Here is a 72089-nt window from a genome sequence, read left to right on the forward strand (position 1 = left end):
GGAGCTCTAGAACAAAATTGAATTAGCTACCAAAGGTTTGCTGCAAACAATTCTCGTTTTCTTGAGAACATTCTGTCACAAAGCGCAACACTTTCAAACCAGTTAAAATTACTACTACTTCCAGTTTCAATAATGATTTCCATATACGAAAACCGATAGGAGATACCGAGGCGCGTTGTTTTGCAATTAAATAGGTACCCAAGAAAGTTCTGTCGTTTTCTGTAGAAGTATGTGTTCCATTGGTACTCACAGCGTGAGTTGAATGCTAATGAAGATGAGGCGAAGGGCAGTTGTTGGTGTGGGTTACATACTATCTGATTGTAGCAGTTCAGTTACACCGTGAACTTGCGTAAGGACAGAGTGAACATTGGACCTCAACAGAGCGTCATAAGGGCGTCTATGCTGTACGAGTTCAAACTGGGGTCAAGCGCCGCTGCGGTGGGCGGGCCTTTGGTGAGGATATCGTGACTAGCGGACAGTGCATTCGTGGTTTAACAAGTTTACAGAAACACTCGAAGACGCACCACGTGCCAGATCAACACATGCACAAAATGAAAATCTTCATGCAGTAATTGAGGCGAACAGTGGCCAGACATGTGAGAAACTGGGACTACAATTCAGTGTGAGTTGTGAAATCATTCGGCAGCTTCTCCATCAACTTGGGAAGCACTACAAATTGGGCCGATGAGTCTTACATGATTGGACTTTTGACCAGAAGACAATACGAGCAGATACTTGTGTTTTTTGTTGTCTCATCTGAGGAAGAAGCCATTTCTGTCCAGGGTGTTGACATGTGATGAGAAGTGGGTCCTGTACGAAGCTCCACTGTGCCATCACCATTGGTTGGCATCCCATGAACCGGTTCCAAAACAGTCGAAACCAGCGTTGCACCAGGAGAAGGTCCTCCTATGTGTTTGGTACATCGTCAATCGGGAATTGCTACCTGCTGGTCAGAGCATCAATGCAACTGTGTACTGTCGACACCATTCTACGAATTGGGTGGGAAACACTTTTGCATCCGCCATACTCCGCGGACATTACACCGTCCTATTATCACTTGTTCCATTCCTTACCCAATCACCTTAGAAGACGCCAGTTCAAATCCTTAGTAGAGGTGCAAAATGCACTTGATACCTTCTTCACTTCACGGCCAACCAAGTTCAACCATGATTGAGTCCATGGCCTTCCAGAACGTTGGCAGAAGGTCGTCGATGTTAATGGGGACTACTTTTGATCTTCCAGGTACATCTTAGGTGACATATTGTTGTTCGAAGGTGGTGGGTGAAAACGCGACAGAACCTTCTTGATTACCTTTATAATTAAGCTTACCAAGAATAAGTTTCACCTTCTCCTTTATTCAAACTGTAGATGGTTGAAAGTAAGGATTTCCAGTTTCAACCTTTATCGCGATAGAACAAAAGCTGCAAGGCTTAGCGAGTTATGGTTGCATGATATGGATTCAGTGTGCGAGGAACATGTTATATCTTTGGTCTTATTAATCTATTGCATATAGTACTTATATATGTACTACTTCAAATTTTAAATGAATTCCCAAAGTTTGGAGGTCTAATGTAGTTTCAGATTTTGAAACGAAAATCACTTGTTTCATACTTGCAAACTATTCTACGTATAAGTGTTATAGTCCATAAGTCTTATAGAACAGCTCTGTAAGTTCGTCCACCTGTTGACAGGTATCAGAACAAAATTTGTAAGAGATATCGAGAAACGGTTTCTTGCAAACGATTGAGAGTCCCGAGAATAGATTTCATCTCCTCCGTTAATCCTATATTCAATCTGCAATTGGTTCACGTTAGAAATTTCCGGTTTCAACATTTACCACTATGGAACCAAACGATAACAGATAGAGAGAAGCGTTTTCTTCTCAAACGATTCAGCGTCTTCACTAAACATAACATTACTATCTACAACATTCTACCAAAACTGAAAGAGGTTCAAATTTACTATTCTGCGAATCAGCGTCCCAAAAATAGGGTCCATCTTCTCTGTTGAAGTTTCTTTTAGACCGGAATCGGTTTAAATTGCCAATTTCTGGTTTCAACATTTATCGTTCTAGAACAAAAAATGGTAACGGAAGGCTAAAAGTAGGTTTCTGCAAACGATTCAGCATCTGGAGACAACGTAACATGACCACCTGCAACACTATACTTGAATTGAAGATGTTTCAATTAACTATTACTGTTAGTTTCAATACAGAATACCAATGAGCACAAACGGTAAGAAATATCGAGATGCGGCTTTTACAATCGATTCAAAGTGCCTAAAATAGGTTCTATCTTCTCCATTAACACTATATTCAAACTGGGAGTGGTTCAAATTTATCGTTTCTGATTTCATCCTTTATTCCCATAGTACATACACAAATGGTAAAAGTTAGCGAATTTTCTGCACTCTATTCAGGGTGTCAAGAGAACATATCGTCAACCAGTAACACTCTACTGAAACCGGAAGTACTGTTTCCGGTTTCAATACTGATTTCCGTTAAACAAAACTGTTAGGGACACGATTGTTTGCAGTCGATTCAGCGTCCTAAGAATAGATTCTACCTTCCCCGTTAACCAGGCCTGTAGCCAGCTCCAAAATGTAGGGGGGACCGGCTGAAGTTAGGGTGGGCCCGATATAACCATATTATAGTTCATCACCATATTATAGTTCATTTGCAAGCCTATCGTAAAAATTTTAGGGGGGGCAGCAAAAATTTAGGGGGACTGCCCCCTAGACCCCCCTGGATACGGGCCCGCCGTTAATCCTGTATTCGAACCGAAAGTAGTTCAAATTAACCATTTTTTGGTTTCAACATATTTTGCAATAGAAGAGAAATAGTAATAGATAGTGACAAACGATTATCTGAAATCGATTCATCGTCTCAATAGAACACTGTTAAAAATACTTACTTAAAAATGAGTAAAATTGACTCAAATTTGAGAACATTGTGTTCTCAGAATAGCTCCGAATACATTGTTCTCAAAAGTGAAAAAGTGTGGGTGTTCAAAATATAAGAACAATATGTACTCAAATTTGAGTAAATTTTACTCACTTTTGAGTAAAAATTCTCTTAAAAGCGAGATAAAATATTCTTAAATAAAATGAGAAACTGCTATTTCTCAAAAATAACGAGAACACATTTGCTCAAAAATGAGAAAGTTAACCGTAAAATGAGATGAATGTAATCAACATTGAGAAATTCTTTGTTCAAAAACTAGTAATGCTCTCCTCACAATTGAGAACATGTATACTCAAAATTGAGTAGAAAAGTATTCGAAATGCTCAGATAGCCGCAAAATTGAGAAACACACTTTCTCAAAAATTGAGAATATTTCCTCTCAAATTTGAGAAAAACCCTTCTCAAAAATGAGAAGGGTTTTTTTTTTAAAATGAGTAAAAAAGTACTCAAAAATGAGATTTTATTAGTATTCAAAAATGAGAAAAAAGTACTTATTCTGCTGCCTTGCTGACACAGGGAAGGTTTCCTGGAACTAGAAAGGTAGATTACTCTCACACTGCACTGGACAATTTATAGTAAGTACGCCTTCTACACATTAATATTGAAGTTAAAACATTTTCCTCTTAAAAGTTGAAAAATAGAAATCAGTTTTTGAAAAAATACGAGTACTTCAAAAATTACTTCTATTTCCCAGCTTTGAAGATGAAAATGTCTAACATCAATATTAATGTGTAGAAGGCGTACTTACTATAAATTTGTTAGTGCAGTGTGAAATTCATCTACCTTTGTAATTTTGGGGAATTTTCCCTGTGCCTGCAACGCAGCAGAATAAATACTCCCATTCCTATTTTTGAATACTAATATAATCTAATTGTTAAAGTACGTTTTTACTCAATTTTGAATCTGCAAATTACATTTTTATGCTGAGACCTGTTGTTTCCATAAATAGCATAGATGAGAATTTTAATTTAATCAACACAGAAGCTCCTTGTAACTTATTATGTTGGTTTGCGTAGTTTGAAACAAGTAAACCTGATATGGTGGACAAATTTTATGTGCACTGGTTTTCTCGATGTATTCTCGTTTCCTCCTACTTTCTTCATTGCATCACTTCATTATCATTTTCTTCTCCTTTAGCCTTGAAACATAATCATGCGACGTTATATATATATATATATATATATATATATATATATATATATACACACACAAACAAACAAACAAACTTAAATGTATATACATTTGTTTCATTTTGATTAAAGGAAAATACGTTTGTACATTGTATTTTTTATTTGTCAAATAATAAACTAAGTCTATACATGAACACAATTTTTATAACAACTTACACAAGACAATGAGGATACATGAACCCACTGAATAGGCCTACAAAGTACTATGACAGATGTATGCATTCGTTGGAAAACAGTCTGTGTCAACTGCCAATGGACATGAGATCCTCCCAGAAGTTTTTCATTTGCTATAAATGTGTCTATGCCTTCATCTCCCTGGAAACAAAGAGATTGTGTAATTAGTGACAATAGAAATAAAAATAAAATGAAATACTTATAAATCTTATTCGTGTATGGCGATATCTCGAATAATATTAGTGTTGCTACGTTCTAATTTGAATTAGTATCAATTGAAATACGATAATATAGACTCTGGTAAAGACAGTAAAGAGAATTACGCAATATTTCTTCAATTAATATTGAAACCAGAAGTTGTAGTAGATTTACCATTTAGTGTTTTAGCAGAGTGATTAGAGTGGAAATGGAATATATTCTAGGGACGCTTAATCGATTAAAAAATATACAATGTGAGATTACTGTCTATGCTCTATAGTGATCAACGTTAACCGGAAATGGTTTATTTCTATCACTACAAGTAGGTGGATCACATCCATTAACGAACTCCTCCGAGATAATTATCTAGCTGTTGATTGCAGAAAACAATTTTAAAATTATCTTTTGTTGAAGAGTTATTGAGCGGTGTAACGGACGTACTAAGCCAGAGGTGTTTACCCTTGCGAGGATGGCCCTCTCGAGGGCATCCTCACCCTCAAATTCTCTCTCAACCATAATGACGCGAGGGCGATGACAAGCTTGGACAGCGAGGGCGAGGGCCAACTGTCACTGTCAGGGCTAGAGCGAGGACAAATTCCCAACACGAAGGCGAGAGCAATGGTCAACTCTCTTCGAAGGTGAGGGCGAGGGCCAATTCACTGTGAGAATGAAGGTGAGTGAGGTCGGAGTAAAATGAACACCTTTTATGGTACTAACATTACAATATTATATATATCCCACTTGCGTGATCCTAATAAACATCAAATGAAAGACTTAAGACCTGACTCGTCTATGGCGATCTTTATAACTAGGAATGCAATGGATGTACCCGATTGCAATGAAATGAGCTGAGCGAGCTTAAACTACGTAATCATTCCTGGCCATTATGCAATAGTAATTGTCATTTTTAATTGTTGACAAAAAAATCGCGTGAAAACTTTTTCCCCATGTTAAGTCTATGCAAGCGTTTTTCGGTCATTATTCCTCGATGGTACATCGGATTTTTGATTTCGACCTATGTTGTCACTCAGCACGACATACTTTATCAGCGTGCTAAGTTTGGTTGAGATCGGCCAAACGGTCTAGGAGGAAGCGTTTTTCGGTCATTATTCCTCGATGGTACATCGGATTTTTTATTTCGACCTATGTTCTCACTCAGCACGACATACCCTATCAGCGTGCTAAGTTTGGTTGAGATCGGCCAAACGGTCTAGGAGGAAGCGTTTTTCGGTCATTATTCCTCGATGGTACATCGGATTTTTTATTTCGACCTATGTTCTCACTCAGCAAGACATACTCTATCAGCATGCTAAGTTTGGTTGAGATCGGCCAAACGGTCTAGGAGGAAGCGTTTTTCGGTCATTATTCCTCGATGGTACATCGGATTTTTTATTTCGACCTATGTTGTCACTCAGCACGACATACTCTATCAGCGTGCTCAGTTTGGTTGAGATCGGCCAAACGGTCTAGGAGGAGTTCGCGGACAACCAAACGGCTAACCCGAGTATAAGAGCTTCGCTTCGCTCAGCTCAATGATAGTAGGGTTGTCACATTCTGGAAGGATTAATATCAATTGAAATAAGATTATAAAAATAAGGAAATTGAAAGGTAACCAAAAACATTTCGATCTGTTTCATCTATGCAAGACAAGGAAACAATAAACCTGAAAATTGGTCATTTCTGCTTATGTGTGAGGAAAAAAAAAAAAAAGAAAGAAAGAAACAATGAATCACACCACAAATTCTGTTATATAAAATTTCACCGTTATTCGATTTCTACTTTTTTTAGCAATTGTTAAACAAATTACTAGAATGTTTTGAGAATAGTAGCGTAACTAAGAATGCATGCCCCCCTCCATCCGCGAAAATGTCAAAAGGGCTCTTCCTGTTTCTACGTTCATGGCACACGTACAATTTATACAGTAGTAGAGTTATTTTTCCATCTAGTCAGACACTACTTGCTAATATACAAAAATTGCACATTATTATTATTATTATTATTATTATTATTATTATTATTATTATTATTAAGCAATTACATGGGACTAAAAAGTTTCTTAAAAGAAATAATTTCTAGGAATTAGGAATTAGATTTCTGGGCTGTTGGCATCTAAGGCCACGTTAGCCCATCCCGTATAAAGGATGACGTCCCTCAGCGAGCCCACTGTACGATGAAAGGGAAGGAAGAAAGGATTGGGAAAGGAAGGAAGCAGCCTGGGACCATTATATTAGGTACCTCCATCCCGGCATTTGAATGGTATGAATGAACGAAACCCAAGAAAGACTTCACTCAAGATGGCAGGTCTGAAAAAGCTGTTACACTCTTTCGGCCATGTGTCCCCACCAGGAGTCGAACCTGGGACCGCTCACCTCAAAGGCAAGAGCAGAAATAATTTGTTTTCTAACGTTCACATTACAACTAACATATGAAAACTCGTCACAACTTGTGGAACTTGCTCACATATTTCTAAACCGGCGTATTTTTTTTTTTTTTTTTTTTTTCGGAGAGTAATTCGCTGACTACTTTCTCAATATCAACGTGGTGCCATTCTTCGCTTTCAGTGCTCAGGATTGGCAAAGGGCTCAACCAATGCCGTAACTTTTGCGGGGGAATGGGGAAACTGCCCCCCCCCCAATTAAGCTTCCAGTTGTTTGATAGGATTCATTTGAGTTAAAACTTTGTTGCTTTGTATGATGTGATATGAACAGGAACTTCTAAATAAAGCTTAGAAAAGGTTTACCACATAACAGAAAAAAAAAAAAATGAAACGAAAATGTGTTAAGAGCCTCATTCAGTAAAATGTGTCCTATTAGAGCCCCAGACAAAATATATATTTAGTAATACTTTCAACATATTGTCTCATTTAGTTAACTTGTGAAGCACCGTACTAGTTTCAAAAGCATTGCAAATAATTTAAGATGTTTCTGCTGCCCCACTATCTGAACGAAATACATTCCTTTAAGATGTAGCATATATCGTCGCTTTCAATACATAAGGGCGTAACTTACATTTTTGGGGATTTTGAGATTTTCGATTCTTCCGATAGATGTCGATCGTGCCTAGCTGCTGGGAAATTTTTCTGGCTGTACGGCGAACCGTTCAACTGTGGGGGGTCATTTTCATAAGGGCGTTAAGAGATATAAAAGCAAGTTGTTCAAAGCATAAGGGCTTAAATGACACATACGCCCTTCTGTATTAAATGATCTGAGTACGCAGTAATATTGCCTGGCGCTCATATACCACAATGCGTACCGCATTTGTTTGGTCTCTGTATGCAAATGATGTAAATGCCGCCATGGGTTGTTTACGATTGTTGATTTGGATTTGTTTAGAGGTTTGATTGTTAAAAGAGCCTTGGTTAGTGACGTACGTTGGATGTCAGTGACAAAGCTTGCAGCGTCGCGATGCAAAAAGGTCTTATACGTGGAACTACTGGTTCAGAGTTGCAAGGTAAGCATGTTCCGAAAAATGCATTGGGACAGGAAACAATCAAAGTTGCGAAACCACACATAACATCAATATCTCGGGTCGAATTCCATTACTGCCGAGCTTCTACATCCCAAGTTTATTACATAGACCCATGGCTCTCTCTCTTGAAATTGTACGATCTCTACAAACTTTACTGTGAAGAAAAAAGTCTGAATAAAACACGTATAATTGGTCGCACGTCTTACTGGAATCTATTGAAAGAGATGAATGTAAAAATTCTCAAACCGAAAAAATATCAGTGTAAAGTACTGTGTGTGTCAAGTTTAGTAAGTTGTCCGAAGATGAAAAAAGAGCAGAACTGCAAAATTACGAGGAGCACAAACAAAGGAAGGATGAAGCAAGGGAAGAAAGGAGACTAGACAAGGAGAATGCATTGAAAGATAGAACTCATAAGGTGATTTGTTTTGATCTTCAGCAAGTGTTACCAACGCCGTTCAGCAAAACCAGAGTTGTGCATTACGCGAGGAAACTAAACGTTTACAATCTTACTATTTACGATGTTGCTACTCACGAGGACTACTGTTATTTTGGGGACGAAACAAAGGCGAAGAGGGGCCCAGATGAAATCGCATCATGTGTTCTTAAATATTTACGCGAATTATCAACAGAAGTTGAACACGTGACCATGTATTCCGACTGCTACGGAGGACAAAATTTAAGCAAGAAATTCGCATTAATGTGTATATTTGCGGTTAGTAGTACTCATATAAAAACGATTGGTCATAAGTTTCTTGAGCCGGGGCATACAGAAATGGAAGTTGATTCCATGGATATTACCATTGAGTATTCGAAAAAAATGTAGATATGTTCGTTCCAATAGAGTGGTTAACTGTCGCTCGAATGTCGCACAAAAAGCCGTTTCCATACGAGGTATAGTCGATGAAAATAGATGATTTCTTTGACTTCGAGGAAGCACGAAAAACTTTTCTACCATGCAGCAAAGATGAAAAAGGCAATGAGATTGGATGGCAAAAATTGCGATGGATAAGATTCAGTCAAGTCGTCTTCGGGACAATTTTGTTCAAAACCCGAATGAGAGATGATTTTTGCAGATTTTCGGTACACAAAGGTTTCCCGAGAAGCTGTACACTAAACCAGCCTACACTCTTACCCAGGTATTCTTCTGTTCGACCTATTTCTAAGCAAAAGAAGAAAGACTTGGAAAATGTGTGCGATATAGGAGTAATACCGCGAGACTACCACGCATACTTCCGAAATCTACAAAGTGATGAAAATGTCGAAGATTTTGTTCAAGTCCATCGTTAAAAAGACTTTCCTTTGAGTCAATACAGCCATAATGCTTACCTAAACACATATTTTTTATATTCTATAATGTGTTGCCAAAGTTACATTTTTCATACAAAAATATTATATACAACATAATAAACATTCTTATAATTATAACAAAAGAAAAAAACATTAACTGAAGTATCAATGGTCATTGTGTACAAAACTTTAAAATATGTGAAATATAAAGTTACTAAAACATACGCCATTACTGTTATTTTAGAACTAGAATTTAAGATATATCTGTTCACAGCATAAGGGCGTAAGTTAAAATCTTTGCAATTTTATCAAGACATACGAACAACTGGAAAGTCAAATCTGCACTGAAAGGAACATTTGTCCCTCGCCGATAAGCGTCCAAAAAATTAAAGCTTTCCTGAAAATAGTCAAAAAGTTATGTTAATTTGAACATACTACAAAATCTTCTTTCGCTTCTCCTGTAAAATTTTGAAAATGTTAGTTACGCCCTTATGTATTGAAAGCGACGATATGTAATCTGGATCTTACTTTAGTAAACCATCAACTGGCGCCCCAAGAATTATCGAACACGTTTAGTAAGGATTTCACTTCAAATGCCATCATTATTCTAGGGGGCCTCAACTTGACATATTTTAGGAGGTCTAATTAATGTTTGGTCTTCCAAGAAAAAGCCCAAGTTACGGGGCTGAGCTCAATTTCATCTTCGACCTTGTTCTACGAATATAAAGTTTGATGGCTTTTAGTGTACTGAATGATCGCTCAGGATTGGCTTCGTCAGAGGCACAGTGAGATACAGTTGCAAAGAATTACACAAATCCAGAACACTACTAACATAGGAAGTTATCTACGACTAAATAATTGGCTAATTAATTCCAAGTTAAAATTTCACTAAATTGTTTCTTCACTACTCATCGGAAACTTGTTAGTTGTTGCAACAAAAGGCAATACATTTTCCGAGTAGAATTCACTAAATCTATTATAGCTGGTTCCGTGATTTCTTTTTCCTCTAAGTAGAGTACTCTTGCAGTAATATGAAACCTGCAAAGTGCTTTTGAATGGAGTTGAATTTCAGTTTAGCGTCCCTTTCAGCAGCGAGGCTATGTGAGACGTGGACCTACTGATTAACGTGGAATCCGAACCACATGAGCTCCCGTCGGGAATCGAACCCGGGTCTCCCGCGCCAAGAGCGCGTACGCTAACCGCTTAGCCACGGAGGAACTCTGCAAAGGGCTTTTAACATCCAAACATTATAAAGTTATACTCCGAAACTTAAATACCGGGAGCCTGTTAGTTACGCCACTGCTTGAGAATACAGATTCTTTATTCATAGAAAGGAAACTTAATGACTACATATCAGGGTTGGCTGGTTTAAACCATGGTTTAAACCAATGTTTAAATCAGCTGTTTTTTTAAAAAAAACCAACTGGTTTAAACCAAATAACGAAAGTGTTCGTAAAAGTGTAAGTGTTTGTAAAATCTTGATGAACACACATTTGTGGGTTATCACGTTTCACTCCCGTATATTATTTGTATTATATTCAGACCTAAATTCCCCATTCATTACTCAAAAAGATTATACTACAAAAGCAACTTTTTTATGTAAGTTTATAAATGTTTGTTTTGTGATTTTTTTTTTTTGTAGTGCGCAATTGATCTATAGAGAGAAAATATGACTAAGTCAGTATATAATAATGTTTGGAATTAGTAGATATTGCTATTGTCTGCCAAAATATTTTTTTAAGTACAATGTAAATCACACTAAATTATTCAAAAACTACTTCCATGAGTTGAAATAAGGTTTTACTTAAAGTGTACTGCTTTCTAAAGCCCTAGACAATTGTTATATTCCTTAGCACAATGATGGGGAAACATTTTGGGCCGCAGGCTAAAGAAAAACGGAAAAAAATATAGGTGGGCCAATATAATTAAAAAAAAAAAAACAGTGATTGTATCACTTGTAAAACCAAGCTCTATTAATACCTGAAAGTTCATGAAGGGGAATGTGATAAATGGTATTGTGAATGCATTTTTAAACATTTCTCATAATTTGGGTGGAAGTATAATCCACTGATTCTCAGAAGTGAAGTTATATTCGTCAGGTAATGAATCACATCGTGGGCTGGGTGGAAACGTTTAAGGAGCTACATCTAATCCGCGGGCCATGGTTTGCCCATCACTGTCTTAAGACGTGAAGATAATAAGCCAAAGATGTGCAATTTTGAGTTCATGTACGTTTATTTAAAAGGTATTACGTGTTTCAAAATACTGACTTATTTTTACTTTTCAAAGTAAAGCATATAAAAGCTACCATTTGCTGCGATTGAATTATAACAATAAAACAATGTTTGTGAATAGACACTATAAAAAGATAATGTAAAGAAAAAAAAACAAATGGGTGCTTTGCCAGAAGTAGGGTTGTGTTGATGACAAATAGACTCTTGTGTACATATTTATACATGCAACCTGAAATATGATAAATATACACGAAAACTTGATCTTACTCACCAAGAACCTTCTCTAGCGAAACCTTAAAGAAAATTATCACTGCCAAACAGATGACATTGAAAACAGACTCTGTCGCGCAGAACAAATTTTTAAATTCAGCATCCATCTGAAACATAAAGATTTAATTGTTATACAAATATATTCTATTAAATAATATATTTTACCTTTTTCTAGTCATGAAGTTCAAAAGTAGTTCATTGTCATAATGTTTTACTGCAATGTTAGAAATGCGCATACATGAATAATGTGAAGTAGCAATTAGACTCTTGTTAACGAACATCACTACTTAAATTGTTCTTTGTTATTCAGAAATAAACCAATACAATTGCAATAGTTTGTGTGTGCTGCAAGTAGCATAATTTGCACCCATTGTTAGCTAGTGGGGTGCACGGTGGCTCAGTGGGGAGCGCTTACCTCAGCTGCATGGTTTCCTTGGTACGATTTTCACCCAAGCAAGCTTGTGATAAACAACATTGTGTTCGTGGATTTTGTCGAGGTACTCCCGTTTCCTCCCACTTTCTCATTCTTCCATCATCATTCACTTGCTTTAATCATCGTCTCCCTTAACCTAAAGGCATAATCATGGGATGTTAAACTGAAAGATTTCACTATATTTCATTTTGTTGGCTGTGTGTATACTTTTGCAAAAAAAAAAAAAAAAAAAAAAAAAAGTAAAAATAGAAGGAAAAAGTAAATGAATAAACAAATGTGGTTGGTAGCAGAAGCGTCATTTCAGATTTTGCTTGTGGGAGGGCAAGACCCCTTGATATAAGAAAATTTTGCGTTTTTCACTGACTACTATTCTACTCAAAACATCTATATAAATCTCAATCTCAGGGGGTGCAATTACCCTTCCCTGCCCCCTAAATGACGCCACTGGTGGTAGTTCCCTTAATATAGCTAAATTAAAATTATTACATAACTTCTGTCATAAGTATTGGACACTCAACAAACAACGGACAATTTGATAAAGTGAAAAGTTTGTGTCAGTCGAGGGAAATTCTCTTAAAGAAACCTACGAACAGTGCCACCAGGTTCGTCCTGCACTGACTCGGTTAGATAGCATTCATGCTTTTATTGCCACCTAGCACAAGTTTGTTCGTGTTTATGCCATACGTCCACACTGTATTTACATCGAGCCCTTCTGAAGTTAATCTGTATGTAGTACTGGAGCTTGTTATTTAGTGCTGCTAAAAAAAAAAAAAAAAAAACTTTAACCCAACCTGAGAATGTAAGAAATGTGTCAAAACTTGATAAAACAGTCTGCTCAAGTAATGCCTGTTTTTTTTTTTTTTTTTTTTTTTACATTGTAGCTTTTATGCAACAGATACGGAATCCGTATTTATATAGCAATCGTAAAGGAATTGCAATTTTTCAACTAATACTTCTGGTGGTCCCTTGAAATTTTATCCGTGCAAGTAAGCAGGCCGGTAGCCAGCCCAAAAATGTAGGGGAGGGGGAAATCCAACCATATTATAGTTCATTTGCCAGTGGTGCCCACCCCCCTCATGTCCTTGACGCAATCCCCCTCAATTGTCTATCCGTAGGTGTTCTTCTATGAAAAAAACTTTTCGATTAATTTTTACACCCCCTCAAACATATTTATATAGATTTTACCCCCCCAAATATTTCAACGACGCAGTTTGCGTCATATCCCCCCCTTGTGGGCACCCCTGCATTTGCAAGCCTACCGTGAACATTTTAGGCAGGCAGTAAAAATTTAGGAGCCCGACCCCCTAGACCCCCCCGCGCGGATACGGGCCTGCAAGTGAGGGCAAGGTTCTAGATTACTGGTCCCCCTTCCCATTGAGCAATAATAAAGACAGAAAACAACGTGCCCTGCGGGGCTCTAACCCGCCTTCACTCGCTAACGCTCGCTCAGCAATGCTGTGTAGATTAAATGTATAAACTTTAGTAGAGAAAGAAACCAACCCAGCTACTAACCTACATAGGGGACCAGTAATCTAGAACCTTCCCGCAAGGGAGTTTTTTTCATGTCACCCACTACAAATCTTTTAGGGGACAATAAGAAGGAAATTATTAAAAGAATTGTATTTTTCCAACAGTTATTTAGAGTGCAGCGCCAAAAGTAAACCTGCACGCCCTAATTCACACAAAAAAAAAAAAAAAAAAAGTAATCAATTTACTGAATATATTGGAAAGTCGCATATCATTAACACAATAACTTTGTCTAAGATATAGAATGCCCAGAAGCATAGAGTGAGGCTTTCGGGCATTCAATCTGGGAACCAGTACCTAGAAGCATTACTCATGATTTTCGAAGGAAAATAATGCTTTGTCGTGATTAACCGCCAATCGATTACAATGTTCGTACACAAACAATGTTGCATTCACACTTATAAAACTAAATTCATGTTGCTAGCAGTACTTACCTGCGTAATCTCTGATTAGTAAACAATGCTTCCATGTTTTCCATCCATCCATCTTTCTCTTTATCCATCCGCTAAGTAGTTCCTCCATCAGCCAGAATGAGAACATATAGTTCAGGATTATAAAGGACTTTTGTGCTCTTATGTTAGCTTGTTCGTACTTGTTTTCCATAGTCTTGCATTTGCAAACTGTCTTTTATATCTCACGATATTCCATTATATATCTATGTCATAAAACAATATTTTTTAAGACTACATTATTACTCGTTTTTGAGAACCAGTCTCTGACTCAAATATGCAACTAAATTTCCTCATTCTCATTTTTTGAGTTATTTTCTCCTCAAAATTGAGACAAATTTACTCAATTTTTTTTGAGTAGTAAAATGTATTCATTTTTGAATAAATCATTTTTAACAGTGAAGGCATTATCGCAAACAACATTACTCTACTGAAACGGAAAGTGGTTGAAATTTGTTAGAACTTCCGGTTTTAATACTGATTTCCATTGAACTAAAATACGGCAAAATTTATTGAGATGCATTTTTTTTTGTAATTGATTCAATATTCTAAGAATAGGTTGCATCCCTTTCGTTAACTCTTTAGATATGCAAATCTGATGTTGTTCAATCAGTGGTAGAGCGTTCACCTCTGGTGCTTGGGGTTCCGGGTTCGATCCCAGCCCCCGCCAAGTGAACTTTTTGTGGTGGACAAACACCGTGTGCGTGGGTTTTCTCGGGGTTCTCCCGTTTCCTCCCACTTTCTTCATTCCACCATTTCATTCATTACTCATCATCACCGTCTCCTTTAGCCTAACCGGCATAAGCGTGGGACGTAAAACTCAAAGATTTCATTTCATTTCTGATGTTGTTCAAGAGTTCAAATGTGATTTCCATAGAGCAAAAACTATGGGAAAAAAAGAGAAACAGTCGATTCAGCTTCTCAAGAATGAGTTTTATCTCAGCACTCAAATCGGAAGTGGTTCATATTAAGGATTTACCAGTTTCAACATTTATAAACAGAGAACAAACAGCAAGTTATAGCGGGTAGGCCTAATGGCTTTCTTGATACGGACCCAGCGGCTGAAGAAGTACAGATTTTATCTTTGATCTTATTACTCTTTTGCAACCAGTACTTATAAATGTACTTTTCAAGTTTGAGTATTGAATGTGCAAAGTTGGAATGTTTATCGTAGTTACACACTATTTAACGAAATTCACTTACTTTCCAATGGCTTTTATTTTCTTACAAAATGTAAAGGCGTTAGAACGTTGCACGTTTTCATATCCTCCTTAGGTATTAGAAGTTATCTTACTAGGATCACTACATAGACAAGGTGAGAAGATAAACTCCAGTAGCAGTCAAAAGCTTTCTAAATTTGTAAAATATTTTCAATTTCTTCCTTAAATCTTTGTAAGACTTAGATAGCTTTACGCCTTCTCTATACCTAGAAATGTTTAGGCAGATATTTTATAAAGTTATTAGAAGGGTAAGGTGAACTGAACCTAATTACACGAAGATAAATTTCTATTGTAATCGTTCAAAAATTTGTTATAATTTTTGGAAAAATAAATCACAATTAATTGTTCTGTAACAATAGTAATGTACATATTATTCTATTTTTCGCACTAAACCTACACCAATTATTCGCCGTTATAACCTTTTCTATCAAGATATTTGGAAACTTTATACCTACTCTCTGCCTTTACCTTTAAAACTAACTTTGCAATCGGCTGGACGAATGAGCGTTATAAAAAATTCATGGTACCGTAACAGTGTCTCTATGCCCAGCATCAATTTGAAGGTTAGATAACGTGCCATCTTACATTCGAAAGCACATATAGGACTGGAGCTTATTGACTGATTTAAAAATGGTTTTCACAGCACGTGTCGATTCCTCTTGGTCCATCACTTGTGTTCTGGAAAAGGTAAGAGTTTAGTTATTCGTCACGTATAGTTAAATACAGGGTACTCCAAATATAACCTATTCCTTGGAACGGTTAAGTAATTGAGTTTAATCTTGAGAAACATCTTCAGCGTGTTCATGTACACAATTCTCATATTCCCTTGGATATTTAAATTTAATATCAATGAATTTTGCACATTTGTGCAGTTTAATTAATTAGTTTATATAAATTGGTTGCGTTCGAGTTTTGCGTCCATTTCAGCAACGAGGTTATTTAAGATGTGAACCTACCTAGCATTAACATTTGACGCCAACAACATAATCTCCCACTGGGAATCGAATCTAGGTCTTCCTCCTCGAAGACACGTACTCTAACCACATAGCCAAAAGGTGGCTCATATAGTATGCAGACATTAACTCCATATGGTATGTGGTTGTAAGTAGTTTGGTAATTAATAATAAAGCATGGTTAATATTAATATTAGACAATGTATTTCCCAAATAATGGACATATTTCCCAAACATGGGTGTGTGTTCAGGATTGGACAGCCAGCTTATATATTTTGTTATTCTGAGAATTATGGAAATTCATAATTGTCGAAATGCTTTAAATAAATTTGAAACAGCATCTGCAGGAAAAAAATCTTTATTATAATAAGGAAATATCTTAGCCTTTGAGTAATACTTATTACTAATATTTAACAGTCGCCGTCTCGCTGTTCTGCATACCGAAAAGAGAAGGTGCTAGTGTGCCTGCAATTTGCACATTTAAAACCATTGTAACGGATTTAATTGCAATTTATAAACTCTATTGTTAGGGGTGTGCTGTCTCAGTGGTAGAATGCTCACCTTTGGTGCGTGGGGTAAAGTAAAGGTTCGATAACTACTCCCATCAAGTAGATTTTGTGATGGAAAAACATCGTATGTGTGCGTTTCCACGAGATTCTCCTGGTTTATACTTTTACTTATATTTCACCATTATCATTAATTTCATCAGCACCGTCTCCGTTAGTCTTGTTGCATACTTATGGGACGTTAAAACTAAAAAAAGTGCATTGTATGCAGGAACGGCGCCTAAAACGTTTGATGGGGTGGGTGGAAAGAAGCGGACCTAGTTGCTGGGTGGGCGGACAATGAAAGTACACTGTAAATCAAAAAGGTGTAACTTTACACCAAAAAGGTGGCAGCATTTAGGTTCCACCTCAAGGTGTAAGTGAAGGGTGTAAAGTTTCCACCGGCTTATTTGTTACACCCCAAAAGTGTACAGTATCGAGTTCGCACAACTACACCCATGAGGTGTAAGGTTACACCCAAAGGTGTGAACTAACACTTGTAAGGTGCTACCTAACACTTTATAAGTGTAACGAACCTGCAAATTTTGCCGCCAAACTATCACCCCTTGGATGTAAACAAACACCTTTGAGGAGTAACTTCACTGCCTTCACTTACACCCTCAGGTGGAACCTAAATGTTGCCACCTTTGAGGTGCAATTGACAAGTTGGAAGGTGTAACATTACACCTTAGGGTAAAACAACTTGTTTCACCCTAGTTACACCTTAGGGTGGAAAATTAGGGTTAGGGTGTAACCTTTGAGCTATGATGAACGCGAAAGGTGTAATGGAATATGCTCCCACCGAAGGTGTAACAAATCACCTTTCAGGTGTTCCCCCTTCGTACTGGTGAATGCTGGTTGCATAACGTTATCTGCAATGTATTGTGTTGATCTGTATATTGCTTTACATTATAAGGCCTGGAGGTCTGTAGTCTCTAAAAATTGGGTGCAACTGGCAGATTTAATCAAGAATAGTGTACGTGAAAGGTTATGCAACTTTTCAGATGTAACTGTTGATTACATCATTTCGCATGATGGGCCAGTGCTTTAAATTTTGTTTTCTTTTTCGTGTTTGAGGAAAAACACACCAACAAGTAAAGACAAAGTGAGAACAGCCCAGCATGCGAAGTGATGTAGTCAGCAGTTACATCTGAAAAGTTGCATAAACTTTCACGTATGCTACTCTTAATTAAATCCGTCAATTGAACCCAATTTTTAGATACTATAGGCCTTCACGCCTTACCGTGTGCACTGCATGCAAAACAATATACAAATCAACACAATACACTGCAGGTAACGTTATGCAAATAGCATATACCAGCGGGAAGGGGAAGCACCTGAAAGGTGATATCTTACACCTTCGGTGAGAGCATATTCCATTACACTTTGACAAAGTCTTGATTACAAGTGAAAACACATACAATGAACGTGCATCACTTACTATATATCAAGTTGTACACTTTTAACAAAATCAAGGAAAAGTTAGTTTTGCATAAAGTTATTTCGTTTATTTCACTTAACTAACATTACATTTACATACATGGAATACATGCTATAGAAGGAATATATCTATTTGTAACCTACAAGGAAATATGACAGGATTCCCACTTTTGTGGCGACCGAAAATTTTCTGCCTTTTCCTTGTCACAATTTAGAAGTTTTCAGGTGTATACAGGGTGTTAGATTAATACGTATACAAAAAATGAATGTTAGATACTGGATGTGAAAACAAGAAAAAAACTGTTCTTGAACTTTAGACAAAATATACGTTTCAGAGATATATGCTTACAAAAGAGTGGGAAATGAATTTCAGAGGCCTATATTTCAAATATTATCCAACGTAGAAGAAAGTGCAGCTTAACAATTCACTTACGAAATCATAAATGTTTTATTTTAAAAATGCGTTTGGAAACTGTGCGATGCGTGCGCAAGGGATTCCCCAGAGCTATGATGAACCAATGAAATTTACTGTTGATTCGTCAAGCTCTTTCCTTGGGCAAGTACCGCACAGTTTTGAAACATCCATTACTTAAACAGAACATGTTAAAATTCAGGTAAAAATAGTACTTACATTGAAAACAAATTGCCGAAGCTATCGAGAAATTCTTTGAACTTTAGATATATAGACGGTGCACACAGAACGGAAAACAAAATGGAGGTCATGGCGACCCCCCCCCCAAAAAAAAATAACAGATATATATGCCTTCTTAAGTGATTTAATAAGCCACACTTTCTACGCTGGATAAATAGTACTACTTCTCCGTGACCTTCCCCGACATTTCGTAGGAAAGTCCCTGACTTTCATGACAAGTGTTGGATGACAATACATAAATAAGGAATAAATAACGGTGAGTATTTATATATGAGAACATTTATTCTATAGGGACAGATAGTAATCAATTGTTCATATGTATATTTCACTTACTTACAATAGAAATCTCAGCAATGTCCCGTACTGTGATCCTTAATGGTTGGCTAAGCTGAAATTGGTGTAGCTACAATTAATGTTAGAAAAAATATGTTTTATAAAATTTCCCTGACTTCCCTCGCTGGTGTTGGATGACGTTGACATATAAATAAGGAATAAATAACGGTGAATATTTATATATGAGAACCTTTAGAGGTAAACAGTAATCAATTGCTCATACTTACATTCCACTTACCGCCCACATAAATCTGAGTAACTTTCCACATTGTGATCATTAATGTTTGGCTAAGCTGAAATTGGTGTAGCTACAATTAATGTTAGAAAAAAATATGTTTTATAAAATTTCCCTGACTTCCCTCGCTGGTGTTGGATGACGTTGACATATAAATAAGGAATAAATAACGGTGAATATTTATATATGAGAACCTTTAGAGGTAAACAGTAATCAATTGCTCATACTTACATTCCACTTACCGCCCACATAAATCTGAGTAACTTTCCACATTGTGATCATTAATGTTTGGCTAAGCTGAAATTGGTGTAGCTACAATTAATGTTAGAAAAAAATATGTTTTATAAAATTTCCCTGATTTCAAGTCATTTTCCCTTACTTCCCTGACCAGTAGGAACTCTGCATATATATTAACTTATGGAGGCTTTTAACTTTTGTACTATCTCTGACAATTTTAGAGATTTAGCATTTGTCGTTTTATTAACTACACAGGTTTAAATATGCGCTGGAAAATCTTTCCTGAACCAGCTCAATACAGTAAAATTTTCCAGCATGTGTGGTCGGTTTGGAAACCTGTTGCTGCATCGAGCATATTCAGCAAAACCCAGCAAGTTTCTATAATAATTCCAGCTTGAAATCTTGCTGAAACTAGAAAGGTATTTTAACCTGATATAGCTTCCATTTTCCCCCGAGGCTTCGGAAAACCGAAAGCAATGTTTTATTTCCAAAGAAAGCCTTAAACCGCTGCAAATAGTTTGATCAACCATCCCAATCAAAAGTGATTCCCTTATTTATTTGATGAACTAAATAAAAGGGACACTAAAAACTGAAACAGGGCTGAGGCCTTCGAGATTCGAAATATGCACTCCGCGGCCCCGTAGTCCTGAGAAGTTAGCCATCACAGGTTTAAACTCCATTTAAATAGTTTATCGTGTAAACTTCAGGCTCACATGTCTCTATATCTGAAAATCAATCCATCTACGTTGATGGTATCTAATTTTCGAATTTTAGTCAGAAGATTCCAGGTTCGAAACCCGGTGGGCTAGAAAATTACTAGGGTGCAAACCGGGGATCAGATCCCTTCCCCAAACCCAGCTGTCAAATAAAGGTGTTAAGCCTAAACAAACCAATCGATATCAAACTATATATATATGTATATATATCTGCTTGTCTAAATGCTTTTCATTTCAGAGAGAAGCCAAAGCTGACTGTGCTTAAATATACAGGATAGGCATGAAGTCCACTGCCATCCCGTAAAAGAGATGTCAAAACGAGAAAATACCAATTTCATTTCTGTACCGTATCACGTATCGAGTTAACAAAATTTACCCAGAGTTCCGCGAATTGTTCCAGGCAAGGTTCAACTATAGAATTTTCAAATGACAAGAGGAACCAATTAATACAGCGTTTCCAAGGTATTCTTAAAAGGAAAAAGATGGAACAATTCCTGGAATCTAAAATCAAAATTAATGCAATGTTAAATAATTTGAGAAGAAGCTGCGAAGACTACAGAATGAAACAAAATGCCACGGCGAAGGTATCTCATACTAAAGGTAACTGCGGCTATTAAAATCAGAGGGAAAATCTCAGAACAATTAACTTGTTTCCAGTATCTACATACCGTCTCGAGTCTCTACGCTAATCCTATGCCAACTGGCGGAAGATCAAAATCTCAACACAGTTTTCGTTAAAGTCTGTGGCCACTCCTCTAAATGTGAAACAGTGGGACACATAGAAAAACAGAAACAAACTGTATCATCATTAAAAAGGAAAATACAACGTATCGAGGTAAGAAGTTTTACTCCAGCGTCCCCCGTTGGTTTCCAAACCATTTCAGATTTCTTGGAGTAGCCATATATTTTTTGAATTAAAACAGTGGTGATAGTATTACCTAACTCCATTTTGCATAGAAATGAAATCTTTCAGTTTTACGTTCCACGCTTATACCAGTTAGGCTAAAGGAGACGGTGATTATGAGAAATGAATGAAATGGTGGAATGAAGAAAGTGGGAGGAAACGGGACAACTCCGAGAAAACCCATGGGCACGGTGTTTGTCCACCACAGTCCACACGGCACGAGCTGGGATCGAACCAGGGACTCCAAACACCAGAGGTGAACGCTCTACCACCGAGCTACCGCGAACTCATCTATTTTGCATAGAAGATAACAATGAGACTAGATTTTTATTTCTTCATTCTATTTGAGTATTTCAATAACAAAACAACTTGCATAAGTTTTTCAAAGTATGAAGCTTAAGAAGAACGAAGTTTATTTTCCACTGTTACCTCAGTGCTCAAAGATATCGGTGATAAAACAATTGGCCGAAAATCACGCGGACTCTTCTTACATCAATTCACGAAGAAGATGAATGCCAATATTAGGTACCTAAATTCAAGATTAACAAAAAAAACCTTTTACAACCATACCAAGCTCAGTTTAATACTTAGACTTGAAATAAAAATACAACTGGTTGATGACGATTGCCTTTGTCTTTGAATTTCATATGTGGATAACAATACAGGGCTTTTCATGTAGAGGAAAGAGAGGGTCAGATTTTATTAAAGACGATCGTACATCTGATATGTTTGTACTTTAGGCAAATTGTGCTTATGGATTAAACTCAGTCCTCTGAAGTCATCGACAAATAAGTATGTATAACAGACACAAAGATAACATTAGGTTCCCAAGTTTCAAAATTATATTGTATGTTAAAACAATAAAATTAAATCTTTCCATTTGAGACCTAAGATCTGAAAGGAATTGTAAATTTATAAAGTGCTGAAGCAATTACACTTACCCTTACACTATCCACACGCTGATGTATTATCAATACTTTTATTCCATATTTACCAAAATGCTGGATTTCAATAATATCCTAAAAGAAAGATGCACTATAATCAGGTTTCACTAGTCAATACCGAAAGAGAAAATATCCAATCCCATATAGCCTTTTTAAAAAATAAAGGAAAATTTCTTCTTCACCTCCTTTCCCCCCAAAAAAACTCACATTCATCGAAAAAAATATGAAATGAAAATTCGTTAGTTTAACGTCCCATGCTTACGCTCTTTGTGATAGAGAAGACAAATGTTTAGCAAGTAAAGGATTCTAAAATTAATTTTTGGTTCTCACTTGGAATTCAATCCAGAACCACGTACAGCAAAGGCACATGCGCTAGCCGATAGAGCAACGGCGAAGACTTCCACAGTTCTCGAGTGGAAACGTATCTGAATTCTTCCCTGGCTAAAACAAGAGAAAATAATTTGTCAACCGATAAATGTATACTTAAAACAAACTCAAGCATAGTGAGCCTTAAATTGATTTAAACTTACAGTTACAAGATATTGTGTAAGTCTCTAAGTTATCAACACTAAAGCAATCTTTTAGTCATTGACATCGTCAGTGCTGTGCTTTCGGGTTGCTCCTCTTTTATAATGAACTCGAATAAAATCTAATATTTTTTTTTTTTTTTTTTTACCCAATCTGCTTAAGGTAGTCGTGTAGTTTTGGCGCACCACATTTTGAAAGATTTACAGGTAAAATTTAATACTTTGCACGAAAAGATATATTTACAAGGAATATATTTCTGCAGGCGAAAAAAAAATTATACAAAGTAATACAGCTGTATTTTAGGTTTACGAATATAGGGTTACTAGTGTACAATCATTACAAGAGCCTTACGGTGGATAAAATAAGTGAGTGCATATGAGAGATTACTCTATTAAATGTTATTTTCCACTGGATGTGTATTCTCCACAATGTACAGAAGCAGTATTTTTTGTTTGCAAGTGGAACGTTACTAGTATGAAACCATGATAACTGCTATTGAAATTCATATATTTGCCAGAATCCGTTTCTTTTTCACTATCTTCGCTTACCCGTATATCCACCAGCACTGACGCGCCTGCTCCCTTCGTACGAATCCCGCGCTGCCAAACCAGTTTCGCCTACCCTGACTCGGTTAGATAGCATTCGTGCTTTTTAGTGACCACCTATCACAGGTTGGTTTATGCTTTTCCACTGTAGTTCTTATGCCATACATCCGGAAACTGTATTTATAAGCAAATCGAAAAAGAATTGCAATCTTTTAACAATTATCTCTGGTGGCCCCCTTGAATTTTATCTACGCAAATTGAGATATTTTCATGTCACTCAGCACAAATGTTTTAGGAAACAACAGGAAGGAATTTGGTGAAAGAATTATAATTTTTCAACAATTATTTCGATTAGTGCATCGAACGTAAACTCGCACGCTGCTTAATACATGGTAGAATCTCACTTACGTATGTTTTACGTTGTTCTTAAATTGGTAATTTCCATGCATATGTCATTATACACAATAGCTCTGCATTACTACAGGAATGGTGAACCATCCATCCATTCAATAACAAGTAGCCTATATAATTTATTGCGTTCTTTATTAAGCACAAACAGATTGGGCTACTTATAACATATGGGCCTAAACTGCAACCTTTAAAAATAGTTGGAAACACTGCAGAGTGGAACTCTTCCCTCCCCGTATTTAGTTATGTTACACTGTTTTTTATCTACGCAGAAAATCACAGAAAATGGTAGAAAAATATGCATTTCTTGTAATACACTAACATACAAGTAGGTTGGCGAGCGAGCGTTAGCGAGTGAAGGCGCGTTAGAGCCCCGCAGGATACGTTGTTTTCTATCTTTATTACAACTCAGTGGGAAGGGAGACCTGTGTTGTAGAACCTTGCCTACTAAACTTGCTCCCTGAAATCAGTAGGCCTACCTGTGGCAATGTTCTACCCAGTGTTACAGAAATGTTATTTCGCAGTAATGCCAAGCGAAGTCATTTATGAAAGATTCTAGGACCATCCCATTGTAGCGTTGTGCTGAAAGTTCAAAGTTGTAGCAGAGAAAAGTGCATCTCGTGTTCCAACCTTTGCGAATTAAATATAACAATGTCTATTCCAGCTTTGAATGCAGCATGCAAGAGTTCCTTCAATATAACATTCTTAAACATTTCTTAACTTTTTACAATACTAAGTAATAAAATGTTATCCCCAATGATATTAACATTATGAACTTTACCTGTAATGTTGTATTTCTTTCTAAAAGCCCGTACGATACACGCAAAATATTATGTAATTCAAAAATCAGTTTCCGGCACTACGTGAATTAACTAGTCATACTAATTTCTTACACCGTCCGCTATTATTTACACTTCTCGTACATTTCGTTTGAAGATCAAAGTTAAAAATATTTACATTTGAAAAAATACTATATTTGCCTACCTGACAATAATATATACTTACCAGAGTAATAAAACGACTAATGTGAACTTCCTGATTGAGCAGTTTACACCTCTGCGTAATCGTTTACTCCCTAGCCTACTAACTTTACACCCTTTTCAAAGGGTGTAAAGTAACACCTTATGCTTTCCTTACACCTGTATGTGGAACTTTCACACGGAGAGGGTGTATACGTGACACCTAAGGGTGTTTTATTCACAAAAACACCTCATAGGTGCTACATCACACCTGAAAAGGGTACTTTGGGGTGTTTCATTACACCATATGATTTACAGTGTAAGAACTGGACAATGTAGAGATTTTTTGGACAATAATTAAGTTTCAATTTTTATACTCTTTAGTTAGCTAATTCTCAGACCGAAATAGGGGAGGAACAAGGATGTGGAAAAAAGATGTCTTGGCCTTATAGAAGATACAATTCCGGCATTCGCCTGGTGAGACTGAAGAAATGCAGGACTTAGGATGGGCTGCGGGAGTTCGTGGCTATATGCCCGACCTACCTAATTCCGTGTGGCGGACACATTGCCTCTACTTTCATTTCTTTAAAAAAACAATAATAACTGTTTGTACTGTGTAGTCGATGAAGCTCAAGACAACTTTACCTCCTCTCTGTCCAAGAACGGACATGGATGCATAGAAATAAAAGAAGGTTCAAACAACATAGACTAAGAGATAATACTCTATCTTTCATTAATATCATAAAATACACAATAAATAGGTAAAGTAAAACAAGGATAAAATAGGCTACTGCAAACATTTTTATCTTTGAAGGATTTATTACAAAAAATCAAGACAAAAAATATAAATAATTTATATTTTCTCTTGTATATTCTTCATTTGGACACATTAGATTTTTTGACGTGATTTCTATATGCAACAGCAAAGACCTATGTTACTAAAAGAATAGGGAAATTCGACAGCATGATTGCTTGATCATACCTTACACAGAAATGTTTGAAATTGAAACTCAAGTTGAAAAATAAAGCAATTATAAATTGGATAAAGAAGTAAATAGCAATTAACAAAACTTCATTATGATCCACAGAAACAACAATGTATTTTAAACTCTGAAGGGCTGATCACATGGTACGAACAAGCTTACAATAACCTTTTATATCTGCACTTTAATAAAGTGCAATGCGTCGATTTTTATGTCCAGCATTGAATTGCGTTTACCACATCCTCCTACAGCAATATTCATTACAAGTTTTCTTTCTACTGAAAGGAAACAAAGATCACTTAGGCGACCGTTTGCCATTCGATTTCTTAGATATGTTTTAACCCGTCTAAGACACAAGAAGGAACGTTCATATGATGAACTAGATACAGGAATGGTGACAGCAATTACGGCTAATTTGTGAATTTTATGAAAAGCAATTTTGAAACGATCCATCACTTCCGTAAACTGAGAAACGGAGGTAATTTTGCATTGCTTTTCCTCCACAAAACGTTTCAAAATTTTCGGGAGAAGTTTCAGTTCCATCTCTACACTATCGACATCACATCCATAATGACGTACAAGTAGTTCAATTTTTTTCAAATGAGAGGAAGTGTTCACTTTTAGGGTGAAGACTGCTTGTCCCACTAAAAATCATTGTTCATTGCAGAGTTAAACAGGATCCTAGAACATATTATATTACAATCCATAGTAATACCTATTGCTTTTGAAGTACAGGATGTCACCTTCATTATTCTACTTCTGTTGGGGTGGGCACGCCCACCCCCGCCTAACCTTAATGCCGTCCCTGATTGTATGAGTTTAATTACTTTAAACTTGAGCACAAGTCTTCAAACATATTTAGTTTTAAACATTATCATTTGTAATTTATACTCCAAAAATGGTAATGTTATTTAACTTGAACAGAAACTTTATTATTTGGTTTCAATTACTTGAAAATGTATACTTATAATGCTGAACTTCAATATGTTTTGCTTGAATATTAACACATTTTCACATAGTTTTACAGGAAATTACAATTCCTGTACGTAGATTTTCAAAGTTGGTTTTAAAGAAAAATTGACACACTGCATATTACACATCATAATTAACTAGGACTAATGGAAACGTTCCACGTAGTTCTGCCATCTGTTAATTAATAGTGATGAAGCATGTAACTTTGTATAAACAGTTAAGTTAGTTATAGGTAAACGGGATGTAGGGAGATGAAACGGAAATTTCCATACGCGTGGGTTTTTCCTTTTAAAACATATGGAAGTTTTCCATAAGTGCGCGGCAGTGGAATAAGGCACGAGCCGCATAAAGTGTAAATTACGTTGTAATTACTTATGTAAAATCCACAAGTATCTATTTAACGTTAAGAACAATATAATTTAGTTTACAGAGGAACATGGACACAGCACAAAAACTTCACAGTTGTTAGCGTTTATATTTATTACAGTGCACAGTGGGCCAGAATGAGAATCTGACTGGAAAAAAGTACTTTTGGCAACTACGTCTAATCTACATTCGAACAGCACAGTTGTGTTAAGTAATAAATAAGGTTTGATGCTGCGTATCAGTAAAAACGGATAACAGCATATAGTGGCGGCAGCAGCACTTCAAATTTGATAGTTCTTTATCTGTTTTATAGCGCGCTGAATTGGGGTAGTATGAACGTAAGGTTTGCGTTTTAATTGCGCATGTGAAAAGGCAACGAACGATCGCAAAATAAGCTATGAGTAAAGGTATGTATATGTACTTGCTGTTTCACTAAAATTTTGATTGATTGGTTTACGTTACTGTTCTGTAGAAGCATTTCTAGAGAGTCGAAGTATTCATGTATTGAAGAACTGCTATTGGAAATTGAAATTGAAATTTAAAAATGTACGTTCATGTCTGTATTGAGATCTTTCGTCATGGTGTAGTTTGATATATGTATTTCGAAATACAGTTGTGATCTACTGCCCGTTCTTGCCCGATTTTTATATTTATCGTCTTTTCAAAGTTAGGTGTAGCGAGCCGGATATGCTCTTCGTGACGTGAAGAACCTGTACGAGATATTGCGTTCTAAACCATCAAACGAAGCACTTTATAATTATGATACGAACAGTTATGGAATGTAAATTCTTTCTGTGGATGTTCTTCGCAGTGTGAGAGTGACTTTAAGTGCCTTCAAGGAGTACGTTTGAGGAGGAAGTTTCTGTAACAGAGTCTACATCTTCCCATTGTGAACACAAGTTTAGGGATATCATTTACTTCCTTATCCTGAATTGGTACATTAGTAGGCTTTAAATTACGTATTTGTGTTTCCATTGAACCTACCTCTTTTCTCGACAGTTTAGTTCTCTTTTCTGGTACAATAATTTAATGGGTCGACAAATCTAGGCGACGATGGTTTGGGATTTTGCTACAAAATTGCTTTGTCAACCTCCACATCTGATGTTAAATACAACTGTAAGGGAACGAAGGAGATAGCAAAAATATCTGAGCCACTAGTTCAATTTATCTTCTGTTTAAACTTTCTGCTTACATACATTATGACAACTTCTTCCATCGCAACCCTACTAACACACTAATTACATTATGTCTCCATCTTTGATGCACTGTTTAATATAATCTTCATGTAAAATCACGATATGCTAATTGTCTGATTTACTATTGTTTGTAAATTATCTTCGGCTGACGTGTCAGTTACTATAATATTCTTTTCTCTGGGATAACTCTTTAATTTTGCTTCCCACACCACTTTATACGACAGATATATGTCACAATGTTTTGCCTTTGCACCTAGTCCCAAATGTGCATACTGTCTTTTTGTTAAGTTGTTATCTATAATAAGTGCCACGACTTCATCCGGAGAATAAGTGTTTGAGAGAATTTTGGCGAATGATAAGCCTTTTTGATTTTCGTTGCTCCCTTAGGTGTCGTTTGAGTGATTTTTCCTAATACAACCCCAGCATCTATTTTTCCAGCAGCTCTCAATGAACATTGGGCAGCCAACACCAGCTCTTACTCAGAATGCTTTGTAACGAGTGGTTGTACAAGTTTTTTCTTCGACTTTGTTTCCGCATCTTCGAAGAGTTTACTAGGTCTGCCTGATTTGCTTGTCAAAGGCCTATGCTCTTGGCTTCAAGATATCGTTTTAAAACCAGTAAATACTTTTTCAGAGAACTTAATATGTCCTTCCAACCAATCATTATATTTGGATAAAAATTTATCAGTCATTCTATTACACAGCTTCCAACGCTTCTCGAAATCACTTTGAAGGCACTTAAAGTCACTCTCACACTGCGAAGAACATCCACAGAAAGAATTTACATTCCATAACAGTTCGTATCATAATTATAAAGTGCTTCGTTTGATGGTTTAGAACGCAATATCTCGTACAGGTTCTTCACGTCACGAAGAGCATATCCGGCTCGCTACACCTAACTTTGAAAAGACGATAAATATAAAAATCGGGCAAGAACGGGCAGTAGATCACAACTGTATTTCGAAATACATATATCAAACTACACCATGACGAAAGATCTCAATACAGACATGAACGTACATTTTTAAATTTCAATTTCAATTTCCAATAGCAGTTCTTCAATACATGAATACTTCGACTCTCTAGAAATGCTTCTACAGAACAGTAACGTAAACCAATCAATCAAAATTTTAGTGAAACAGCAAGTACATATACATACCTTTACTCATAGCTTATTTTGCGATCGTTCGTTGCCTTTTCACATGCGCAATTAAAACGCAAACCTTACGTTCATACTACCCCAATTCAGCGCGCTATAAAACAGATAAAGAACTATCAAATTTGAAGTGCTGCTGCCGCCACTATATGCTGTTATCCGTTTTTACTGATACGCAGCATCAAACCTTATTTATTACTTAACACAACTGTGCTGTTCGAATGTAGATTAGACGTAGTTGCCAAAACTACTTTTTTCCAGTCAGATTCTGATTCTGGCCCACTGTGCAGTGTAATGTTTAACAAGGTTTACCGCCAAACCACATGGAGCATACTATCATTAACACTCACTCGTAAATGTAAATAACGTTTTAATTACTTAGGCTATATAAAATCCACACAAATTTATTCCATGTCAGGCACAATGTAATTTCGTAACGAAGCAACAATAACAGTACATATAGTTGTTACCGTTAAGATAGTATCATATCTGCAATGTTCAACGAGCTTTACCACCAAACAAACCCACAAGAAACATACTGCTAGGCCCGTATCCACGGGGGGAAGTACGAGGGGACGAACCCACCTAAATTTTTACTCGCTAATAAACGTTTCATGGTAGGCTTGCAAATTAACTATGTTAAGAACTATAATACGCTTAGATCGACCCCCCTAACTTCCACCGGGCTCTCCTACATTTTTGGGCTGGCTACAGATCTGCACACTGCCTTTAACTACATTTAGAATTGAGAACTAATATTTATTTAGAAGGAAGTTATTATTTGTCAAACTTCAGGAAATGTACTTGAATGTTAGAAAAATGAACATTTATTTAAATGTGGTTTAGACCAATGAACCTAAAAATACTTGGGAGAAACAGCCAGTTAACAGTGGTGGTGTGGCGCCCGCAGCGCCGGACCACTGGTGGTTGTGTATTAGGTCGGTCTCCGTACTACGTCAGGCGCAGTGGAATAGCAGTGTTCAGTGGCTGCAGCAGACGGAGGTAGTGTAAAATGGGAAACCTCTCAGATTTTCAAAGAGGGCAAATTGTTGGTGCGCGGTTATGTGGAGTGAGTGTGACGGCAGTGGCTACTGTGTTAGGTGTGTCACGTGTAACAGTGTCGAAGCTGATGACGGTCTACACAACACACGGGAAAATCACATCAGGGGAGCGGAACAGTGGGCGGAAGAAAATCATGAGTGACAGGTTACGCCGGGTATTAAAGCGCATTGTCACGCAGAACCGTCGTGCCACTGCGCAGCAAGTGACGGAGGAACTCAATCAGCACCTCCCCCACCCTGTTTCGACAATCATAGTCCGACGCGAATTACATGACATGAACTTACGGGGTCGTGTTGCACGGGCCAAACCGCTCATCAGGGACCATAACGCTTTCGCACGCCGCAAATTGTGCCGCGACCATGCAACTTGGACCGTTGAGGATTGGAAACGTCTGATATGGTCGGATGAGTCATCCTTCACCCTATTCCCAACTACGGGCCGTGTTTATGTGTGGAGAACGCCCAAAGAAGCTTATGATCTGCAGTGTCTCCGCCCAACTGTGAAACATGGCGGCGGCTCGGTGATGCTGTGGGCCGCCATATCATGGTTTCCATTGGGTGCTATGGTCACACTTAGCGGACGAATCACTGCCAACAATTATATCGCAATTTTAGGAGACCACTTGCATCCTATGGTCCGGATGTTGTTCCCGGACAATGACGCCATCTTCCAGGATGATAATGCACCCATTCATACAGCTGGCGTTGTTGCAGTGTGGTTTGAGGAACATCGGGTTGAAGTTCAACACCTCCCCTGGTCCGCCCAATCCCCAGATCTCAACATTATTGAACATCTGTGGTCCGTCTTGGAAACACGACTCCTGCGACGATTTCCACCTCCATCCTCTCTCACAAAACTGGCCGATGCCCTGCACGAGGACTGGTTTAAAATTCCACTTGCTACCATTCACGACCTCTATGCCTCCATCCCACGTCGCATCAAGGCTGTTCTGAAGGCGAAAGGTGGCCCGACACCCTATTAATCTGGTAAGTTGCAATTTCATCCAGGTGTTAACATTTTTCTGATCACATCTGTATTTCATGTATGTATTTCATGTATTTATTTTGTTTTCCATGCAATTAACACTAATGTCATAGTAGATTAATATTCGAATTAGTAATTTTGTTTTACATTGTTGCATACATACACTGTCACAAATCCCGGGGGATGAAGAGGACATGTCCCCTCCAATCTTGGAACTGGGGGATTGTCCCCCCTCCAATAATCCGATTTGAAATGTGTTTTTTGGGGGAGAAATTTGATTATTTGTGTCCGGTCGCCAGAAAAGAAAGTGAGATGAAATTAATGTCCGCTAAGAATAAGCATCAAATCTGCCCGCCTCCCATTGTTGAAGACAACTCTGCTCCCCTGACTCTCCACAGTATTATTTCTCGACTACAGAAATATTTTGAACATCGCTTTGAATCTCTCTCTCTCTCCCTCTCTCTACATATATATCTATATATATATATATATATATATATATATATATATATATATATATATATATATATATATATATATATAGATATATATATATAGATATATATATAGATAGATAGATAGATAGATAGATATAGATATAGATAGATAGATAGATAGATAGATAATATGGGAACGATCTTACCCGTCCCCCTCAATGTTGAATACAGATTTGCGCTGTTGCATACATATTTGTCGTTTCTCGTTTCTTTTTGTCCATGAACTCAAAATCCTGGGCAAGGCTTGCATAAACTTCTCGCCATGCTTTTTGCTTTTCAATTTTGTCCTTGAAAGAGTTTATTATCTTATTCCATATGCAAGGTCTACATTCCACAAGTTCAATGAGGGTTAAAATATCAAATGGAAAAAATCTTGCCATCTCTAAAAGTCTAAGCAAAACTAGAAAGGTAAGAATGCAATAATACACAACCTTTCAATCCACTCACTATAGCTAAACTGCAGAACTCTATCAGGGGTCGATCCCGGTACAAAGGGGAGAGGGAAAACTTGGATACATAGTTTTGGTCTTTGTTTTCAATTGCCATTCCACAAATTCTATTAAAAAATGGGGGATTAGGGATAGTTTTGGAATTGAGAGAAAAAAATCTGCAACAAGTCAAGCATGAAGTCACATCGCTGTTGTTGAGATCACAATCAAGAAAATGTCAAATGAGTCAGTCACTTGTACTTGGAGTTTTGCAAAGAGTGTTTGATTGTGCTGGTTTCGTTTCAAAATAATAATAATAATTGTACTTTGACTTGTCAACAAATATTCTATTCAATCATTGCTTATTGAGTGGGACCGGGAAAAGTGATCTCACCCAATTCTGATGAAAATAAAAGGAAGTAATAATAATCAGGGTTTTTTTTCCATATGCTTATATTCACAGAAACTTTGAAAATTATATCAAAGTCTGAAAAGTACACTTAAATTAATTTCCAGAATGTATTAAAATTTAAATGCATTAATAGATTAAAAAATAGACCATCAAAGAGTAAGAGAGAGAGAGAGAGAGAGAGAGAGAGAAAGAACGAAAATATAAAAAAGAGTGGAAAATAATCAAGAAATTGGTTATCTAAATTTCCTATATTCTATTTGGTAATAGCTATTTAGAGGGAAACCAGTACTCTTCAGACTTCCCACATTTTATATTTATTTAATAAAGGGAATTAGCTACTCCAAAACAGAGACTCTAAAAAAATAATAAGCTGTTCCGAAGTTGTTTATAGGACAAGATAATAATAATATTATTATAAAATTGTAATAGAAAAAATGGAAACAACAAAATTCCAAAGACAAGAAACGAAACAAGAATACACAGCGACTTGTCACTCACTCTCTTCATCTAACCCACTGGCCGGCCGACATTATCGGCAGCATGTGCATTCAACCATAAGAAAACATTGCCCCCGACAAAATCGGTGTCGGCGATATCGTCGACAATATCGGGAGCTTGGCCGACAGCATCTGCGTATCGGATGATCGACCGATAATGTCGGTGGCGTGTGCAAACTACGATTTGAGTACATTGAAGTCGATTTCACCGCCGATATTATCGGCGCTTCCACCGATATTATCGTTGCCGTGTGCAAACGCACTAAGGGAATCGAACTAATCTTCAGGAAAGGTCAGGGTTTATGTTTAGGTTAGTCGGCCGTCTTTTCTGGCCTAGACATAGGGGTCTAAGTTCAGGCACGTAGCCAGGATTTCGTGAAGGGGGGGGGAGGTCCGTAACATGAAATACTGTGGTCACCACACGTGGGGCTCAACCATTCTAAACTATTTTACTGGAACATATATTAGTTCTTTTAGCCAGGATTTCGTAACGGGGGAAGGGGGGGGGCTTAGCGTGACATGAAATTCTGAAGGCCCAAAAGCTCGATCAATCTAAACTTCTTTACTATCAACATATATTGGTTTTTTAGGACAATAAAATTAGGATATGTTGCTAAGCATTTTAATAAACTATGAAGAAATCTCGAGTAAAAGAATGAAAAAAAGTGTTGAGAAAGATTTTACAATATTTAAGTTGTTCCTCTTTTCATTCAAATATAACAATTTTCCTTTCATTATGACCTCAACTATTATGAAAAGTACATACTCAATAACGTCTTGTAAAATATTTTACAATATCTGCTTTCCTTTCTGTATTGAATCAAATGTTAACAGTACTTTCTTTCCACATATTTTTTTATTATTCAGTCAACTACTCTCTGTTCCAAATTACAGGTTAATAAAGGAGCAGTATAAATGTTTTTTTTCAAATAACATGTTTGATACTGCAAGGATGCGATGACGAAAAAATATGATAAAAATGTCCACGCTGTTACACAACGGCACTATGCTTTCGGACGCTTGAAACCTCCCTGGCTAGCAGCAGAAATTCTGACAATTCCGCAACTTTTCAAGAAATTTCAAATTCTCTTACTCTTCCAGGATATCTCGCTCACCTCCCCACCGTCTACCGGTATTTCAAATAATACAAATCTCCTCATAAGAAAGAGTAACCAAAAGCCTCCTGTATTATTTTTATTTTATATTTAACGCTGATCTTCCTTTTTCTCATTTCATTTTGTTTCATCCTTCCCTATTTTTTTTCATTTCTGGTCTCGAAGGGGGGTTCCGGACCCCCCAAACCCCCCTTGGCTACGTGGCTGCTAAGTTCCTTGCTTTCATGGAATGAGAAACTTTAGGTAAAGGCTCACTTTTACTTTCCTGCATGAAAATTGCAGTGAGAAACTCTAATCAATAACAACACCTAAATGTGCTGGAAATAATCATAAAAGGAGATCGAAAAATCCAAACGCATCTAGATTCTTACAAAAAATCCTCCATCATTAGGAGAGAATCAGAACATAAGTCTATAAAAGTTCACTCGCACATGGTGAACAAGGTTATATGCCATTTTTCTAAAAACAAATTTTATTCAGTTTGCCTTCATTCAGGCGTAGGATTTACAGTAAGTAAAACTCATAAGCATCCCTAATCTCTTAAGCATAAGCAACTAATCCCATCTACTAATCTCATAAGCAATTCATAAACATAAAAACTCCTTATCTTGAAGAAAATCTAACTGATGGCTGAAGTCCATTCACTTCAGCGGATAGCTGTACTGTAAGACTTGTTCATCCGATTGCATACGAACTAGAGGACAATTTCTACAACATTGATCACTTTCAGCGTGAGATGGCTGACAGAGACCTTAAGAGGTAGGACTCCAGAAACGCACAGTAACGAACAATAGAGCAACTTGGATTTCTGTACGTTTTGACTAGCACAAAAAAACTACCAAAAAATTCCTTCAGAACAAAAATTTCACACCAGCCAGTTGGGCAGAAATAGAGACGACAGAGGCGGACTACAATGGCATTTCATTCATACAATACTATGAATATAACTAAACAATACGAATAAACATGTTCCAGCGTGGAAATTCACATTGAAATTAAACATACTATTACTAGATTCATATTTTAATACACCACTTGAATATCTATTTAAATATTTACAGCAAGGATAAGCGTTTATTTCTTAAGCTCAAATGCTCAGATATCAAGAACGAGAACTAGGATCACATGAGTGTAATGGTGAGGTTATTTATATTTGAAACACATATAAACCATTATAAACAATTGTTCGTTCATTGCTGAATTAAGGACTTTCCAACACTTTTTGACAAGCATAATTCGTTTCCAAGATATTCACAGAGTTACCTAATTTCGTGGCACTACGTTGTATTAAGATGCTGTGTATGTTTCTACTTGTCACTTGCAGTATCCAATAAAATAATTACCGTACTTTTGTCTACCTTGTATGGTACGTTTCCTACGAGAATTGCACCTGTGAACCTATCCATATACTATCTCTCTCTTTTTTTTTCTATTTGTCTGTGTGTGTGTGTGTACTGAACCGATTGTTAAAAAATAGAGCAACACCACTGCTGAAACGTGAGATTTTTAACCAACTAAAAGTGTTTAAAAGTGAAAGGAAGGTCCTGGTTGGTTCTTGGAAAATGGCCTATACCATGAAGACAAGACTGTGTCACGTGATCAGGTCAAAAGTCACGGTGCATGGTAAATCGAGTGTGAAGATTCTAAATCCAGATCTGAGATATTTTAAGAACGTACCTCCGCTTGGGGCGCCCTGGGTAATTCGAAGAAGATGCATACACTTTATCATTATTTTTGATTTTATTCAAACAACTTGACTTTTTTTTTGATAATGTTCTACCCACGTGCATCTGTGCATGTTCTATTTATCTTACGTGCTGTGCATCGTTTTTAAGCTTTTCATGATGTCTTTGCAATAAGCTTTCAATTAACCATCTAGTTTTTGCGATATGTGGACGACTTCATTTTTTTTTCATTGATTTTCCATTGAGTAAAGTTCATATATTTCGTGATTTTTTTTTTACTATGTTCCATTCATTTTAGGACAATTTCTCTTTTGAATGTAAAATCAACATAGCTGAATTTTCAGCCATCTCCCTCTTTTGGTTTTTGGGATAAGTGGAGGAATTACAGTAGGAAGTCGAAAATTCGAACTAATTGGGACAACAGGTAGTTCGGATTTTCGAAAATGACCAAGAAAATGCCATTTAGGCTTACCTATACTGTACGGTAGGTTCTTCTATCAATACAGTGGTTATTCAGTAAATACAGTAATTACAATACCATGCGTAAGGCTATTTACATTTAATGTTTCTGAAGAACCTGCTCGTACACTAAATTACACTGATCTAATAAGTCACACTTAAAACTTATAAGCCTAAGAGAAAATAAAAATAAAAATATATATAACAAACAATTACATATTAATGAACTTTTGTAAAAAAACACAACGTCGACGGACACACTATTGTTTGTATATCGCTAGCGTTAAGACAAAATGTAAAATGCTTCTGGGGACCGCGTTTGGATTTTTTACGTTTCGGACTTTTGACGTTCGGATTTTTGACGTTTCAGACTTTTGACATTCGGATTACACTGTTCAACAAATTTTGATCGAAAGTATGTAAATTCTTTGAAATTGCGATTTTTACATTCATTTAAGCATAATATGAAATGAAATGATAATAGAAGAATTTTTTTAGCTCAGGTTGTGAAAAAAACGCCCTTGTACAACAGTAGCTGTATATATACAAATGTATTAATATTTATAGAACATTTAAGTAAAATCCTTGTAAAAACCTACATTTCACTTTTTTTTTTTATCTATTTCACTGTGATGTGATAAGCTGGGGAGTTAAGAAGTACCCTAACCTATAGCTTTCTATACCCTTCTACTTCCTTTTTCAAAACTGCGCAAATACCAGTTTCACAGCGATACAGAAAATAAAGTAACCGTGGTCAAGTTAAACATTAACAATTCCGTAATAAAAATCAGTATTAACATCAAAACATGAAAAATATGTACAAATACCTTTTTGTGCAAGAACTACACTGCAATGTAGACAAAAGTTTCAAATGATCCCTTGTACAGAATTATGTTTATTTTATTTTGAGCGTCTTCGCTTGGCTTGCCTTTTGTAGGTTACATCTGGAGCATCCCTTGCAATTGTCCAACAGTAGTCGGCCAATATGTTAGAACTCCACTTTCCCTCATATCTCTTCTCCATGGCTGCAATATCTTGATGGAAACTCTCACCATGTTCGTCACTTACTGCTCCACAATCTTCGGGAAAGAAGTCTAGATGTGAATGAAGAAAGTGGAGTTTCAGAGACATATTGCAACCAAGATTTTCGTAGCACAATAACAACTTTGCTACCAGTTGTTTGCAATTTGTTGCTCGGTGTCTTCCCAAGAACTGTGAACAAACACTCTTCAAGCTTTCCCACGCAGCTTTCTCCTCACCTTGGAGAATTTCGTCGAACTTGTGATCTTTGAATAGTTGCCTAATCCGTGGCCCTATGAAATCACCCTCTTTAACTTTGGCATCACTTAATCGAGGGAATTGTCCTCTTAGGTACTTATGGGCCTCATTCTCTTGGTTCATGCTCTTAACAAAACTTTTCATAAGACCTAATTTAATATGTAGAGGGGGAAGCAAAATTCGGTTACGATCTACCAGTGGTTCATGCTGCACATTTTTCACTCCCGGCTGAAGAGTTTCTCTGGTACTCCAATCACTTTTGCGGTAATGAGATCCACGATCTCTACTGTCCCATTCACATATAAAGCAACAATACTTTGTATACCCTAACTGCATATCTAGCAACAGTGCTATTACTTTAAGGTCATCACAAATGAGCCACTGAAAATCGTAATATTTAATGGCTTGAAGTAAACGTTTCAAGTTTTGATAAGATTCCTTCATACGAACTGCGTAATCTACAGGAATTGACGGAAGTTCATTTCCAATATGTAAAAGCACTGCCTTTAAACTCACCTTGGACGAATCTATAAAGAGCCTCCACTCCGTAGGTTCGTAATTAATTTTAAGTGCCCTCATGGGACCATTTACATCTGTACATGCCACAAGTGTTTCTTCCATAGTAAAAAATGAAGTGAACATCTCCCTATTCCGATACACTGAAATATTTACTTTTTCCTGCAATAAATTCCATTGCTTTAAGCGTGACGCTAAAATTTCGACTTTGCTTTTCGAGAGGTCCAAGTCCCTGATTAGATCATTTAGTTCCTCTTGAGTAAGTCTATGTGGTTCACATGGAGGTTATTCTACAACAAATGTAGGGTCCTTCGAAGTACTTGATTCAGGAGCTTCAACTTCTTGATCATCGTCAGAAAAGAGATCGTATTCTTTAGGTGGGTCAGGAACAGGTAGTCCTTCTCCATGTGGAACAGTGCGCATTGCAGAAGGAATGTTAGGAAAAATCAAGGCCCGCTTCTTCTTCGTGGAAATTCCCTTCTTGACGGAAGGAACCATACAAAAATAACAGTCTCTGATGTGGTCGCTTGGCTCCCTCCAAATCATGGGCACTGCAAAAGGCATTGAGCGCCCCTTCCCATTAATCCAATTTCTTAGATTGCTGGCACAAGTGTTACACACAATGTGGGGTGCCCAAGATTTATCTTGGTCTCCAATTTTACAACCAAAGTAATATTGATAGGCTTTTCTTATTAGTGGTGTTATAGTCTGCTTTTGTGAGGAAAATGTCACATCCCCACACACGTAGCAGAAGCTATCCGCACTGTTTACACAACTTCGCGGCATTTTTGTTTATTGAAATCCTCAAAATGTCACTTGAAATAGTTCCGACAACTATTTAAAAATATACATTCGAAATACCAGTATTTTTGCATACTTGTAGTTGTATTTTTATGTCCTGCACTACACAAACGTCACACCCAAAACGCTGATAACTGCACTAAACCTGTCTTTTCTAACAATAGCAGAACACTACTGAAATAAGGAACACAATGAAACCAAGCGTTCATATAGTTTCTTCAGTGTTGCCGGATCAGTGTAACATTTTACCCCAAACGAAGCGAATATATTTATTTTTAAAGCGTTATTATTAGACATGCCTGTAAAACGAAAAGTAGAGCTAATATTGGAAAATAACTTTCAAATTCGTGATCAGCACCACAAAATCAATATGAATTAGGTGATTTTGTTCAATTTACATTTTCGTTGTTGAACTGTGTTATCGGCGTCCTACTGTATTTGTTTGTCATTGATTTTCCATTGACATGAATGTTAATATTTCGTGCTTTTTGACCATGTTACATGCATTTGAGGACAATTTTCTTTCGGAATACAAAATCTATATTGTCCCTTCTACATTTGAGGAATATTGCATCCATCTCCACCAAAGTCTGTTCACATCATTGCAACCGCATAGGCCCTTACCTTGTCAGGTTTTTTGCTGTAAACTGTAATATTTAGGTTTAATTTGATAATGTAGCCGATACATTGCTAAAATAAATAAATAAATAAATAAATAAATAAATGGGAAACACTATTATTTATTTATAAAAAGTGATTAATTTACTTTGGTCAAATTTTACTTTTATGTAAGAAAACACTAGAGAGTATACATTACAAGTAGAATGTGGGTAACTTTAAGGAGCATTAGTATTATTATTTGTCGTAGGGGAACACAAACAACAATAACTGTTCTGCTAGTGCGCATTTTTTTTATCGTAGATGTACAGCAGATATATAAATAAACAATATTTTCTAGCAGAATATAGACTCACAATAATATTGGCAATGAACGAACATATTTCACAGGTCGGTAACTAGCCCAAAAATGTAGGGTGGGGGGCCGGTAGAAGTTAAGGGAACCCGATCCATCCATATTATAGTTCGTCACCATATTATAGTTCATTAGCAAGCCTACCGTGAAAATTTTAGGGGCAGGAAAATTTAGGGGGGACCCGTCCCTCTCTAGAGCCTCCGTGGATACGGGCCTGATACTTCTCACTTGTTAGCACAGTAGAAATTTGTTTTTGCTTTCGATTTTTTTATTCTCTCTTTTTCTTTCTTCCTTTTTAGGAAACTTAATCAGAAGTATGTCATTTTGTTGAGCTTGATTCAATTATCTACTGATTTCTCCAGTGTTGCTTATTGAGCATTACTTAATAAAGCTGAAATTAAAGTGTAAGAATTAATTAAAATTTTTGGGTTGTATCACATTAACAACTATGTACTGTCAACATGTTAATGTCATATTTAAAACCTTGATGGGGATGTACTTCAGTATTAGTTTCACTTTCATATGTAGCGTGATTCTCATTTTTCTTTATTTTCTCGATATGAGCTGTTACACTCATTCCATTAGTTTGCTCAACTTATGAGCTTTTACACTCATTCCATTAGTTCATTCAACTTAATGGTCTGCGAAAATGAGGTTTTTCACTCATTCCACTAGTTTGTTCAACTTAATGGTCTGCGAAAATGAGGTTTTACACTCATTCCATTAGTTTGTTCAACTTAATGGTCTGCGAAAATGAGGTTTTACACTCATTCCATTAGTTTGTTCAACTTAATGGTCTGCGAAAATAAGGTTTTACACTTATTCCATTAGTTCGTTCAACTTAATGGTCTGCGAAAATGAGGTTTTACACTTATTCCATTAGTTTGTTCAACTTAATGGTCTACGAAAATGAGGTTTTACACTCATTCCATCAGTTTGTTCAACTTAATGGTCTGCGAAAATGAGGTTTTACACTCATTCCATTAGTTCGTTCAACTTAATGGTTTGCGAAAATGAGGTTTTACACTTATTCCATTAGTTTGTTCAACTTAATGAAGTCTATTACTTGGTGTAGCTGTAATGAAGTCTATTACTTGGTGTAGCTGTAATGAAGTCTATTACTTGGTGTAGCTGTACATGTATGAACAATTTTTGTTCTATACATGCTGCTAATTAAAATAAATTCTGTACCATCTATGTTCAGGTTGTTGGGGGAATTGTTTAACTCACTTCAAAACCCGATACCTCTTTCCTTTAAGTGTTTATGGCATACGAACTTGTACGAGTAATGAAATCTATTTTATTGTGGTTCAATGAATATTCACTTAAATGTAACTATTATGTTCTAACACTAAAGCAAAATTGAGTAACTATATGCAGTTTTCAACGTTAAGAGCTGTTGCACTAACCAGTTTTACTCTATTAGGTAATGTCTTCGTCATTTTCTAACAATACCTACTCGAAAAAATGAAAATAGTAACTTGGTATATAAAAATACTTAGTATACTTAGTATATAGTACTAGGTATATAATACTTAGTATATAAAAATATATATTTTTAAGATTATATATCTGCGTTACATAGCCGAAACTGAACACATATATCTAATCTTAAAAATAGATATACTGCTCTGGCTAGTTGAGTTTTATTAGCTATATCGAAAAAATGAATTTAATGAATCATTTTATATGATGGATTAGTTTGCTATGAGACCTGCAAAACTTTTACTCCTTAGTTAGGTGTATATTATACATGGTTATGTAGTAGATTAAGGCCTACTTTCATTTTGATCGGATGATCTACATATGTCCAGGGTTTTGTTTTAAACACAGCCTAATTTGACTGTACAGTGAGTTTTATGGAAAAGTCGAGTTTCTGAAACGACAGATTCAAGAGTTACAGTTACTATGACAAGTTAATAGAAATGAAAATATTAATACGAATAATAATAATAATAATGCTGAGGTAATAAAAACTTCTGAATATATTACACATCACCTCACTCTGTCTTAATAAGACAAGTGATTAGTCTGGAGTTTTCAAAGCGCAAAATGATACCAATTTAATTCAGAAATAACCTGTTATATTAATCTTTTGTCAAAATAAATAAACAAGTGTGAAGAAAATATAAAAAAAGAGTAAACATACACATTAATAAATATGTTACTATATTTTTTGTTGATTTTACTCATAGACTTTTCATTATCACCATTCATTTCTCATCTCATTTATTCGAAAGATCTCTTTCGAACAAGTAGGAAGACAGTTACAAAAATGAGGTTTTTGTTTCGAAATAGTGCTGATTACAAGTGTCACATCCAATTACGTAAATAGATTTCAAGTAAGATAAGAGTCGTAATGACGTCCTCAGCGATTTAATATCATAAGCGTATATATAATGTTTTAACTGAAATCAGTTCTTTCTATGTAATGTGAACTATTTGTTGTATACAGATCAAAATTTCTACAAACGTTAACCCGACCTCTACATTTAATGTACATTTTTTAAAGAGTTTGGTCTACTTAATTGTATGGGGGGCGCAAAATTGGGCGAATATTTATTTTCACTATGAGGCAAGGAAATAAATTTTAGCAAACTAAAGATCATAAAAAGTACCTCAGAAACTTAACAGGACAACAACGGCCCACCAACCTTAAGATCATATCCAAAGAGCAAAAGTTAGCTTCAAAGCTTTCTTTTGAGGACATTGTAAAACCCTTTGCAGCCAAAAGAGCCTGGAAAGTTAAATTTTAGGTCCAGATTTTTGTATTTTCATTTTAACTTACATAGATTTGAGAGATTTGCAAAATGTCCGATCTAATACTCGAGACAACAGCTTGACCGTTTGTCATAATTAAATATTCTACTCTAAAGCAACACACTGTTGATTTGTTCTACACATATGCATATTCCGATATACCGTGATTTGCAGTTATTATGATAAGACTATAAGAAAATGTCAAGCATGCTACTCTCAGATTATTTGGCAATGAAATACTAATTAGTTTAGTGTTTTGTCTTTTATTAAAATTTTCCCGGCGGGAGCTCATGTGGTTCGGATTCCACGTTAATCAGTAGGTCCACGTTTCATATAGCCTCGCTGCTGAAAGAGACGCTAAACTAAAATCAACTCAATTTTATTAAAATTTAAATTATGTACTGCAATTCTGAAATCAAGTTTATCACTTGAATAAAAATGGAATTGGAGAATTACTGTGTGATGCCAATATCAGGTAAAGTCGGGGAGCGTTTCGGTTTGGTTGGTCAGGTGGCGGGGGGAAGGGGGGGGCACTAAGAGCGACAACTAACCTAGTTGCTTCGCTGGATGAATGTAACATAGTAAAAACGCAATTCAAGGCAAATTCTAACTATATTCAGAAATACATACCGTATCAATCGGTTGAGCAGTTTTCTCTCTTGATACGATCAGATACAACACTTTCATTTTTATTTTTATAAATGACATATTTGGTGGAAATAAAAAAAAATATATATCATGGAAAGTTGAGTCTTATTTCCCCTTTGATGTAACTTGTATGTGACGTCAATTTTTTCCACCCCAGAAATTTCATCCAAAGTGCACAGGCACATATACAATCACACACGTATTGGTTTTTCTCTACTTTCCAGGTAGGATCCAATCAGAAACCCGTCACTTGCAGCCAAAAACATCAATTTATTCGCGAAAGACAGTCCTCAAGATTTTCCTATTTCGATCCCGTACCAACTAACGTGCTCTTGCTAATGTGTGAGTGGTAACGTAACTGCAGAGATGTATTTAAACGCATTTAACTCCGCGAAACTATTTTTTTAAAACAAGTAATCGTTCTATCTTGTTAGCGTAGGGACAGAGCTAGGCAGTATATACGTAATTGATTCATGTTGAGTGTTTATGGGTTTTAAACTTTTACTGTAATATGATCTGTACAAAATAGAATTAATTAAATTAAAGAAGAAAGGAGACACATACAGTGCGGACCCAAATAACTTATATAATACCCTTGAGTTTACAACCATATAACACCTGTATATTTTATGGCATAGACAAGTTTAGAATAAGGAATAACATTCTGTAGAGTCATAATAATCTTTAATAAATTAGAGTAATACTAATAATAATCATTAATACGTAGAGTAACAGTAACATATAACACTAAGCATTATTCGAAAAGTAATATCTCCCTCATGGCTATATGGTATACGTAAAAGTTTTTGGTGAGACCCGGATTCGATTTCCAGTGGGAGCTCATGGTTCGTGTTCCACGTTAAGCTTTAGGTCAAGGCATCATATAACGTCACAGCTGAAACGGATGCTAAACTCAACCAACTAGCAAAAATAAATAATAATACTGTACATAGTAATTATAAGCATTAATAACGAACGGTAATGATAATATTGAGTTCCATATTTGCAAGCTGGACTTGGAGACTCAAAGGCCCTAGGCGTTAAGAGCTGAAAAATTCCTTTCTGATAATTTAGTAAAGAAAGTTTTCGTTTACAAGTTGAAATGCCTGTTTTTCGTATGAAGAGAATACATTTTATAAAACTAACTTTATGCCCTTATTTCTTATCTATCTACATATATCCTATGTAAATGTAAGTGACTAAGTTTGTGACTTCAAAGGTACCTTTTGAACAACCCGATTGATCTCTATCAAAATTTGAACATATTTTAGGTTCTGGTGTGGGATAGTTTTATCATTTCACTTTGACGGTACAACGATGGGAAGGGAGGGGTGTATATATATATATATATATATATATATATATATATATATATATATATATATATGAAAATAAATAAAACTTAATAACTCTTGAACCACCAAACCGATCTCGATCAAATTTTCTATATACATGAGTTTCGGGCCTGGGATGTAATTTTAACATTTCACTTTGACGGGCCAACTTACGGAAGGAAGAGGGAGACATATTTAAAAATGATTAAAATGACCGATAGGCTATTAGTGTCGAAACCATTATTTTCGGAGTCGCTGGGATAAACAGTTACACTTCCGATACCATTTTAAACCAAATTCAGCAACTTGAGTCAATGTGAGAGGAAAGATATAGATCCAAAATGAACGATAATACTGCCGATTTCATACTTCTTGGAGTCACTGAGATGAACACTGACACTTCCAGTGTCTTTTATATCAAAATTCAGACCCGAAACTTGGGGGTGGAGCAGATATATATATATATATATATATATATATATATATATATATATATATATATATATATATATATATAGAGAGAGAGAGAGAGAGAGAGAGAGAGAGAGAATGATCGAAAATAACCGATATTAGTGTTGAATCCATAGTTTTCGGGATGGCTGAGACGAACAGTGACACTTCTGATACCGTTTAAACCAAGTTGATCCCTTTATATCCAAAATGAAACGTATTCTCCCGGCGAAGAACGGATATTCTGCTAGTAATACTTTTTTCAGGGAAAGTGTAATGATAAAGCTCCATAAGATACACCATTTTCGAGATGAAATTTGAAATGTTCTTATCCTTTTGTACAAGTGTTAATGCATGTGAAGTGATGAAAACTTAGTTCGAGGTAGGAACTTTGTTACAAATTTCATTTCAATAAGGTTCAACCGTTCTCTTGTGATGCAATCACAAACATAAGACAGTGCTACAATGTGTTTGTAGCAAAAGATATACAGTAATGACAATGTCTCCTTCTCCACTTAAAACTGGGATTTTTAAAAATAATCATGCTAATTTAAGGGGCTCTTATCTATTCGTTACACCCTTAGAATTTGCCATTATTCAAAATGACATGATAAAAGTTCAAATCTATGTAACTATTGGGTCCAAAATTCATTTCAAATTGTTATGCTGTTTCTCCGTAATACTTTCACAAACAACAGCCAACGTTCCTTTTAGTTTGGCGAAGGTTGTGGCCGTAGGTAGATATCCACAGGTGCGAGGTTCTATTCTTTAGGATAGATGAAGCGATGAGAAATGAATGGTGATAATTAAAAGTCTATGAGTACTATCTATGGCTTCAGCTGTTTTTCGCTACAGTGAAGTTTGGAGATATTTTATAATGTATGTAAAGTGAAGGGAATCCATCTTGAAGGTAGACCTCTCATTGCTTTCGAATAAAAACTTAACGCTCTGCTGAGATATCGATGTAAGATCGTGTAATAACATTCGGAGCATTGTAAGACACTTTGAACATATCTGTAGGCTCTACCTGAACTCATTTGATCGGAATTAAAATGATAGAACTCGACCTGCTATACAACTGTGTGTAGTGGCGTATTTAGGGGGGATTCCAGCCCTTCCGAAGAGTTATTACTGTATTAAAGTTAATAAAATATCTTGCAGAATTTTCAGATTTCCAGGACTAAAGTTGGCAAAGCCCCCCCCCCTCCGAAACAAAATCGTAAATACGCCACTGACTGTGTTAAATGTTATGTTGTGCAGAGTTTTACTCCTGAATTATGAATGGCCAAATATTGCGTCATATTTTGGGAAACAAATATCCATATAAATTATCAAAATTTGACAAGAATTTCTAATTTAAAACAACCAGCATAGAATATTCTATAACTTTTTTCTGTTGGCAACAACATTTTGAACGGTCCCTAAATCGAGTTTTCGTATTTTCTATGGAATAAGCACATCATACTGACAAAGGAAGATTACGAACTGGCTCCGCTGAGATCCAAACGAGTATGTCATAACTAGATGAATCCTAAAGTTATACGTGCCACCGGTAGGAATATCGTGAGTTAGAACACATTTTGTAATGTAAAAGCTATTAACTGGCAGAATAGTTATAATCGTGTTATTTGTTCGGAAACGGGTTGGTATATGGAAAACTCGACGAACATGTATCCCATCATTTTCAAGGGCACACTTTTTGGGGTAGAAAGTTTGTCCCAGGGTACCTTCAGGATCTAAGGTGGGGTCTAACTCAAAGTTTTCAAATGGCAAGGAAGATTAAGTAGCACATCGTTTGAAAGCTCTTGTTAAATGGAAGAAGACGGAACAAGTCTCGATTCTCTACAATAACCCTGTGTAAAATGACAGAGGGTCAAATAAAAACACTAATTTAATTTAAAAGTCTATGGCTACCTTGAATCCAAGATAGCCACTTAAAACCTATGTCGAAAGTATAGGCATTCCAAACTGCTGAAGCTAGGAAAATCAAATTTTACTTGAATGTTGATCAGGAAGCGTAGATGACGAAACGGCACGAAATGTTCAAAAACGCGACATCTTGAGTTCAAAATGCCGCACTTATATATCACACGCACGTATAGATCAAACCACTGCAGCTGGAGGAGCGAAATGTTCTACTTACGTTTATTGTCATTAGTAGATATTCACAAAAGGTCAAAAGAGCAATCAAATATGGTTGCCATCGTGAAAAAAGAATTAGTATATAAATGCTGACAATTATGTTGTATCTGACATAATGTTGCATCTGCAACATTCGACCCGTTGAAATAAAGAGATCTACGAGTGACAGAAGTACAGAATTTGTTGCTACCAGGTGGCAGCTCTAACCGCCGAAGCAGAAGATTAGAAGCATCATAGAACTAAGACTACTAGTGTTTATAAATTTATTTCCCGTTTCGATTATTTCTTATTTCTTTGTTATTCTAACTTTCGTTTTCTATCCTGTTTCTAGCACACATAAATTATTCCGTCATTGTGAACTCAGCTTCTCCCGTTTCACAACAGCTTCCAAACGATGTGCTAGGCCTACTTAATCTTCCTTGCTTTCAAAACTTTCCAGTTAGACCCGACCTGGGATCCTCCAGGAACCGTGGGACAAGACATTCTTCCTTTAAATCGTTGTACCTTGAAAATAATGTCACACGTGCTTTCCTGTTTTCACATTTGTCTCATCATTTCCGATTTATGGAACTGGCCATGGACTCCTCGATTAAGTTTTTGTTTACATTTTGACCCGCCGTTGTTTTTCATAATGTTGTCGTAGAGAGTCGAGAGTTGTTCCATTTTTTTCCATTTCACAACAGCTTTCAAATGATGTTCTACTTAACCCCCTTGCCATTTGGAACTTTTGAATTGAACCCCGTCTGGGACCCTGCGGGGGACAATGGGGAAAACTTTTTTAACCCCAAAAAGTGTGCCCCTGAAAATGATGGGATACTTGTTCGTCGAGGTTCCCGTATACCCAACTGTTTCCGAACAAATGAAACGGTTCAAATTACTGTGCCAGCTAATAGCTTTTATATTACCAAATATGTTCTATCTCAGGATATCCTGACAAGTAGCACATATAACTTCGGGAATTGTCTAGTTATAACATTGAAAATGCAAACAAAATTATATCGTTCGGATGTCAGCGGAGCGAGTTCGTGACCTTCCCTTGTGAGTTATGTGATAGTTTGGATTTGGCTACACTACATGTAGTTATCCAGATATAAGGATTAGAAGAAAATATTTGATTGAAATATATTGGATCATTTGATCCAAAAGATAAAAATAAAATAAACAATTTTATTTTAGTGACTATGCGTATTTCATGTGTATACTAGTTTAAAAGTTAAAAAAAAAAAAAAACTCAGGATAAATGGTAGACCCCGTATGTCAAAATTAAGTGACTATATATTTAAATTGGTACATTTTGTACTCAAACGAATGAAACAAAACACCATTGCGGGGGCGCGGGGGCTCAGTGGTAGAGCGTTCACCTCTGGTGCTTGGGGTCCCGGGTTCGATCCCAGCCCCCGCCAAGTGAACTTTGTGGTGGACAAACACCGTGCTCGTGGGTTTTCTCGGGGTTCTCCCGTTTCTTCGCACTTTCTTCATTCCACCATTTCACTCATCTCTCATCATCACCGTCTCCTTTGGCCTAACCGGCATAAGCGTGGGACGTAAAACTTAAAGAAAAAACACCATTGCTGATATTTACTATGCGACTGTGATACTGGTAGAGTCTTCGTCTCTGGTTCAAAATTCTATAATTCGATCCAAGCCACATAAGTTTCCAGTGAACAAAATCGTGTCTGAGGGTTTTCTCAGGGTTTCTCCCATATTTTCGTTCCAACATTTCATAGTCATTCACTCCAGTTAATCATCATCCCTTGGCTTTAGTATAAAATAATTATAAGTTATATTGATTACTCAATTTCATTATTCAGAAAATAAAATATGAAAGAATTACTGACATTTAGACTTTAACGTGTTCAAGAACCCTAGCTAACACATTATTTACTTGAAAATTGTGCAAATTAAATAATCAAAGTAAATTAAAATATAAATTACAATTTATGTCTGAAAGTTTAACTTTTTTTTATTTTACTTTTTCTCTAAGCTTATTTGCAAAACTGGGTTATTATTGTTTAACTTGTATATTGCTTTTGTTTCATGGTTTTGCACTGATATTTTTTTAAAAAATATCATATTTAAGTGAACAAAAATCATGTACCTACTTCATTCTATCTATGAACAGCTTTTGTATTATGATAGAGATGGCAGAAGCAGTCTTAAATGTGACGCTATTTTCCTTATTTTGCGGTAGTTGCGAAACAGCAGCCACGAAGACGTCTCGAAGGACGAACTACCACCAGGCGTGACTAATACCCTTCGCACAGCACGTCGAGACTCGTTCCTCCGAGAAGACAAATAGGAATTAGCGACCATGACGCTGCCTCCTGGCGTCTTGGGAAAACATGATCCATCCTAGGCTATCAGCTCTCCACATAAAAAGCAAACACGTTTCGTTCATTCAATGGGAAAACCTTTTATTCTAATTTAGTAACACGTAGTTGCATGGAAAAGATGTAGAAAGGAACAACATCCATTAAAAAAGATTCAATGTGTTGTTTATATCTTGTATATCTGCAAATGGCACTTGCATTGCAATGTCTTCATAATAAACTCTTTTAGTACATATAGTGTGATACTATCAATATAAATTACAGTATTCCGAACCACCTCAAAAAACGGACCTCTAGGAAATTGTTCGGCACGAAATTGAAGTTCGTAACATTTTTATCTACATGTACTGTCCCAAGTGTTCGAAGTGGAAAGAAAGCAGAGGCGCTATGTTTTGACTCAACATACCGGCTATTTAAATATTGTCTTGATCACTGGAAAACCAGAGATGGTATGTCTTCATTACTGAAAAAATCCAGAGGCGGTATAGCATATCACCGCATACCGCCTCACTTCGACCACTGACTGTTCCTATAAAAATGGAAATTACTATGTTTGTGCCTTAAATATCATTTTGAAGTTTGTTCTGATAAGCATATTTTTATTTTTGTACTGTTGAGAACAACAAAAAGTAGGTTTACTAAACATTTTCAACAGGTGCAGAGTTGCTTAAAAATCAACTTAAATGAAAGAGGTACGATATGAAACTAATGAGAACTGCACGTGGAAATACCAGAAAAATACAAGTACTACAAAACCTGCGTATTGAAATACAATTAAAATTCAAAGCTAATGAGATGTCTGAGCATGATGGGATTTCACTAGTCCTGCAATGACGGGTTAAATCTTCGTGACGCATGTTATTATGTCATTCTCAACTGATAAGTGATTTCTTCTCTATGTCTTAATGCTTAGCATAGAACAAAAACAAGTTGGTGATGTGAACACATACACAACTATGTACCAAATTCTCAACAATATGAGGTAAGTCAAAGTGGCGGCCTCTCGAAAATTAAAATACTCAATAACTTTCTTAACAACTTTTGAGTTTTTAAAACAAAAATTAGAAATCATTTTATTTTTTTTTTATCATATATCAAAAATTAAAGGAATTATGAAGTTTTGAAATTTTCAAACGGCCTCCATTTTGAAACAGTATGACGGATCGGATTCGATATTTGTAATATGAATGCACTGGCAAAATTTGGTTTTTAATCCATTCGCTTTTATGGAAGTTACTGTATCCACTATATACAAATGGATTTTACTAGACCTATTATAGAAATAGATGAATATCGTGAGATCACCGGAATAGTTACATTTAAAATACACACACATGCTTATTGCGAACTAGAAATTATAACTAAGTCACTGGCAAGAGAATGTGATAAAATTGGAGTCGTGATAGGAATTAGGTTTAGACCTACTGGTTTAAACTAATAGTCAGTTTTGCTTTTAGGTTACTGGCATTTACTTAATACGAAAACCAATAAGCATTTATAGGAGCCTATTATTGTGAAGTATATGTCTATTGGAAATGAAGTAATTATATATTGGATATAAAGAAGCATGAACTTTTGGAAACTTTGAAAGAAAACTTTGACTAGAAGTGTACACTCTCAGACACATGTTGTAAATGCACATTTGTTAAATAAACTCGACTAGCTTCCTTCTTTCCTTTCCGCATACCTTCAAGCACAGCCTGATACTTCCCGATTAGTTCATCATTCTTGAATTGTTCAAAACCACGAAGAACACAACAACAAGGGGTATTCGTCACGAAGTGAGACAGGTGCAGGATCATCGGAGAGAAGCGGATCCCACCATTGGAGGACCACCGACTCCAAGTTTAAGGAATACCATTCTGCCGGTTCTTCGCCGTAGATACTTTGGTCAGTTGTGATTAGAGTAATGAAGATGTAAGAGGACATCCTAAAGAAGCATTATTCCAGAGACGCATCACAGAGAGAGTTCGACGGCCCTAGCAGTCCAGCAGGATTGAATTCCAGTTGTTGGCTGTTACCAGAAGATCCAGGTTCCTTCACGGCAAACCTTTCATCGTGGCAGATGACCAGGACGACGCCAGTCTCGATGGATCTGTCAGGCTAGTGCTCATTCCTATTCCTTAATTACAACCTTTCTCTTTCTCTCACCCTTTCCCCCAACTAGTCATTTTCTAAATTAGAAACATTTGAATTTTATTTAAATTAACCACAATTTTACAGTTAAGTACCGTGTTGTGCATCAGTTCCATCCCCATTTGGTTGCATTTATTTGTTACGTATTCTGAGCTATAACTGATGACACAGCACCGGCACATGATGGAGATGCTGTGAGGCTTACGCCTCTGTTACGGTCCTAAAATTTCGATAAATTACGATTCTAAATATTCGGTAGATGCTTTAAGATCCCAAATTTTGAGTAATCTGTACTGTGTAATTTATAGTTTGTCGAGAGACATTGAGTAGAGTTATTTTTAAACCACCCGCCCACCCTCGCTACTTTATTCATTTGCTCTGTTAGAGTAAATTTTTGTTTTGTTGTATTTTATTCGAATGATAAGTGGGTGAGAAGAGAAAATTTGCCAAGTTATTATATTTTGTTTTTCTTTTTGTTAGTATATAAGAAGTGTTATTTATATTTTGGTGTTGGATATATATATACATAGTAGTATAAGATATTTCTCTCAAGTGTGATTTTGAAAATAGATATAATGGAGAATACTAGTGTTATGTCTTCTGCTGTAGATCGTTTAGTAGAGCCCCCCAAATTTTCCGGCAAATTGAACGAGTCAGTTCAATCATTTTTTAGTCATTTTGAGGATTTTTCTGTCCTTCATAACCTACGTGATGTACAGAAACGTCATTTGTTGCCGTATTGTTTAGAAAATGGGGCTCGTGCTTATCTGTTAGCTTTACAATCGACCGCAGAATATGATAATCTCATGTATGTACAGATTAAGAAGAAATTAATAGAGGCTTATGAAGATAACATAGTTTCGCAAGTTTTAGAGCAAGAAATGAGAAGAAGAGAACAGTCAGATTCTGAATCTGTTTTAGATTACATTTTTCATAAGTGGAAATTAATACTTGAGTACGATCCGAAGATGCCAGTGACCGAACAAATTAACTTGATAATCGATGGGTTATTGCCTTCGTTTTATTCTGTAGTCGTAAGAAAATCATATAAGACTGTTATTGAGTTAGCAAAGTCCTTAGGTTTTCTTGTCAGCATGCGTAGTCAGCAATTGAAGTCCTTGGAAATAACAAATGAATACAATATACATCCTGTTAGTAAGAATGCTATAGAGCAAAAAGAAAATACTTTAGATGTTAATATTCAGAACGAAAATGAAATTGTAATTCAGCCTGAAGAAAAAATACATTGATAGCTCAGTTAGACGGTATCAAAGTCCAGTTAGAAAGCCTTGTGCAACGAACTGCGCTCGCAAAAGTTTCTCACGCACACAAAGGGAAATCTGTGTGTATACAATCTTATGAGCGTTCGCGTTTGGAGCGAAGAAATCTATCCAACGCATCCTTCTCTCATTCGCAGCGTCTTGCTTCAGTCAATGCAGTCAATGTAAATGGGAATGTTAAATCGAATAATAGGAATAAAGTAGACAATAATATGTGTAATAATGTTAGAAATAGTAAGCGATATTATGTGCCTATTCAATATGAAGCTGATTTGCCTCCTGTTAAAGCATATATAGATAATAAGCCGCATTTATTTCTATTGGATTCAGGCAGCACTGTTAGCATAATTTCTGGTAATAGTTTAAGTAATAAACATAAAACACTTAAAGGAACGACTTTTATTCGTGGTATCACAGGAAATTCTCAAGGAAGTGATCAAATCGCTTTAGTTAAATTTAAATTAGGAGGACAGTATTTTACGCATCCTTTTCGAGTGTATAATAATTTTCCGTATAATAGCATAATTGGTCAAGATTTTTTGAAAAATCATCTTGCAATGGTTGATCACAATAAGAATTCTTTTAGTTTTGTTAAATTTGGTATTCCTCCAAAAGTTGAATTACCGCCATATGTATCGTTTGATGAAATTTCTAACCATATAGCAAAATTATACAAACCTCAATTTTTAGTGGCTCGCTCTGTTGTTTTGCCTCCAAATTCAAGTGTTCAAGTTACATTGAAAAAAGTAAATGATCTTGCAGGAAATCGCAATTTACTAGTTCCCAATGAGTTAATAGATACACAGGCAGAAATTTTTGTGCGTAAATCAGTTGTAGACGAAATTCATCCGGTAATATCTGTGATTAATCCAACCAAAAGTAAACTTTACTTGACAAAAGATGTTGTTTAGGGTTCTGCCGAAAATGTTATCAGTAATACCAACTTCAAGAAACAAAATAGGACTAACAATAAGGTTCATCAAGTTAATGCAGTAGATACGAAATCTTTTCCTGAAGGTTATGACAAATATAGAGTAAATGTTAACCCTGAATTGTTGCCACATCAACAACAGCAATTATATGATTAGTAGAGGAATTTTATTTAGTTTTTCTTGGAATGAATTTGATTATGGTTGTGCTAAGGGATATAAGCATAAAATTGAATTAGTAGACAATATTCCAGTAAATCGACCCCAATTTTCGATACCATTTCATCTACGGGATGAGATCAAAAAGCAAGTAGATATTTTATTGAAAAGTAAGATCATTGAACCTAGTATTAGTCCGTACAATTCTCCGGTAATGCTTATTAAAAAGAAGAATGGACAGTATAGATTTGTACAAGACGCCCGTTATATCAACCAGAAAATGGTTCCTGACAGATATCCGGTTCCTCCCATCCAGGATATTTTAACTAATTTGGCAGAACGCAAATATCTATGTTCTAGCGACGTTCTTGGAGCTTTCTTTAATATTCCCCTCACTGAAGAATCAAAACCTATTACAGCTTTTTCGATTCCGGGCGTGGGATCATATCATTTTAATTTTTTGCCTCCAGGGGTCAAGACATCTACTGGTGGTATGAACAGATTAGTGAAACTCCCCTTAGAAGGTCTTCTACAAGATAAAATATTTGCTTATGTTGATGATTATTTTTGGTCTAGTGATAGTTTTGATGAAATTCTGCAGTTAACTCGTATGTTGCTTCAAAGAATAAAAGAAATTGGTTTAAAGCTTTCCCCAGAAAAAACAAAATTGGGATATTTTTCATTAGATGTTTTAGGCCACACTGTTAGTAAAGATGGTTTGTCTATTTCGAAACGAATAATTAACTCAATTTCCAACTATCAACGTCCCAAAACAAAGAAACAAGTCAAAATTTTTTAGGATTGGCTTCTTTTGTTCGTTCGTATTTACCTAATTTTAGTCAATTAGCAGAAGCGTTACTTTCTTTGCTGAAAAAAGACGCTCCTTTTCGTTGGAAGGACGCACAGGAGACAGCATTCAATTATATCAAACAAGCCATCATTTCAGCACCTTGTCTAATGAGATACAAGCCTGATTATCCTCTGATCTCTATTTTGATGCCAGCAAAGTCGCTCTTTCTGGACTAATCAAACAACCTCAAAATTCACCTGACGACACAAATCTAGTTCCCATTAGTTATTGTAGTCGTGCAACGTCTCCTAGCGAGAGAAAATTACACCCATATCAGCTTGAATTACTAGCATTATTGTACTCATTGCGTTCATTCAGGTATTTTCTTTTGGGACATCATTTTTATTTGAAGACAGATTGTCATAGTGTAATATATTTGAAGCAAACAAAGAATGTAAGTAAAATTTCTAGATGGTTGAGTGGAATTGAATCGTACAATTTCACTATTTCACACATCAGTGGCTCTAGTAACATAGAGGCAGACGCCTTTTCACGTTTTTCTAACCCCCCTAGAGATTTGGAAGATGAGAAAAAGAATCAAGAAGATCCTAAAATTTTGTTTACTCAGACCACAAATTCATTTTCAATTTTAGATGAATCAAATCTGGCAACAGAACAGCGTAAAGATCCGTTTTTTAAAGATATTTTTTCTTGGTTGGAACAGAAAGAAAATAGAAATCCTAAAATAGAACGCCAAGCATTATATTTTACTATTAAAGATGGAATTTTGCACAGAAAACACAAAACTTCTCAAGGTATAAAATTTTTAGTTGCAGTTCCTACTTCTTTGCGTTATAAAGTTTTTAATGCTTGTCATACGTCTGCATTGGGATCATCTCATTCTGGTTATTCTAAAACCTATGATATGTTAGTAAAAACTGTATTTTCCCAACATGAAGAAATATATATATCAGAAATGTAAAGAATGTACGATTTGTCAAATATCGAAATCGAAAATTGGTTCTCCGTATGGTACATTGCTTACTTACCCCTCCGTTCCCCCCTTCTATCGCATCCACATAGTTGTAGCTTGGAATTATTCCCCCAATAATATGTTAAATCACAAATATATGATAGTTGTAGTAGACGGTTGTACTAGATACATAATTGCAGATTCCCTTCCTGATGTTACAGCAAGTACTTCGGCTTCATTTCTTTATCATAAAGTAATTTTAAAGTTGGGAATTTTTATGAGATTGTCTTAGACAAAGGCAGTGCATTCACTAGTGGACTATTTAAAGAATTATGTGCTATGAATGGTGCTAACATGCGTTTTGTAAATGTACATGGGCATTACAGTAATGGTGTTTATGAAGTTACTATTAGAAACATAGAACAACGATTGAAATCAGCTTTATGTGACAAAGATTTAGGAGAATAGATTGACTTATTACAACCTATAGTTTTCTCGCTTAACGTCACCAAGAATTTGTCGTCTCAAATTTCACCATTTGAATGTCTTTTTGGCTTCAAACCTAGGTTACTTCATCAGGCAATTTTAAATACTCCGTGTCAATACGAAGAAAATGCCGTTCGTTTACAGCAATTACAAGAAATTAGAGACAAAGCGCAAGAAAATCTTTACAAACGTCATAAAACGGCGACAAAATTTTTTTTACAAGAGACATACGAAACCTACCTTTAAAGAAGGAGAAAAAGTTTGGATTTCAGACATCACAAGAAAAAAAGGTCACGCCAAAGCATTCAGCGGAAAGTTTATTGGTCCAGGCATAATTGAACCTGTGGAAAATCCAAATTCATGTTTTGTTAAGACCGCCCGAGGATCTTACAAGATAGACAGCATAGCAGTCCAGAGATTGAAGAAGTTTTATGAGAAGGAAAACCCGGAAGAGGAAGACCACCTTGAAGACTCTGACGAAGAGATGCCTATCAACGTCTGCACGGAAGACCATACGATGAAAAAGAAGAAGACGAGACGCCAAGACCATCAAGAACCACCAACTGAAGAGATCTTCAACCCCAGGAAACAATGTTTGGAAGAAGAAATTTTCATCCCTTCTCTTCATATTAAGGATGTTGTGATTGCCGAAAATCTACCAACGTGGGCAACTTTAGGGAAGAATTCTACAGAAGAAAAACCGAAATTTGCTTGTAATACTGCCACCAATCAGAAGATTAGTATTTATAAAGGTAACATAGTGGACATAAAAACGGATGCCTTAGTAAATCCGACGAATGAAACCTTAATTCCTTTAGGTGGTGCAGATAAAGCCATTCAAGACGCAGCTGGATCTGAATTTTTAGAAGAATGTTTGACCATATCATCATTGAATCCAGGAGAAGCGAAAATTGCCAATGGTTATCATTTACCAGCTAATTATGTAATTATGACATGTGGACCATGGAATTCAGACAAGAAGATTTTACGAGAGACGTACAAAAATTGTTTTAAAGTAATGTTGGAGAAGGATCTTTCTACAATTGTATTACCTAACATTTCAACTGGAGCATTTAAGTTTCCGAAGTTAGAAGCTGGCAAAATTGCCTTGGCTACAACAAGAATATTTTTAGAAGAACATCTTGATGACGTAAACTGTGCTGTATTTTGTGTTTATGATAGAGAGAATTGGGACATTTATCAGCGATTACTCCCCATATATTTTCCCACTGATGAAGAATCTGTCAGTCCGTCTGTCCGCACGTAACTTGTATGTGGATTACTTTTCTTGAAGATTGGATTGTACATAGGAACACCTTGCAGATGGATGATGAACTTTCTTTTAGCACTGGCCACGCTTAGAAGTTAGTTTATCTTGGCTTTGAATTGTGCATCCAAATCTACCGGTAGAACACTGAAATTTAGAATACTTCGAATTTTGGAACACGTTGGTATCTTCAAGAATTGTACCATTTCATTTGATTTGACAGCGTATCACTACAGAAGTTTCTTACTTTTATTTTTTTAAATGTGAGTATGTGAAGAATGAAGAAAATCAACGACACGCGTATGGATAGATATTTCGATGAATATATTAAGAAGATTGAAGTCAAGATTGCAAGAACCATGCTCCATCCCTTCAGATGTCTAGGATTCGATGCCATGATTGATGTCCAGCATTCGATGCCCGAAGAGGACAAGATTCAAGAAGAAAGAAGATGAAGATAAGAAGAATTTATATGTTAGTTAGGGTTGTAGGTTACATGTGGTGAATAGTTCTGTCGTGCTGATTTCATATAGTTTGATTACAGCCAGTATATGGGGCTATAACCATATCTTGGAATTCTTTTCCAGTCTACGGACGCTTTAAGGTTAAATAACTTAAAGCTTATTTTTCTCAAATTGAAATTAGTACCCTTCTTGTGCAGTCTAACTTTACTATCTTTGGTTAGCTAGATAGTATTACACCGTTTTTTTTTCTTCTCGCGTTTTAGTCACGTATGATATTGAAGTTATTTTCTGCATTAGAGGAACATATATATATATACAGGTCTACATTGGATTATGAAATATTTATTTATTTGATTATGATTTTATTTTATTATACGTATCTAAGTTTTGATAATATGTGTTAGTGATAATTAAATTTAGTATTATTCCTACCTTTTATCTCCCTTCCCTGAGCACTAACGGAACTCCAAACTAACGTTTTGAAACACATGTCACTCACAATGATATTATGCAAGCATTAATGTTTATTTTTCTTTTTCTTACTTTCCATCTTCCCAGAGACGCTGTCGTCATATCTTCAGGTTACCCAGTGAACTACATGAACTGATTCAGAAACATACACTCAGCAGTTTTCAGTCGAGAATTAATTCAAAACAAACAATATGTTACTCAAAGAACTCTTTTATTTTCAACAAACATTTTTTTTCTGGAATTTTTTCAATTTTTTTTATACAACGGAAAATTGAAATTTTCGTGCATTTTGGTTTCGAGGAGGGGGTGTGAAGTATATGTCTATTGGAAATGAAGTAACTATATATTGGATATAAAGAAGCATGAACTTTTGAAAACTTTGAAAGAAAACTTTGACTAGAAGTGTACACTCTCAGACACATGTAAATGCACATTTGTTAAATAAACTCGACTAGCTTCCTTCTTTCCTTTCCGCATACCTTCAAGCACAGCCTGATACTTCCCGATTAGGTCATCATTCTTGAATTGTTCAAAACCACGAAGAACACAACAACAAGGGGTATTCGTCACGAAGTGAGACAGGTGCAGGATCATCGGAGAGAAGCGGATCCCACCATTGGAGGACCACCGACTCCAAGTTTAAGGAATACCATTCTGCCGGTTCATCGCCGTAGATACTTTGGTCAGTTGTGATTAGAGTAATGAAGATGTAAGAGGACATCCTAAAGAAGCATTATTCCAGAGACGCATCACAGAGAGAGTTCGACGGCCCTAGCAGTCCAGCAGGATTGAATTCCAGTTGTTGGCTGTTACCAGAAGATCCAGGTTCCTTCACGGCAAACCTTTCATCGTGGCAGATGACCAGGACGACGCCAGTCTCGATGGATCTGTCAGGCTAGTGCTCATTACTATTCCTTAATTACAAAATTTCTCTTTCTCTCACCCTTTCCCCCAACTAGTCATTTTCTAAATTAGAAACATTTGAATTTTATTTAAATTAACCACAATTTTACAGTTAAGTACCGTGTTGTGCATCAGTTCCATCCCCATTTGGTTGCATTTATTTGTTACGTAACTGATGACACAGCACCGGCACATTATTTATAAGTAACAATCTATTTGAGGAGCTTATTTTCAAATGTTGTTCTGTATGGAGCGGAAACGTGGACATTACGTAAAGGTGAGGAAAATCGACTGGAAGCCTTCGAAATGTGGGTGTGGAGAAGAATGGAAAGAATTAGTTGGGTCGAGCGGAAAACGAATGAGAGAGTGTTAGAAATGGTGGGTGAGAAAAGAACACTTTTAGATATTATTAGGAAGAGGAAGAGAAACTGGTTGGGACATTGCCTAAGAAGAGATTGTATCATGAGGGACGTCCTAGAGGGTATGGTGGCGGGAAAGAGAGGGAGGGGCCGAAAGAGACTACAATTAATGGATGATATTAAAACAGAAAGATCATACGCGAAGACGAAAAGGTTAGCGGAGGACCGTGGAGCATGGAAGCTTCTCAGCTGCAGCAAGTGACCTGCCAACAAAGGCAGAATACCTATGATGATGATGATTTTCAAAAGTGAGATATTCTTTTCTCCATTTGTTTCATAAAATTTGCCGTTATCGATTTCTGAATCTTCGGTATAAATTCATACAAACTCCCTGTTTGAACAGTAGAAGAAAATGAACATGTTATACATATTTCATACTATATAGAGAAACCATTTCTACTACATTGTGAGTTTTAGCCCGGAAACCTACCCGTTTGAAACAAAACTGTCACACTCTGATAGAATTTATCCCATAAATTGAGAAACCATTAAAGGTCAATTTTGAAACCACTTGGAAATAAACATATTTCTCTTTGGTAAAAGCTCCTTATTTGAAAATATATATAAAGCACATCAGCAAAACCTAGCGGGAAAATTAACAGTGATACTGCAAATCCTAGTTACAATAATTAGATTGTACTTAGGTACAAGTTAATACAACGATTTATCTACTTTATCAGTAACATTTAATATCATTATTATTTGTTGAATACATCTCGTATCTCAAAGTAACATCAATGTATTAAGTTGTTCATATAACTGAAGATACTTAAATGATACTACTTGGAATACTATATTATTAGTGTTCACTAAGCCCTCAGAAAATTGAAAACAACAATCGGTTCTTCATTTTACAGCTAGTGTGTGACTATTGGACACACGTACATTTGTGTCAGAATTATGCATCGTAATATATATATATATATATATATATATATATATATATATATATATATATATATATATATATATATATATATATATATTTAAAATGTTATGTTATCTTAAATTTCAAAGACGTATACTCACAGTAGTTGATTTAACACTACGAATCGAACGCTTGTCTCGATATTGGTGCTTGGATATAGAGCACTGAACTACCATACATGATGACGTTTCTGTACGTGTTTGTACGTACCTAGTAAAATCAATTTAGTCACCTGAAGCTACTTGCAGACTAGCTCTAAGTGGAAAACCAATCAACTTAAATTCAGTAAATAGCACATGGTTCATTTAGATTCCAGTAGAGAAAATATGTGTCAGGTGAGATAAGAGGGATGTGAAAATATACAAGGAAAAATCGAACGCGCTTCTCGTAGAACAATCGCCAATTCGAAAATCAGCGTTCGATTTTCGGATAGCTATATTGTACACTGTGGTCTTGTAATTTCTTGTACCTCAAAGAAACGAAAGTAAAATTAAGATATTGGGAACTTAGAAGTGTTAAGCCAACCCACGATTTTGTAAACTAAATCTTGTAACTTAGAAGTAATGGGTTCGTGATTTCAGTTGCTTTACAAATTAAATTGTACACTTTTTAAATTAGAAACAGATTGTGATGTGAAGGGGTGAAAACAGGTTGAAGAGCAAATATTGAACTTAGGATAAGTAAAAGTCTACATAGAACTTACCCGGTACTTTCTGCGATTCTCCAGCGACGATTTCTTTGGTGTACTGTTGATTTCCTTTGGGTGCATGATATCCAGATGATGGGCTACCAGACCGCTTAGATTGAAGCTCATTGCAGCTGCAATCATAATAGAAATCAATTAGCGGCGTTGAGTAATTCTGTATTCTTCTTATTCTTGTCGTTAATACAAGAAGGCACACATGTATATATTGTCCTTAACAAACATGAGCTATTTCGATTCTCAAACTATGAATCGCAAATCACTCTCTTACATCCTCGTCGTAGGTTGACTACGTATACTACTTCTGTACGTTTGCTAACCCCCGTCATATTTATTGCAAGGCCTCGGTCATTGATTCCTCCGTTCAATGAGTCGACAGTTAGCCGATGAAATGCAAGTTGTGTAGATTGACGTCATATAAAGTGATTATTGGAATCACGCAACTGCTGCATCTATGGACTCCTCTGTTACAACTTGACGAGCCAGACCCGGACAGCGGTATGTACCTTCTCTGAATTTCTTGCACCACTCGTAGACTTGCCACTGTGACAGACAGGTGTCCAAGTACTTTTTCATTCTTCGATGGATATCAAGCCGTTTCACACCTTCATTCCATAAAAAAGAATAACTTCACGCTTTTCCTTCGTGGTGCAACTGCGTAGTGGTGCTTCCGTATTGTGTCAGCTGTTACTCAAATCCGACCAGATCTACCAACCCTACTTCTTGCTACTTGCTCGGAAATACGTCATGGACTATGTCTGTAAATTTCCAAACGCCTGAAGGAAAAAAAAAAGGATTTTTAATGTCACTTTTGAGTTTTTCACTTTATACGCCTTCATACAGTTTATTTTAAGTGTTTATTAATATTAATACATCTGAGTAATCAACTCAGGCTTCTAGGCTATTAAACGTTTCATCACACCAATGTCATGTAGCTTCTTGTCTCGTATGCTTTACCCGTAGTCAATGGCGTATTTAGAGGGGGGGCTCCCGGGCTTAAGCTCCTCAAAACTTTATTTACTGTTTGAAAGTAAATGAAATATCTTGCATAATTTTCACATTTTCAGGAATAAATTTAGCAAAGCTCCCTACGAAAGAAACTCTTAAATACGCCACTGCTGTAAATCCCTGTACTGTAATGATCACTGGTACTAGTATACTTATATATCTCTACTATGCGAGAGAATATGATACAAGTATGTAGAGACATGAGTTAAACGTGCCAAATAATACTAAATGTTGTTTCAATAGAGTCTAATCATTTACATTCCATTTCCTATGATGGATTGTTGGGATGATATGTTTAATAAAGTGTCACGGTGCTTTGCTCTGTTGACTAAAGGGAATTACAGCCGTATTTGTATTGCGGAGCTTGTTACCGCATATATTGGTATAGGGGTGGCATATTATCCTTAATATCCTTATAACATAAATCTGTGACTTAACTTAAGTTTGCATGCCCGTATTGGTTATGTTCAGAAGAATGTTCGCTGACTTGTTTTTATATTGTACCGCTTCCCATGTGGATATCTGAGAATCTTACTGTTTGTTACACAAAAAATGCGTTTTTTTGGCCTTTTTAAAATGCGTTCTAAGTCAATCTACCGTAATTTCTGGCTTTTGACCATAGTATTTACAGTATAGTGTACTTTCAGATTACAGGGGACCCCAATCAGGTTGATCGTGACGGAGACATATGACCTCGATGCTGATGTCCGCATTAATCCTCCTATTCATTCATTCATTCTCAATCAAGTTGATCTGAAAGCGATATCTTGGAACCAATAAACACTAAAAATTATACAACTAGTGTCAGTATGTCAAGCTGTAACACGAAAAATGAAATCCTTAGTTTTACGTCCTACGATTATTCCGGTTAGCCTAAAGGAGACGGTGATGATGAAAGATGAATGAAATGGTGAAATGAAGAAAATGTTAGGAAACGGAAGAACCCCGAGAAAACCCACGAGCACGGTGTCTGTCCACCACAAAGTCCACACGGCCCGAGCTAGGATCGAACCAGGGACTCCAAGCACCGAAGGTCAACGCTCTATCACTGAGCCACCGCGCCTTCTAGCTGTAACTTGAAGAGTGCATGGTTGGACTCAGTGCGTAGCAATAGGGTAGGCAGGGTAGGCATTGCCTATGGGCGCAGGATGGTTCGGTATATTAGGGAGCGTCCCAGGTTTTTAATTTTAAAAAAGAAGTAAATTATTCTAAATGAAATTCCAAGTTTTTCGTGGTCTTTATTTCCGAACATGCCAAGAATAAAAATTGCTGCTCACTTTATTCGCAGTTTGCCTATCAAATTATTGGCATTACTGTAAACTCGTCGAGGTTATAGAACTTTGCGATTGAGGAATTAATCCTCCTGTATTCGCACGATATTAGTCCTGTATTACATGTACTGAACTTGCTAACTTTAAATAAAATTCCGATGGGCAACAGGCTTTCAACAATAATGATAAATTCTATGACCTATAAAATCTAAATTAAAACAAGTTAAAAAGTGCTGCCATCACTTTAAGTCACAGCACAATTACCAGATACCACGGCTACAAAAAAACAAGCACAAGCACCAAGGGTCGGGGAAACCGGGCAACTGTCCGGGGCGCCAACGCCAGGGGACACCCAAAAGAGCACCCCGAAATAAATATTCGAAGTATTTTATAATATCGCTGTAATAAAATATAAACTATACGCCAAGACTAGCTGTGAGGAAGGGGGGACGCGAAAAAGACACCTTTTCTTCATTTCGCACAGCTGAATTTCTAGAAAGCTTCCTTCGATTTTATGATATGGACGTACACTGTGCAGAAAATTGTTTAGATTTAATAATAAAAGTCCCATTAGAAAATTAGATTGACATTAAGAAGTGCAGAGGGCAAGGCTACGTTGGAGCAGCAGTAATAAGAGGTCGTATTTCTGGCTTGCAAACGCGGATTCAAGAACATGCCAAGAATATCGTGTAAGTTCACTGCACAGCACATGATCTGAACCTCGTGTTATCGGATGCTACAAAAGTTAACACAGAAGCTGTTAATTTGTTTGGTACTCTACAAGATATGTGAAACTTCTTTGGTAGCAGCGGGCAACGGTGGAAGACTTTACAAGACTGCATTAACAAGGATACATTTCCGGAAAATGAAACGACACTGAAGAAACTCTCTGAAACACACTGGGATTCAAGTCATAATGCCGTGTTCGCACTAAGAAGTATGTCGACGATATAAAATGTCTTAATGTCATGTGACTTACTGGAACAGAAAAATGAACGGACAGAAGAAGCTCGTAATATAGTGGCGGATCTAGCCCGGAGCCGAAGAGCCTGGTCCCCCAGTTTTCTGGATGATGAAAATATTTTACAATAAGTTCTTATTTATATACTTTTGAAAGTTTATAGTAAACTCATTAAGCATCTATCATAGTCAGTGGTCTGACTGGTCCCCCAAATTTTTTCCCTTCTAGATCCGCTACTATCGTTATAAAAGAAAAATGGAAAAGTTCGATTTCGTGGTAATGCTTGTGTTGTGGGAAAACGTTCTAAGAAGCATTAATGCTGTGTCAAAAAGAGCTGCAGAGCTCTAGTATGTGCACGTCAATTAACGAAAACTGTAAAAATGTTGTACAATGGTGCAAGATCTTAGAGAGAATGTGCCTCAAGTATTCGAGGAAGTCAGTGTTTGTGCGCACAAACTTGATGTTTGAGATGAGTTTTAAAGAAGGAAGTCAGTGCCGAAAATATTCTTTGATGAATTGGCACAAGATACACGATTTACAGACCCTGTCAAAGAATTCGAGATCAAGATGCTATTGCCTATCCTTGACTCCGTAATAGTAAACATAAGAATACGCTTCCAATGATGAAGGAACTTTGTGAAAGATTTTAGTTCTTATGTCCATCAATGTTACGAACCACTCCTAAAGAAGAGGTCACCAAGTAGTCTTATTACTTTGCGCTTCTGTATGCAGACGATTTGCCCAGTGACTTTCTGCGAGAAGTGCTGACATTTTTCAAGACAGACTTTTAAATCTTTCAACCCACGATGATATTCTTCATTTTATTACCAAATCTGAGCTCAGTTCAGCATTTCCAAATCTGATGACTGCGCTTTGTTTATATACAACTCTTCCTGTTATAGTTGCAACTGCTGAACGACCATTCTCTAAGTTAAAATTAGTCAAGAAATATCTTAGAAACAGTATGACCATAGAACCCTTTAGGGTGTGGCCGTGCTGAGTATTGAGTGAAAAAGAACTTATGAATTGGAGATTACAGATGTGATAAAAGAATTTGCAGAAACAAAAGATGAGAAACAAACTCTTCTTTGTACGTCGATTTAAAAAAGAACTGAAAATTGAAAAAATGCTTATAAGCGGCTAATCATTTATTTTTTTATTATTATTATTATTATTATTATTATTATTATTATTATTATTATTATTATTATGTAAAATCGTAACATACTATAGATATTCATTTGAAATACTTTTGGTAATACTGGTTGATACATTAGTGTTTATTTATGCTACCACTGAAAAAAAGTCCGAATTTTGCATGGGTGTATTTTTAATGGGCACTCTGTCCAGTTTACTTTTAGAATACATACCACAACGATATAAAAAGAAAAACTGTCAATACCCTCCCACTGATAATTTTCGGTTAACGGCCGTTTCTGCACGTACGCGTAACTTATAGATGATCATGCATGGGGGCCGATCCAATGGGTGAAGGGGCGACACTAGGGATTTTGCCTAGGGGAGCCAAAGGCCATTGCTACGCCACTTGTTGGACTATATAGAAGTTAATGTGTCGATCGTAGAATTTTAAATAATATTTTAAAAAATATGAAAAGTATTCATTTCCATTATCTGATTTAAACTTTACGTACGATGCGCGAACGGAAGATGTGAATCGATTTTAAACTTCTGCGTCGTTTTTCTTCTTACGATTGTTACAGGAGACAATTTCTCCACACTATAGCGGATAGAAAGAAAAAAATGACTTTTAACCCACTCTAATTTATGTATTTTACTGTTTTTTAGGGTGCAATTTGAAGATATACAAGGGGTTGAAATTCATCAATGGCTATCCTCGCAATATGAGGTATTTATCACGGTATACTGTATGTAATAAGCAGAGCTAAAAGTGGATCCGAAAAGGAGGAGGGGACGTCACTCCATTCATCGCACTTATCTTTGATCATTGTGATTTTTAGAAAGTGGGGGACGCCATATATATTTTTGGAAGTTGGGCAAAACGTCCCTCCTCTTCCACCCTTTCTTTTACCCCTGGTAATAGATTTAAAAACTCCAACAACGGGCATGCATTATACCCGTGGAAACAACCACAAAGGTTAGCGCTGAAAGTTGAAAACACCAGAATTATAAGTAACCGTGAATGACAATAAGAAAACTGACAAATCACTTCTATATTAAAAATTATTATAAATATAAAATTATTTAAAACAAGCTTGGATTTCGCACAATGTATGCGAAGCGGTTTCTGAAGCAGCTCACCCAAGATTGTAAGACCAATAATGTACTAAATGTCATCAGTTCTTGGAACTTTAAGCTAAAGTGAATGATAATCTTAAAAAAAAAATAAGAGACAACAAAATGTCTTCACGATTTTGAACTAGAGAGTAAACATCCAACCACTAAATTTTCTCTATGGGTAGTTCACTGGAAGATGAAAATTTACTATTTTCTCGCAAATAACTATGACTATTTTGTTCAATTGTTTTTAAAATTGTGATGTACATAGATGAAAATCACCCTTCCACGTCTCTCTTTTATAATTTTAAACGTAAGCAGTACGAGTAAACACCATTATCTTCGATCAAAATACACATTATATTTTCAAAAATAGCAAATTACCTGCATTATTAATGATCATGTAATTTGTGAAATCTGCTCAGGCTTAAGTGACTCTATAATAGAGCTTTTTATACATGCTGGAATAATTGAAATATTTTCTAAACATATTCGTCCATGGAATCACAACAAATATTACCTCGAAGTTGACATGTTTATATTTATTTATATCTTTAGCCAAACACCATTTTTTGATTATGCCATGGACGCATATGTTTAATAATATTTTCATCAAGATTAACTCCCTCTAATTAGTACAATAGAAAATCAATTGGAAATGGATACAAGCATGTGTACTTTTACTATTGAAGTAAGCAGTACTTCAAGGATCCCAACATTGAGATAACTTTCCTGGTGATTTCGTGGGGGAACAGGGGCAGTGGCGTATTTAGGGGTGGCTTCCGGGCTTAAGCCCCCCGAAATCTTACTTACTATAGCAAAGTAAATGAAATATCTTGTAGAATTTTCACATTTCCAGGCAAAGTCCCCCTCGAAAGTTAGCAAAGCCCCTCCCGAAACAAAATCGTAAATACGCCACTGAACAAGGGTATAAGTGAGGAAGAACGAAGGGCGGCACCGTTACCACACCTTCAAAAATATTCTTGGCGTCCTCTAATTCTTACAATATGCAAATATAGGCACACTGAGAGGAAAAAATGCATGTGGCGTACGTAAAATCGTGTTACATTTGTAAATCCTTGTAGTTTTTGGACTTAACGTATAGCAAACATATAACTGAAAACGCATGTTTTATAATACTGTCTATATAAGTGTTCCATCTGTACGTACTTTCCGTATGACACAATATCTCACATACAAATTGGTGACTCTTAGATATCAGACATACAGCAACAGCACGATGTAACATCTAAGGGCAGTGCCTCTGTAGCATACGGAAAATGTGAAGAGGCTATATCGCTCGTGGGGAGTGTCGTCGCTATAGTTTAATCTTCAATTTGATAGTTTAGTAAATATAAATGAAAATGAATTTCGGTATTTTGTTGTTTTATACGTATGTTTTGTTATTGATTAATTAATATCGGACTTCCGAAGAGAAATATCAAACGAAATTAATGACCATGTCTATTGCGACGACTCTCAGTCCTCTTCAGTTTTATTAGAAATAGGAAAAGGAAGAGAGAAAGAAGAAAGGTAGGAGTAAAAAGAAGGGGAACGGAAGAAAGGAAGAAGGAAATAGAGATGAAGAATTACTGGATAATAATAGGAATGTGGTAGAGAAGCTTGAATAGTTATTAAAAAGGTGATTCATACCCGAATTTTATTACTTGAAAATCTATTCTGACTTGATCCTGAAGTGACATATGTTCCTTCATACTACCCTGACCTGGATCCAGGCAACTGCATAAGTGGGTGTTGCTCTGACCCAGCACAGGTGATGAGAAGTATTAATGTAATCGTTTGTCTGTTATTTCCAAATGTTGAATATCCTTTATCCAGTAGATTAATTTCCATAGTGAAGATCGAAGAGACATCTGAATTAGCCAATGAAAGAAAACAATCAAAGTGATTTACCCATTTTCCACAAATAGAAGTTTTCGAGATTCTTGAAAAGACTGTCGTTATCAAATCCCATCCTGTTGTTTTGGCTTCCTTTCAGAGCCGATTTAGAATAATTCAGAGTATTTCATGATCTCGGCCATGCACCAATTCACATATAACATAGTATTACACACATATTGTAAACATTATTGTCGTAAATCAAGATCAAAGGCTATCACTTAAAGCTGAATTTGTCATTTATTTAAAGAAAATGTTTATGGCATGAAATTGAATACACATATAAATGTATCATTCCACATAAAATCTTGGATTACATCAATATAGATTTTATATTAACAGAAGGATAAGAAAAAGAGAAACACAAAAAATAATTTAAATTGTCATAAAATAAAACGTCTATTATATCACACATCTAAGAAAAACTTAAGATGATGGTTAAATGAGTCCATATTTCATATGAAATGAAACAAAAAACTTAAACAGGCGATTAAATGAGTCCTTTCTCGTACCTTGAGATGACCTTGTCACGTGTTCGTAAGGCACCCTTTTGGTGTCCATGTACTTAATTTTACTGTATTTAGATATGCACACCTGAAATAATCTTTATAGATTGTGAACAAGACATATTCAGTTTGTAGACTTATTTGTTTATACATTTTCCTAATTCAGAATAAGGAAACAAAGTTTTGTCACTAATTTCACAGTGACTACGTCACTCATTTTGTCATTCCATTTATTATCCCGTCCATTTACTGGCTTGTAAATCACTATCACTTTGTATCATATTAGGTGCACATATTGGTACTTATATTAGCACAATATAGAGAAAAAAGAGAATTTCCTAGGTTCAAAGAGATTTTACTTTTGTATCAAAATCAAAATTACTGCAGCGAAAACACCATTCAGGTTCGAGGATTTGTAAATGACGGATCAAATTGAAATGTAATTGCACAGGAAAATTTCAGATTTATGGACTTGAGGGTAAATTTAATGATAAATTAGGGTTACGACTACCTGTCTTAATTTTATGCCAAATGCAGTTAGTATCACAACAGACGATCTTAATATATACATATATTAGTTAACCACAAAAATAATATCTAACAGGAGGCGGAGTACTTTAAATTCACATTTTATATTCATCGAATTTTCTGAAACTATGGCAACCAACAACTGTTCGGGGTAGGTACTAAGACCCGTTATACATATCACATTTATATTTGGCACGTATTTATATTTCAACATACATATATTATATTATAATTTAATCCTTGACCCCGCTTAATAAAATTCTAAGGTTGCAACACTTCACACAAGAAAAATCCGACTATATAACAACTGATTAATCGCGCATAATGATAAGAATTTATTTCCTCAAAGTTTCAAAAGAGTGGAAATTTAAAGAGCAAGGCAGGCACGTAAACACAGAAATTATATATAATTTTTACAATATACTATCCGGATAACTAACTCTCAAAATGTTAATAAGAATTATGGGCCCAAACATCTACACAGCATTCATCTCTATGGTGATCAATAGAAACAAAAGTGGAAATAACAAATAGTACAGCGGAGAATTTCAAACGGATAATGATAAAAGAGACGGAAACAAAAGTTGGATTACATACGGGAGTATCGTTCGCTATTGCGGCGGGTCAAATTAAGGTGGAAACGGATCCTTGATATTTGACATAAATGAATACCTACATGGATCGTGCCTAGCAACATCTCAGCCTGAAATTCAGGTTCAAATGATGTATGTTAAATGGTAAAAAATTTTCTAGTTAAAACTTGGTGGTGGGAGGTTGAGAATTTTTTAAAAAGCTTAGAGAATAGAAATAGGATAGTTGGAGAATAAAAATAGCGGCGCGGCAAAAGAAATAAGCTAGGACACTAAAACTACAAAGATAAGTGGTCGAATTTTATATATGACAATCGTCAACTTCAAAAACAAATGTACTCTTCATGTGCCGAAACAGGTGGCCTACTAAATGTGTGGCCTAAATTAACTATATCCTCAACCTCACGAGCGAGTCCGTGTCCAGAGCAGGATTTTAAAAAAGACAGGGGCTTTATGGAAATCGTATTTCGCGCTGTTTCTGGCCGAGCTCTTGGAGTCTTCAGAAACTTCCGGAAGATCAGTGTTTCTCTTAACTTAGGATTTCTAAATAAAAAAGAATCCGACCTCTCAGAAACTAAGAAGGGTTCCGAGTAAAGTATGGAAAAACTAGAACAAAGTCGATAAAATAGAAAAACTCCTAACAAGGATTTGCCAAAATTTTAAAAAAATGTAAATAAAATAAATTTTGTACTAGTAAGTCGTTTGCCAAATTCTTACTACTCGCTACCAGTCCGCAAAGGCGCTAACCTTGAGGCGTCAACTGATTTCAAAAACTACATGTTAGAAATGAGTGACGTGAAAATTCAGGGGCATTGGGGTTTTGGACGGCCTGGTACGGTATAAATAGATACTACTGTAATAAATTTACTATGTTAATCACTCCTACCAACTTCGTCACGTCCGCGAACAGTTATGAACTAGGCTTAGTAAGGTGACGTGGAGAAAAAAATCAAAGTCACAAAGTACTATTACGAGTATAAGGCTAAACGTATATTTAAACTGTATTAAGTGGAAAAGGGCTCTCCTGTTCTGCGATTGCTCGAAAATTATCCGAAATCATTTGCTACATGAGCACTACTCACGTCATCTCGCCAGAAAAACACTTAGTATGTACGTTACTAGTGAATGCCAAGCCAGGAAGTGAAAACATGATCCATGATTTTCACACGACACACTTCCTCACACGCAAACCTAACGTAATGGTCAGTGCTCGAAACATTCATCATATATATAAAAACAATCAATATCTTGTGGCAAAACTATAACTGTGCTCATATATTCATAGGTGTCCTTTATTTAGTTACACTT

The 72089-nt window shown here is 36.1% G+C and overlaps 1 long non-coding RNA gene across 1 annotated transcript; it reads right to left on the minus strand.

Moving 5' to 3' along the window:
• Window positions 1-4251: 4251 nt before the first annotated feature.
• On the minus strand, window positions 4252-14502 carry LOC145662012 (uncharacterized). The gene is made up of 3 exons (XR_014126945.1): window positions 14178-14502; window positions 11785-11890; window positions 4252-4467 (listed from the first exon to the last, which is right to left on the minus strand). It is a non-coding gene; the product is annotated as an uncharacterized LOC145662012 (long non-coding RNA).
• Between the last annotated feature and the right edge of the window lie 57587 nt (window positions 14503-72089).

This window comes from Thermobia domestica, chromosome 10, assembly GCF_964235325.1.
Source record: "Thermobia domestica chromosome 10, izTheDome1.hap1.1, whole genome shotgun sequence".
Classification (NCBI taxonomy): Eukaryota; Metazoa; Arthropoda; class Insecta; order Zygentoma; family Lepismatidae; genus Thermobia; species Thermobia domestica.